We start from the raw sequence: 72,089 nt of genomic DNA, 5'->3' as shown, positions 1-72,089 counted from the left end.
CTGGTTCTTGTCTTCTGAGCGTGAAGGAGAAGTAGTCGAATGACGATGAGGCTAGGTCATCATAAAAGCGAATTTTCGTGTAGCAAAGAAAAGGCACAGCGTGAGAGGAACGACTGACAATAAAGACGAATGCTGCAGTGCGCGTGAGAAGCGCTGTTAGAAGCCAACTGCACCAAGCACCACGAATAAAAGCCCATTCAGGCTTAACTTGCTACAATACGGAACAGTACATAACAGGCTTCGTCGAAAAAGCAGTACCATACCTTTTGGAGGCGCTAATGCGAACCAACCGAACACCGTCGACAGCTCACCAGCCTAGCCCTCGCTCTGGTTTTGCCTCAACATAATTCGGTAAAATGGTCACTGCAAAGTTGCCTGGTGAATGTCTCAACCTATTCTTTCTTATATTTATCCCCCATTGATAGCATAACTTGGCCTTGAGCGCGGAAACGTGCATCACAGTAAAGAGCGGTGTTGGCGACGGCAGCGATGGGACGACAGAGCTGAGCATACGAAGTTCCATACTTGCTGTGTGTAGCGGCGCCCTGTCGTCTGCTAGTGTCGCCCTATTGCGATGCAATAGGCCCTTATTTTTGAAACGTCTTTCCCGAAGACTTCGCTGGTCTCCTCGCTCAGTTGACGGCGCAACAGGTAGGCATTGTCATGTAAAAAGACGAGAACGGCGAAAAGATGAAATGCTAAGTGGGAAAACAAAACTGGAACTGAAAAACTGTGCTGAGGTCCGATTTCATACACTGCCAAAGGCTGACTTCCGGGACAAGGCCGCTTACTTCCGGTGGCTTCACTTTCGGGCGCCCGATGCGGCATCCAGCTCCCCTAGTGGAGATCAGTGTTCACTCTGCTGGGTACGATATTAACATCATCATCATCATCAGCCTGACTACGCCCACTGCAGGGCAAAGGCCTCTCCCATGTCTCTCCCATTAAACCTGTCCTTCGCCAGCCACGGCCACATATTCCCGCAAATTGCTTAATCTCGTCCGCCCACCCAGTTTTCTGCCGCCCCCTGCTACGCTTGCCTTCTCTTGGAATCCACTCTGTTACCCTTAAAGACCAGCGGATATCTTGCCTTCGCATTACATGCCCTGCCCAAGTCCACTTCTTCCTCTTGATTTCAACTAGGATATCATTAACGCGCGTCCGTTCTCACCCACTCCGCCGCTTTCAATCTTTTTACGGTATTAACAGGGTTCTCTAAAAACATCAAATGTTTGAGAACACGCTCACGCGTATGGGTTCTGCTCAAAACGGCTTCGTTCATGAGTATACTAAAGCTTCAAATTGGTTGGCGCTGGAGCTGTAGCTTCTACGCCGGTTAAAAAAAAAAGTTTCGGATAGAGTATATGCGTGGGACTTTATAGGTAGTCAGAATCGCTGTTTAGAAAAGGTCCTTACGAAGCAGGCCTTTGAAAGGAGCTGTATGCATTCACGAAATAAGTAGCTTTGCGCAAAGCACTACATTTTTCCTTTCATACAGTCCATAAAGCTCGGGGCTAAGCACCAGAGAAGCAGCGCAATTGCGAGTTTTGTTTCTACATGTGTGTTTATTGAAGTGCCATCAAGGAAAGATTACGCTCCCTGCGACAACGTATTTTTTATCCTACTGAAGTTAGCGCCTGTCCTGTGTGTTCCTCCTCTTGTGTGCGTGTTCCTGTGCGCTTGAATTCATTTCAATATAAACATAAACATTGATCTCCTGTTGCCTTGTACAGCTAGGGTGCAGCGCAAAGCCCTCTGCTGGGATATATGAACTATCAATGTCCTCTCTTTTACCTTAGAAATCAATTTATTCCTTCCGCATCACAATATTTCGATTGAAAATTGGCAGTGGCTTAGCTCAGCTATGCCAGGGTATACGTAGCGAGAGCTACCTTGGCGTCTCCGCTTGGCAAGACGTTCCTCTCTTCGTTCACGCGTCACCGCCTCTCTTTCACGCGCGGCGCCAGCGGGCGTAGTCTGGCCGGCACGGCTCCTCGCGCGGCGGCGGCGGCGAACTCTGGCCTTAAGCGCAGCGCACCTGCTGCCCCCCTTTGGTTTAGCGCATGCGCACTAACGGCCTCCCAGGCTCACGGCGAAATGCTCGACTGGGTGACGTAGTATAGCTCTCGCTACAAAAGATCTCATAGGTTCCCTGTCTGCTTGGAATTCCATACGGAAGCAGCCTTATTAGCCGCATCCCAGGTGGTGCCACATCTGTGCTATTTGACTTCGATTTAGATTATAAGTTGAAGAGTATATGTCACCGAAACCATGAGGAAGTTTCCCTGTTCAGATTTATTTTTGCCGTGTTCTGCGAGCAGGAAGTGGGTGCTCCTATGGTTTTCAATACTCTGAGACAGGCATGTGGACTTTGGTATGTTCTTCCCTACATCTTGGCTGAGTGTTTGTGCCTAATGAGATGCAAGAAGCAGATGTGTAAAAGCCAGGACTGGACTTCTCGATCTAAGTCGAAAGCGCTATGCGGCTTTGCCTAGAGGCGTCTCGAGTATTCTTCAATGCAGTCGTTAATTAGGCGCGTGCCACGTTCGATATTTGGCGGGCGAGAGTGCTTGGCGGGGACGGCTAGCTTGGGACTGGGTTTAGAAAGGGCGAAATATGCACGTTGACGTGTTCTCAAGTTTTATAGCTACTTGGCAAAGTTATAGATTCGGTGTGTGTTAGAATGAGCGTTAGCTGGGAGTTCAGCGCCTGCCTCATGGCTTGTTGTTGTTAGTGGCTATTTATTGTTAAGAAAAAATAAAAATAAATATGGAAGGAACAGATGCAGCTAGCCACGGCATCTGCACGGAAGCCTGAAACACCTGAGCTGCGGCTAGCGGGAATAAAAGGACTAGGAGAGAATAGGGAGAGGGAAAGAAAGGGGGGAGCCGTAGTAAGAAAGGATAGCGGTGGGGCGGCAATAAACACTACGTACAAAAAATTCAGGGGCAGTTTGACTGTCTAAAATGCGTAGAGCCGAAAGCGTTTCCCACTTTCCTCATTAGTGCCTCTATGACGTCACCAATGGATGCCACGACACACAATTAATGGCTAATTACTAAGTAATACCAAATTACTAATTAATTACTAATTAGTTACCTGCTAATTAATAACACGCTTCGTCTTTAGGAGTGGAACGCGACAGCGTGTTGTAGCGCTGCCAGGGAGTCCAAGGAACACCAGACCCTTTCGGCGCGATGCCTTGCCCTTTGAACGCAGCGTTCTTTGAAGGAAGGAAATGGTAAATTGGTTTTTGAGGAAAGGAAATGGCGCAGTATCAGTCTCACATATCTCGGCGGACACCTGAACCGCGCTGTAAGGGAAGGGAGGAAGGTAGGAGTGAAAGAGAGAGATAAAGAGGTGCTGTAGTGGAGGTCTTCGAAATAATTTCGACCACGCGGGGATCTTCAACGTGCACTGACATCGCACAGCACACGGGCGCCTCTTGCGTTTCGCCTCCATCGAAGCTCGGCCGCCGCGGTTGGGTTCGAACCCGGGTACTCCGGCTCGGTAGACGAGCGCCTTACCACTGAGCCACCTCGGCGGGTAAAAGCGCAGTAATTCTCTACCGTCTCGGTGGACACCTGAACAGCTCCGTACAGGAAGGGAGGAAGTGGGAGTGAAAGAAGTAGAGAAAGAGGGGCCGTAATGAAGAAAATGGAAATTGTATTTGAGCAAAGGCAATTAAGCAGTAACTGTCTCATATATCTCGGTTGACACTCGCCATCCGTTTGTAGAGGAAGGGAGGCAGTGGGAGTGAAAGAAGAAACAGAAAGAGGGGCCGTAATGAAGGGAATGAAAATTTCATTTGAGGAAAGGAAATTACGCAGTAACTGTCTCACATATCTCGGTGGAAACCCGTCAAAAGCATCACACCTCTGCTGCCAAGCTTCTACTGACAACCTTCTGTCGACAACGATGAGGCATTGAAGGCTTTCGCCTTAATACAGGATATTGAACTAGGAACACATGTGAGGTGCTGCGCCGCGCAAGGTTGTCGAGAGTACTCAAGGCTTCCTCCTGTGTCCTTTTCTTTCTCGCTGTTGTTTGTTAAGGATACAACTGCTTTACTTTTCAGAGCTATGTTTTTAATTTCAGCATTAATCGGGTATGTGGATTCATTCATTCACGAGTTTCACATGTGCTAAGATAGGCCCTCCTCTCCTGCAGTCCAGATTTACAAGTAACAGGGGTTTGTCGATTGTGTAGCAGAAATTGCAGTGTTAACTTATTAAGGCGAAAGCTTTACTAGCTCCACTACGAAATAAGCGTGCGGTAGGCCTACAGAGCCTAGCACCAGCTCTACCTCCCCCCCTACCAATCGCCACTCCTCCCCTCCCTAGACAAAAACTTCAGGGGCACTTTGTCTAAAGAGCGTAGAGGCGAAAGCGTTTTCCGCACCACTTTGCTTATGTGACACTGGTGACGTCACCACTGGATGACGTCACACATAATTGGTTGGTTTATTGGGGTTTGGCGTCACAAAGCAACTCAGGCTATGAGGGACGCCGTAGTGAAGGGCTCCGGAAATTTCGACCATCTGGGGTTCTTTAACGTGCACTGACATCGCACAGCACACGGGCTTCTAGGATTTCGCCTTCACCGAAATTCAGCCGCCGTGGCCGGGATCGACCCCGCGTCTTTCGGGTCAGCAGCCGAGCGCCGTAATCACTGAGCCACCGCGGCGGGGCTGATGACGAATTAATGACAAATTACTAATTAGTGACTAATTACTGATTAATGACTAAATACTAATTAACTGCTAATTAATGACGCTTAACCTTCGCCTTTAGGAGTGGAACGCGACAGCGTGTTGTAGCGCTGCCATGCAGTCCACGGAACGCCACCACCCGTTCGGCGCGCGATGTCCTGCCCTTTGAACGCAACGCTTTTTGAGGAAAGGAAATGGGGCAGTAATTCTCTGTCATCTCGGTGGACACCCGAACCTCACCGTACAGGAAGGGAGGAACGCCACCACCCCTTCGGCGCGATGCCTTGCTCTTTGAATGCAACGCTTTTTGAGGAAAGGAAATGGCGCAGTAATTATCTGTCATCTCGGTGGACACCTGAACCGCGCCCTAATGCAAGGGAGAATCGCCTCCACCCCTTCGTCTCGATGCCTTACAGTTTGAACGCAACGCTTTTTGAGGAAAGGAAATTGCGCAGTAATTCTCTATCATCTCGGTGGTGTTGTGCCATAGAGGTGGTCCCATTGCGCTCGCCACCCGTTTCGTGACTGAGCGTTGCCAGCTCTCTTAGCGGTAGCGAAGACTCCGAGTCAGGCGTCGGTGAGACTAAGAAAATGCTTTATACATTATGTACAGGGCATAATATAGTTCAACATCGGCACGGGGGCCGAGAGCTATACAACGCGACTGTTCTCGCACAGCGACGATCAGCGAGACACCAGCACGTCACACCATCCGACTCCACTCGTGAGCAGCACTCGACTCACGGTGGGTCGGTCACTCGGTCACTCCGTCACTCCCTTCCAAGCTGCAGCGTTGGGGCTTATATAGCCTGAGGAACGGTGGCCCCTCAGAACTGGCCAATCCAAAGGCAGCACTCGACGGCAGTCCGAAAGGACCAATCAGCGATCGCGCGGGCCAACCGCTTCAAATTTTGCCGCGCGCGGTGGCGTCCGGGAGAGAAGGAATCTGGCGGCACGCTGTCTGGCCTCTTGCGACAGGTCCAGGCGTGTTGCTTGCAGATGCTTCTCCTTAGGACTCCGCTGCCGTACGGCGCAGCATCGTGGCTTGTCATTGAGCGTTAGGGCGCGTGACTTGCGGCGCAGCACCAGGGCTTGTCAAAAGGGACGCTCGTAGGAGAAAGTTAGCGGCCGGCAGAATTGGAATCCGGGCGGGTTTCCCGGCATGACAGTGGACACCCGAACCGCACCGTACAAGAAGGGAGGAACGGCACCAACCGTTCGGCGCGATCCCGTGCCCTTTGAATGCAACGCTTTGTGAGGAAAGGAAATGGCGCAGTAATTCTCGGTCATCTCGGTGGACACCCGAACCGCACCGTAAAGGAAGGGAGGAACGCCACCACCCGTTCGGCGCGATGCCTTGCCCTTTGAACGCAACACTTTTTGAGGACAGGAAATTCTGTCATCTCGGTGGACACCCGAACCGCACCGTACAGGAAGGGAGGAAGTGGGAGTTAGAGAAGAAAAAGAAACAAGGGCCGTAATGAAGAAACTGAAAATTGTATTTGAGGAAAGGAAATTGTGCAGTAACTGTCCCGCATATCTCGGTGGACACCCGTCAAAACGCGGACACATCTGCCGACCCGGACGGAGACACGCCTGCCGACTCGGATGGAGGCACGGCTGCCAACACGGATTGCTAACGACAGCATGAGGCATTAAAGGCTTTCGCCTTAAAACAAACACTCAACAGTCTGGCGCCAACTACACACACACACACACACTCTCCCCTTACCCTAGCTCTTTACCATCCCTCTTTCCCCACTCCTACCTGCACCCTATGCCCACAACCCTTCGTTCGTTCCACATCCTCTCCCTGCTGTGCTCTCGGAGGACCCGTCCCTGCTGACCATCACTCCCTAAGGTCCGCCAGTGTAATGGACCTTAGGAACTTAAGACACATGAGTGCAGAGGGTTAGTGCCCCGAAATCCTAGAGCTTATATCTCCACTCTCGGTTGGTACCGAAACCTCCAGGGTACGGGTACCTTCGGAGCCGTACATTGCAACAAAGCGATGTAATTTCCAACTTAACCATTCCGTTCGTCTTATATATCCCACACTAGATCTCCAATGTGGCCCCAGTTTCCCCGCCTACATTCATACCAAAATTGTGAGCAATGTTTAGCGCACAGTGGTCTGAATGGTCTCATAACGTTTTTCTCTGTATGTTGCTGACATGTGCTTGTCAAGTTGGAGGCTAACTAAGTACAGGAATTCGAAACGACAAAATATGCTCGTTCCGTTGTATACCTTCCCAGACTGACTACCTCTTCTTTAAGGCGCGGTTGAGGTGTCCACCGAGATGTGAGACAATTACCGCTTCGTTTCTTTTCCTCAAAAACAAAATTTAGCATTAAAATTCCTACGCAACCCTTCAACGCGTACCGTTTCAGGTGGTGTCATACGTTTTTGAAGCGAAAAGCTTCATAGGCTAGTCAAAACCGAGGCTAGCGTGGGCCCCGTCGTCAGAAAAAGTCACAGGTGCGCATGCGCGAACCACGTGACTGGACACCCGAACAGCGCGTAAAATGAAAAGAAAATTGGTTTTAAGGAAAGGAAATGGCTGTCTCTAATATCTTGGTGTACACCCGAAAGGAGTGACGTCACACGCTGCACAAATAAAAAAATAAAGAAAAGACAAGCAGTGCGTGAGGAACCTCTCATATCTCGGTGGACACCCTAACCGCGCCATAAGGAAAGGAAAATGAAAAGAGAATTGCTTTTAAGGAAAGTAAACGACTCCTGCCTCTCTCATATCTCGGTGGATACCCGAACCGCGCTGTAAGGGCCTTAAGGAAAATGAAATGAAATTAAAATTGCTTTTAAGGAAAGCAAATGACTCTCTATCATATCTTGGTGTACACCCGAGAGGAATGCACGCCACAGTACATGTCTCTAAAGCAACCTTCTAAGACAGCACCGTATTCACTACACGCTCGGCTCCTCCTCCGCCTTGCCGCAGCTTTTCGCTTCGAGATATCCAGGCTAAACCTTATCTAAGCCACAGCCAATTTTTGTAGCCTGAGCTGCATTGGCCACAGTCTCGCCGTTTCGCCTGCTCCCTTCGTCGACCATACTGCGCATGCGCGAGGAGTGAGTGACGTCAATGCGCACAACTGGCGCGCCTTGCCGCACGCGTTCGCCGCTGCCGCTGCTGCGCCGGCGCAGAGCCACGTGACGTCACTCCTCACGCTACGTATATCCTAGCATAGCAGAGCTAAGCCACTGCCAATTTTTTGGAGTATTCCAAATGAATGTCAGAGTGTTTCTCGCACATTTGTGGACTGAATTCCAACGTTCGGAGGCGCGTCTTCGTTTCATTTCTCAGTGCGCAACTTGCGTCGAGGTCTAACGCTCACGATGAGTGCTTTCACCGCAGCACGTAAGCAGCCACCGCCTCTACCCGGCACCTGCCAAGGGGCTGTGTAAGGCGGAGGAGCGAACTCTGCGGCGCCTGCAGACAGGAACCCTTCTCTGTCCTGCCATAGCAAAACACTTCGATCCGAACACAGATGGGCGCTGCCCGCACTGTGGAGAGATCTGCGATATCTTTCACATGGTGTGGGCATGTACTCAGAATCCTCACCTTCCCCCTTCCCCCACCCGAGAGGCATGGGAGAATGCCCTCCTCAACTGCTCCACACCGGAGTCCCTAAGGGCTCTAGTAAAGCGGGCGCGAGACGGGGCCTCGTCGTGCGGTGTCCCGGACTAAGGGTACCGACCATGTAGCGGGGTCTTCTGATCCCCAAACTCTCTCTGAGTATTAAAAATGTTTTTCACCACCACCACCACCTTAAGTGCCCTCTTTGTTTTTTCCTGCAATGATCATATTTCCTTAAAGTGATCACAACTGTGACGGTGTACTCAAGTACCAAATCTTTATAAAGCAAGCCTTATAATAAACTTTTAAACTTTTCACTGCCGACGCCTGCGTTCAGCATCTTACTATAAACGCATGCGCTCGTAGAACAAGAAAGATTGCTCGAGCAAGGTTCCTCTACTCGGTGTCCCATTCCAAAAGTTCATATTTTACAATAAGGTAGCACTAAAACATAGCATTAAAACGTAACGCAGAAAAGGCGACCACAGGGCTGGCGCTACTAGTGTCGAGGCGTGGTTTTTTCGTGTTGTGTCAACGCTAAATTCTTTATTCAAATATTATGACTGATCAACTATTATGACTGACCTCAGCCTACAAAAACTGAATGCCTCGATAGTCGTGAAGAGAAGCAACATAACAAAAATTTCTTAAAGACGTCAGAAATCAGATAAATCTTCCAGCTTTATAAGCGAGCACAGCGACGCAAACTATAATGTGAATGGCGGGGTTAAAAAACAATAGTTTTAATGCGACCTATCAAGCTACCTTCGAGCAGTTTTTGTTTTCTTTCGCCATCAGCACCACAGTTTTCCAGTATGCGAACAAATGCTGCCCAAATCACAGCGCTTCTACCCCCCCCCCCCCCCCCCTCCCCTTCCCGCCTCCGTCAAGCTATCCTAACTATGGTTATTCCGGTCGTTGTGCCAGTTGAGTCAGATAAGCGAAATTGAAAAGTTTGGGAGTCGATACTAATATTCTGTTTTACTAGCAACCTGATCACTGCATGAGGGGGCATTTACCGAGAGCCCTGCATCACGACAGAAACGCGAGCAGCGGCAGGGAAAGGTAACGCCTTGTAATTTGTGCCATCCTGAGAAACGAAGGCAAAAATAATCGCTTGAAATATGTTTACCCTAATGAGCCTTTGCCAAAATCTACCAGCCTTTGAGAACTTAGCTGCCACTTGAAAAAAAAAAGCGAATAAAAGCTGCAACTAATGTGTTTCGTTTTAAACATGTGCGAATAGAATCGAGTCTCGTGAAAGTACTTAAACTGTAATGCGTTTCATCACCAACTATTATCTCACATAAAATACATAAATTTCCATGTTAGAGAGAGGGTGTGGTAGATGGTCCTTTGCGATCACAAAATGAACAAGGGAGGGGAAAGCCTCAGGTTGCTTGAGCCAACGTTTCGACAAGGGGACTTGTCTTCGTCTGGGCGAAGGCCCAGACGAAGACAAGTCCCCTTGTCGAAACGTTGGCTCAAGCAACCTGAGGCTTTCCCCTCCCTTGTCGACGAAGACAAGTCCCCTTGTCGAAACGTTGGCTCAAGCAACCTGAGGTTTTCCCCTCCCTTGTTCATTTTGTGATCATAAATTTCCATGTGTAATCTTCGCATCATGCCGATCAGAACTCATTATCATGATATAGACAGAACTGCATATCTGTTACGTATAATATTTAGAGCCCTGACCTTACCGTGTTTAGTGCTAATACAAAGGTAACGAAATATATCTGCTCATTGTATGAGTTAGGAAAATCTTTGGGAGTTTTTTTGTTTAACTGAGAACATAAAGAGTGCACAGTAATTTATAAAAATAACCGCTAATGAATTAACCGCTAATTCTCCTAGAAATTCAGCATCGATATCGTAGCTTGAAAGAGTTCTTGGAAAGAAAAATTTGAAGGAATTAGAAAGTAAGCGAAATATATTTTAGTAGGCAAGCTTCCAGAATGCATGGTATGTGGCTCGCTTTTGCTGCCAGCAGGTCTGGAAAAGCCGGTGTCAACTATCGTCGTATGTGGATGCCAGTGCGGAGGATTAACGACCCGCCTCGTTCAGGGACACGAGCCTTGTCGGGATGATGACAGCTTTATCGCTAAGCACTTCAGCGAACAAGCTGAGTAGTGGTAAAGCCTGTGAAAGGCGCTCTGGTCACGGCGAATCATACTCCATTCGTGCCGTCTCCATACGAGCCGTTGTTCGGACTGGTTCGGCGTCTGCATGGTAATATTTTTCTTTCGCTTGGGTAAAAGTTTTGGAGGATATATGAAGAACACTTCCCTCTTGCTGTGCCCAAATTATAGCAGATCAGAATTGCTTGCGTACGGTCGTACGTCTTCGCACCACATAAGAAAAGTACACTTAGAATAATACCCTGGATCATAGCCATTCCCAGCGCTTTCAGGATTAAGTAAATGGGCGCGGATGTACTGGGCCGCTTTTTTATTTTATTGATTTTAATTTATATTTTTATGTCAATTTTCAATCGCTTTGGCTGAGCTGGAGTAAAGAGCATCAATTCCGTCCCTTGATTAGTCCTCGTATCACAGAGTGCGCACCAGAATGCCTAGGCTATACGATAACATCTTTTCACGGGTACCCGTTCATGCAACACACAGCTCTTACAACTGAAGGTGTAGTATATATTTTACATGGTGACGTAGCTTTCATTATACTAAACCGCAGTGTACACTGTTGTCAGCCTCCACACAGCTCCAGCCTTACGTCGCTTTCCATTTTACTTGGCAACTAGTTCATAAAATATGCTTTTTGTGCCGACGAAAAGCTTCTGATCAGAATTAATCTTCCAAGCAAGCTTCTACTTGTTAACATGCTTCCTTTATACAATGAAGAATGCCCTTCTGGCGCAGTTTAAATCGAAGTTGGCGTCCACGCTGGTAACGGGCCATCTCCTAGTGCTTCAGAGTGTACAAGTTAAGTGCCTCAGCTATATCCGGTATGAAGTTGATTCGCTCGCTTTTCGTTTTTACAATCAAGCAAGCGAATATGTTGTTAGGAAACCGACATGTTTAACGTATCCAGTGTAAACCTAACTCCTTCGTCTGAATAGCCAAGGCCTCTTCATTTTGCAGCTAATTAATTTTGACTTGCGTGCTCTGTGGCCAGTTCATCTCCGCCAGCATCGAGACCTGAGCTGATTTCCCCGTGCTGATTCTCTGTGCTGATTTCCCCGACGTTTTCTGTCTCTTGGAATCCATACCATTACCTTAAAGGCCCATCAGTCATATCCTCTCAGATTTACATGTCTTGGTCATGTTCATTTCATTGTCGAGGTTCCAGATGTAAGAGAAAATTGACCATATCGGAAAATAGATAGCAGAGACGAGGCGGAGAAGCATGAGCAGAGAGCGAAATTTTTCTCTGATGATAATAATAATAATAATAATAATAGTGTAAAGAGGAAGATGATTAGCAGTAGGAGCAGCAGAACCGACGCGAGGCGCGAGACGAGAAGACGACGATCGGCAGTTGAAGCAGCAGAGCCGACGCGCGGCGTTAGTCGAGAGCGTGAACTGTTCTGGGACCGGACCTGTGTTGCCCGCTCTAATCGGCCTTCACAACTGTCTATAAAGGCCGTTACAATAATAATCAAAATAATAACAAAGGGGTGGTGGTTGAGCATACCTAAGCACGAACTATTGCGCGAAATCATAGTTTTTTGAAGGTGGATACCACCACCACGTACCTGAAAGCGTGATTGAGGTGTCCACTGACTTAGGGAGCCAATTGCGCGTCTTGAACTTTTTTCATCGTTAATGCCAATGTATGCCGGCGGCCTATGCTCTAGTGCCGCTTTTCTGCATAAATGTTGTCAACGCCAACGTGTATTCCTCTAATGGCGTGTTTCTGCCACTGTACGTTGTCCACGCCAACGCATGCTGGGCACACTCTGTCACTACCGCCACTTAGCTCAAAGCATGAATATCAGTTAGTAGTATTAGTTGGTGTATACGATGATGTGCAGTACAATGCAGAACGCGAGAGTATGTTGTAGCTAAACACGAGGCGTGCTCGGCTGCGGCGGCAGCCAAGTGCTCTCACACAGTGAGCAGTGAATCTGATTGGTCGCGCCGCCGCGGACGTTTATTTATTTATTTATTTCAATTTGCACAAACCCACAGACTTCTCAAGGGCTTCGCAAATTCAAAAACATCCCAAGATCTTGCTCGGGGCTTATACCCATCGGAACAGGGCTTTCGTACTAGTAATGACTTTCCAGCCCGCTTAAGCTAGTAAGATGAGCTTGTGAGCGGGACAAGGCAATCAAACGAAAAATAGAGCTTACATATTATGCAAAGCACTATCAAGCGAAAAATTAAATACAAACACAAAGAAATCTTACTTTTCCTGAAATAAACTAACAGCCTTCGTAGAATTCACAATACTCTCATCTTAAAAAGAACAGTTACCAGCATAAAAAAAAATCTCAAATCTAGCAAGTGTAGTACGCTGAAAAAGCCTTTAACCAGCAGCACATATGAGCCCCTGTACTATTGGCTATTTCCTTAAATATCGATTGACCTCACGAATGGCCGTAAAAGCTTTTTTTACTTTCTTAATTCTGTTTGCATTACTCTGGATATTCAGGTTATTAAAAAACGAGGCAGTATAAAATTCACGTGTTCTTTTCGCGAAATTTTTGAAAACTTTAAGGAAAGACAAATTTTTCGATTAAGCACCGAGGCCGCACTTGAATATTTTGAGTTCTATACACTTCGGAAAAGTTATTTTTACTTAATGCATGTATATCAATCCAGCACAGATCCTGAAATTATAGCATATCAAACTTAATCATCACAGTGATGTATTTTTCACACTGGAATTCACTGCCGTCGGCAAGTTGCGTTACTTTTTGTGAACTATTTGATTTATTATATTTAGTTTATTAGCTGACGCTAAACCGTAAACTGTGAGACCATACCCTGAAACAGATTCTCCCGAGCTTTTCCATCAATGTTTGAAGACTTTCCCAAGCAGTTTCTGCGTCCGTGTTCTTTTCTACGCTGTTCAGTAAAAGACAAGACATCAGGTGTTTTCTGGAAGGCAGGGCAGAAATATTCTTCGAGTGCGCCTTTTCGGGCGAAACAACACTCTCCGAATGGGTCTCTGAACGTTGATTAAGCATAGAACGAAGTTGCGACGGCGAGTCCCAAGCGGCCAGTCTATAGAAGGCCAGTTACACCCGGTACAACTGGCGAAGATTTGGAGTTTTCCTTTTTTATTCTTTCTTATCGCACCTGCTAATAAATGCCTCTCTCTTGAGTAACTTTATTGAAAATACTTTAACTATGCATCTAAAAACATTAAACAAATACGAATGCGCCATTTGTTGCTTAAAAATTCATATCGATACTAGACAAGTAAAATGTGCAAAAGAAAAGATGACTAATTTTTATGCGCAAGTATCGACGGCATAATAATATAAGCATTCAAAGCAATACAAATACGATAAACAAGAACGCAAAGCAGTTTTTACGCCAATGTATGTTGGATAATGGTAAATTAAAACAGTGATATGAGATGTCGCCAGCAAGTGATGCGGTTTTCCCGAATTGTTAAAAGGACTCTGACTGCGTTCCAAACAACTCGCTTATTGCAAGACTAAGCCAAATTCAGATCCCAGGTATACTTGTGTTCTTCTTGCAGGAATACTTAAAAACCGGCAGACACCCTACTCTATGCCGAGGGTTTCCCGTAAAAGCATCAAATCAACATTTTCGTCTCCATATTTTTCAACGTCATCAGCAGTTTAATTTCAACTGCTACGAAACGACAATTTTATCGCGTCCTTCTGAGCGATACCGTTAAGCCACTAATAATAACCTCAGTGCACCTGCCCAAATGTACTTCATAGCATTCTTGTTCTACTAGCTATTTCACACTATTGTGTTCACAGGAAAATAGGGCGACGTCATGAGCAAATCGGACTTTAATTAGGTCGGGTGCGTACAATACAGACAAAGGAAGTAACGAGCAGGACATGACAGGCACCGACAACCAACTGACATATTGTAGTAGCTCACCACACTTTGTACTTACAACCACCCCCTAATCTGGCAAGACATTGCAGCACAGAATAATAAAGTATATAAATCAAAATACAGCACCAAAAGAAAAGAGAGGGCAGTCGAATGCGAATATTCGCAATCACTATATGCTTGATATACAAATGTCCATCTAGGAAACCCAGTTCCTTGTAGACGAGTTCTTTGGTCGGAGTACTTGCACATGTGTGTCGAGTTTTCGTCATGTAATAAGCGTCAACGAGGACACTTTTCACTCTCTCTTTACCTTTACCAATAATCTTCGTTCTTTCAAAAATAAGTTTACGTTTTTCGCATACCTTGTAGTGGACCAGCAGGTGCCCGCTTGAGTTAATCTTCAACGAGCGCTTGTCCTCAGCTCTCTCTGCTAAGGCCGTAGGAGCCCTGGACTCAGGGCCAGTTCCAGTTTGGGTGTCGCAAAGCTCTCATTGAATAAAGTTTACCACCCCCACTCCCGTTAATGTTTGACCCTGAGGTGTTCTCTATTATCAAGAGAGCTTTTGTGCCCTCCATGCAGAATCCTAAAGTGCTTTGCATTAAACTTTCTTCACAATGAGCCAACAACAGTCGATAACCAAAAGGGTTGAGAATTGGATGAGTTCGTATGAATTCATACTGCTGTGGCACCACGAGGACAGGGGCGGAGACAGGGTGACGACAATACAAGTGCTCACTAACAACTAACAGAATTTATTAAAAGCACAAAATATATGAACAAAACCAACGGTCACATGCACAGTCAGAACACGGTTACAAAGGTGACAGGCAATAACACACGCTACATCACGACGAATCTACCTGTTATCGTAGTTTAGTGCTCTTTGAAGATAATCAACCTCGACCTCAAGCAGCAGCAAGGATGTATGCGTGAGTTCGCCATCCTCGAAGGCATCGATGTAAGTGGAGATCTGCATCGATGCAGATCTCCACTTACACATTTTAACGAATAGAGTATTTTTATGGCGAGCTTTGTCATTACCCGCTATCCTGCTTTATAAGAAAGCAAGCCAGAGCATCAGTTTTAGGTTCATCTGCATCATCATCAGAGTCACTGATGTCAGCTTGACTACTACCACTGCAGAACAAAGACACCTCTTATATCTCTTCGATTAACCTGGCCCTGCGCACATGCTGCCACCCTGTTCCGCAAACTTCCGAATCTTCAGCGCATCCCTAGTTTTCTGCCATCCTATGCTACGCTTGCCTTCTCTTGGAAACCATTCCGTTACCCTTAAAGACCATCGGTTATCTAACCTTCGCACTACATTACCTGTACATGAACACACATTTTTTTTTTCACTTCGGCTAGGACGTCATTAACTCGCGACTGTTCTCTGATCTACTCTTTTCCAGTCTCTAAGAGTCAAAACTAACATTCTTTTTTTACATACCTCGCTCCGTAGTCCGCGTTTTAATTTAAACCCTCTTTGTAGCCTCTTCCTGCCCCATAGGTGAGCACCGGTGAGATACAGCTCTTATATACTTTTCTGTTGAGTGGTACTGGTAAAGTGCCATTTATAATCTGAAAGCTCCTACCAACAGCACTCCATTCTAATTATATGCTGAATGCCCATGGTTTATGCCTTATTCCCCTCGTGATTTCATACTCCTGGTTCGAATCTGCCTTCACTACCTGCGCTACGTAAATGCATTCCCTAAAAATCCAGCTCCTGGCTATATATTGTAAACTGCTTTTTTCTTCCCGACGATTGAACATTACTTTATTTTCGGCATAATTAGTTTAGACCTATTGTCTTGATTTGCCAGTTTAAGCAATTGATAATGCTTTGCGATTCATCCCCCGAGTTACTTAGCGAGCAAATGTCAGCGAATTGCAGGTCGCTAAGGTATTGTTCATGAGCTGTTATAGCCAACTGTTCCTAACCATGGTATCTGAACGCATTCTGTATACAGGCAATCAATTGCATTGGAGCGATTATCTCGACCTGCGTCACACCATCCTTGCTCGAATTTTATTGCTTTCCTCATGGAGGACTACAGTTCCTGTGCAGCCACTATAGATATCTTCCATTACTTTTACATAATGTCCTTCTACACTCTGATTCGGTAACGCCTAAGTAAAATGCTTTTTTGTAATTTATGACGGCTATAATAGGTGCTGGTTATATACTGCGCACTTCTCTATCAATTGATTAACAGTGTTAACATGGTCTATTGCCAAGTAGCCCTTACGAAATCCTGCCCAGTTTTTTTGGCTGATTGAAATCTAAGTTTCTCCTTATTCTAGTTACGATTACCTTAGTGAATGTCTTTAGGTAACGGACAGTATGGTGACTGGCCTGTAATTTTCAAAGTGTTTGACGTCCGCTATCTTATTCGTTAAGATAGTGTGAGTGTTCTTCCAAGATTGTGGTATGATCTAGGCATTGAGGCATTCCGCATATAGAGTGGCCTGTTTCTTTACCATAATTTCCCCATCAGGCTCCAAGCAATCTGCTGTTACATGATCCTCGCCAGCTGCTTTCCACCCCTGCATTGCTTCTAAGGCTTTCTTTGCTTTCTCTTTCGGTACCAGCGGGATGTTAAATTCCTCTGTGCTACTGTCTTTCTTATTACCGTAATGATTTCATCGGCTACTGTATATAGGCGCGTAAAACTTCTCGGGTTATGTAACTATCTAATGCATGATAATGATATTGATCTCCTTGTCCCTTAGCGCATTCTTGAGATTTCTGGCTATGCCTAGTTTCCTGGCGGCCACTTTTAGGTCACCTCTTTTCTTTAGAGTGTGCTCGATTCTCAACATGTTGTACTTCCTTATATTACCTTATTGCCGCTTATTGACTACGTTTTAGAACTCGGCCAGTTCATTTCTCTTTTTTGGGCTGTAGATTTAATGTTGGGGTGTTTCTTAACCTGACCTTTCGTCTACTGAGAGAGCTTGCCGGTATCCGTCCAACCATCTAAGCGCCAACTTCTTTCATCCGCATACCAGTAACTATTTTTACAGCTTTCTCCCCCTTACTCTCCGCTCCCTCTACCTCGTTGCACGCATGTTTTCATGCACACGGAATAAGAGAAGAAAACTAATGACGAACTTTGCTCCCGGTTTCAACGCTGCCATCTCGGTATCAGATGCGGCGCGGAAATGCTAGGAGTAACGCAAGCGTGGAAGTTAGAAATGTCTACAGTGAGGACCATTCAAAATTTGCATGTCCCGCCAGTGCACGGCGCAGGTTCTAGCACTTTAGAAACTGTGCTGTGTGGTTAGTTGCAGTGCAGGGTGTGGTGCAGAATGTGTGAACATGTCAGTGATTCCTACGGCAACGTCTCTGGTAGACTGGGCAAGCTTCGATGTGCCATCACCATTTACGCTAGCTGTGCTATGTTTCCGGGTAGTTTCGTCTCCAGGAACGCCCTTGGACGCGTTGGTGCTCGGTGCAGACCAACGCCTACAGCCATTTCAAAAACAAACACAAGGGTGGCCACCAGGCAGCAGGCGGCGTACAGGTAGAAGGCCGACAGCATGTCGGAGAACTGCAGCTGCGAGTGACTGTTCCCCCGGCAGCAGCGTTCCACTGGCGCAAGCCTGGCATTGTGGTAGTGGTGGACAATACCACTCTGCTCCAAGCTCTGGACTCTGCGACGAGAGAGAAACGCAGGACGGAAGTGAATAACTGGCTGCGAAACCTCGAAGCACCTGCGCTCTGAGAAGTGAGACGATTGGTACAACAAAAACCTTTCATTCTGCACTTGCAGATTATGCAGGTTGCGCTGGCAGTTGATCGCTTCGACAAACGGCGAGAAGACAGAAATTTTGTAGGATGCCGGTTGTCGTTTATTCACCTACCCGCACATCAGGGATTCACCCATAGAGTTCTTTATTTCTTCAGAGAATGAAAGCTATCATGACTACATAGATCGCGATCGGGTCGTTTCACGTCACTCACCGTAATTTTTGCTTCCATTTCTTAGGCTACGAATTAGACATTTTCCCATATAGGAAGCTCCATTACGTGCTTAAATTCGTTGTCTGTGTCCTTACCCTCATAGAGCAACACTACCGTAAATCCGGACCTCGACATCAGTGAACAAAGTGCACTTTGCAATTCCGCTCTGCATGTCAAAGGGTTCCTATGCCTGATAGAGACAGCGAAGGTACTCAAAGGCAGTAGGTTAGTTATCGCGTTCTTAACTTCTTCCATAAGCTTGCACAACCCCCACCTCTTACAACTGCTCTTGTATGTGTAGCACACGTTGGCTTGACCACAGATGAAACGAAAAAACTATCTCCTCGTCACGCTACGCCACTCTGGAAGCTTCACTCGAACACGCTGCAGACAATGCAACTAACAAAAAATATTCTTGTGTGTTCCTTTGACGAGAGAAGTAGTGGGGTGACAAGCTATTCAATGAGGCTAATGGGATAGGCACAAGCGAATGGGGACCTTTAGGTTAGACCATCACTAATTTAAAATGTTGCGAATAGACAAAATAGTCTAGTCAAGAATACTACACATCATTAGCATCTCGTGTACTTCATTCCAGATGTAAACTTTGATCAGGAGAATTTCTTATTTCTTATTTATTTGTTATTTTCTTTTTTTTTCATATGTTATCTACCTTTCTCTAACGATTTAAAGGTCAAGCAGTCTTAATTTTTCATTATATTGGTTCAAGCACGCAGGTTGAAGAAAGTTACTTCTTGAAGCCTTCTATGGCAACCATGCCTTAGCTCTACGAAGCCCTGTAAGCTTCTAGGTATCCTTTCCAAAGTTTCCAAACAAACTTCCTATCGAGGAACTACTTTGCAATCTACTTTCTAGGAAAACCTAATTAGGAGAAATATTTGATGCTATCTGTAAAAGCGAAATAAGGGGCAAACCAACGGCACTTAACTGAATCAATAATAAGTCATACTTTTAATCTCATGTCTACCCGGCGTAGTCAAATTCCGAAGAATTATCCAAATCAAGACCCAATTTGTGTTCTTTAGGAGCACCGATAGGGGCTGGGTGCCGCACTATGATTTGTGCAGCCGGAAGACCAGTAGAAAGCATAAGCCTTTTGGCTTGAGTGTGGTGAAGCTATCAACTTTTTCTCCACTATAGTGCAATTCTTGCCAACGTCTTACATTCGAGAAAGGCGGTCACGCAATTGTTGTGGCAGAGATCGCCGCATGTAGGCTCCGAAGTGGAAAGAGAAGAGGGGTATGTCCCCAAAGTAGAACTCTCCGACGTGCTCGCCCTTGCAGTACCGGTTTACCTGGGCCGGAAAACACAGGCACGCATTAGTGATGTTTGTTCGATTTTCAGCTACTTTACGTTACTTGCAAGCAGAATAAGCACACAAGTGAAGGGAACCTTGGTATCGATGGCTGTTGGCTTCAGTCATATATGTTCTAACGAGCACCTCATCTCCCACTTTGGCTTCGGTGGCTGGCGGCTTCCGTCGTGGGTGCAATGATCATAGTGAACAACGCACTTAAAAATGAAGTATGCGATTAACCTAAAACATGATTCCAAGTTTCCAAGCCAAATTTAGTGACGGGCGGGTGGTCTTATTTTGTTCCGAAGTAACAATGCATTAACTGCACTAGCATCGCTCAAACAACTCAGTCTGGTTATCCGCCAGGCTAAAACGCAAGTTTCAGTTCTCCGTTTGCATTCACAGCTTGAGGTTTACTAAGAAAAGGCAACACTAATACAGTAATCGGCACATGTGAAATTACGCAGAGCCATTCAGCAGTGCACCATCAATATTTAAGTGAAATGTATGGCATGCTCCTAGGCCCTTTTGTCACTGCTGACGAGGCAGACACAAGTCTCATTTTGCTCTTCGTAATTATTTGTGTTCCTCGACGCAAACTCATGGTAACAATTGGCACCAACTGTATGGGCTTTCGCAGCGTTCGAAAGTGCGTCTTCGAATCTTCAACGCTGCGGTAATCAACCTTGCAACATTTCATACGCCGCTCAATGTGTTGTTGTCAGTGCGGAACATGAATGCCACGATATTATGAGTGGCTCTAGCAAGAATCTGCCCTTGTCTTGTTTCTTCTTTTTAATTATTTTCGAGCTCTTCTACATGCGGCGGTTAGCTGACAGCGCTGCACAGCACCAGCCATCAAGTTCAGATCCTACTCACGCCGCCTGCATTTTTATTGAGCCGAAATACGCGAGCACCAATCCACTGATATAAGGGTTATACAGCGGAAATTTGAATGACGATGAATAAAGATTTTTTTATGGTGCAAGAACAACTTGAACAAAAAGCGACATGGCTAAAATGTTCGCTCTGCTCGAGGTGGAGTCGAAGACCAATATTTTCGAACAAGTTGTCCCAGAGAAGCTGAGAATAAGGTAAGGGAAAACTTAAGCCTAGTGGAAAGTCCGTGGCTACCTTGCGGCACCACTGGCAGGGGCTCGAACCCAGTTCATCCCGCATACGAGCGAGATGCTCACACCACTGTGCAAACTGTGTGGTTGGACATTCTAAATCACTGATAGTCGTGCGCTGCATAACATATCTCATAGATGATGTGAATTGGCCTGCCATAAATACAGCTTATATGTTTCCTCCACGGCCACCTAGAACACCGTCCGTGCAGGAAGACCGCACACCGACGCATGTTCCCCCCTAAAAAAAAAACGGGCCTTTACGACGGCATTCCATAAAGCACGGGGTATGGGAGTCACCGGCTCTGGATGGCTTTTACGACGACCTAGCGCACGGTTTCGTCGAGAGCACAGGATATTCAAGGAAGCTGAACAAATCTGTCTTGATATGTAAGCCTATGTACGTCTATACGAAGGGGTACCCAAAAGAAACCGAACTTATTTTTGTTTGAACTTATTTGTTCACATTTTAAGCACAGACCTTCAATTTCCTTCAGAGTATTCCCCACTTGCAATGATACGCTTGTGGAATCTTTCATTCCATTTTTTGAAACATTGTTTAAATTCATCTTTTGTGATGCTTGACAGTGCTTCCGTCGTTTTTTTCTTCACCTCAGCAACATCAGCGAAACGCTTTCCATTCACCTATTTTTTCATTCTAGGAAACAAAGAAAGTAGCACGGGGCAAGGTCGGGAGAGTATGAGGGTTGAGGAATAGGGGTCATGCCATTTTTGGTCCAAAATTGTCGCGTAGGGACAGGGCTGTGTGAGCAGGGGCATTGCCATGATGGAAAAACCGGTCACCCGACAGCCACAAATCAGGCCGCTTCCACCGCACACTGTTGCCCAAACTTTGCAAAACATCCAAGTAGAAAGCCTGGCTAACTGTCTGACCCTGCGTAACAAATTCTCAATGGACGACTCCTCTCACGTCGAAAAAACAAATCAGCATTGTTTTGAGGTTTAGTTTCACCTAACGAGTTTTCTTGAGGCGAGGTGAATTTGAATTTTTCCATTTTCATGATTGTTGCTTTGATTCAGGATTCGATTCAGGAACACTTGAGCTGTCCCCATAGCATCGTCCTTGTACGTCTTTCTTAATATTTCAAGAGTTTCCATTCAACTTTTTCCGAGCAAAAATCAGAATTTCATCGGCGCACGCTGTTCACGAAAATCAGCCATTGCAAAAATGACATGCACACAAAACAGTCGTCACTCTAAAACTGTGCCTAAACTAGTCTGACCTCCTTCAGCGGCGGCACTCGGCTTACTGACTCTGGAATGTTCGTTCTATGCGCTCCTAGTGGCAAAACGCGGTACCACAGAAGCTTTGCCGACCAAAAAAAATTTAGTCCGGATTCTTTTGGGTACCCCCTCGTACAGAGGCAGAGACTAGCGTACAATAAAAACCAATCGCTGGTTCACACATAGCCAACAGGAAGACAACCAGAAAACTACACACCAAGCCTCACTCGGCACAGCCGATGGTGCCTTGCACCTTTTTGTCAAATTCATTGACTTTCAATACCAGCCAGAGATCCATATTCTGGGGTGCGGTGTCTCGATCTCCGGTGCGCATGGAAAGTCTGCATTCTGAGAGCAAGTAGCGTTCTCTGGCACAGGCATAGGTCTCCCGGACAGTCATCTGGACGGTACCATTTTTACCACCTCCCTCATCTCACACCAGCAAAAAATAGCAATAAAAAAAAGAACATTGATCCCGCACAGCGTAAATTGATATCCGATCTTCTCGCGCAAATGAAAATTTCTGCGACAGCGAATGACCAGTTTGTCAGCGTATCTAGCCTCTTACGCGCAGTGCACACATTAGGAGCCGGATGACAGAGCAGGACGTAAACTAAGTTTTTTTTTTAATCAGGTTAATTCGGTTCCCTTCTGCTGAAGTATCGACAACTCCATAAAGTTATATTCGTTATGCCTAAATAACAACTCTCTCTATTTAATTTATGATTTATATAAATTATCGTTTCATGCTTCAAGTATTGCGCTCAGCCATCGCTACATGAAGTCCTCAGAGAAAAACGTTATTTCCTCATTATACTTACTACCCTTTCCGCCGTGACTCGAGCAGTATAAACTGTGTTTCGTCACAGCCACGAAGATAATTGCCGCTGTTCTGTTTATGATGTTACCGCCGACGACCACAGCAACCATTTATTTTTGCAGCGCGGATGCTTGCGACTTTTACAGCGCAAAAGCCGTTGCAAATGAACTCACCTCATTTAGGGACACTTGTTCCGTGAGGATGATGACAGCCTGACCCCGAACTACCTCGGCAAACATGCTGTCCGGGTAACGGTAGAGGCCGTGGATGTCGCTTCGGTCACGACGGATCATACTCCACACTTGCCGCTCAGCAGATCGGTTCGTAGTCTGCGAATGTCACAGCGAAAGCTGTTATACGAAGGATTCCGTGGAGGGTACCGCGGCGTAGACCGTAAACATCCAATCTCGAGATGGTCACATGTCACCGCTTGACTAGCGCCGCCGACGTGAGAAGCGCGAGGCACACGGCTATGCGCCCACTGCGGTCGCTCTAGTAGCCCAGGTAGCTACAACGTTTGTCGGTATTAAACTTCATTGCAGCTCTTAGGCATTAGCAAAAGACAGGCAGCAGCATGACAACCACTTCCGCTGAGTTTAGCGCGTTACATAGAATAGCGTAAACGCTTGGCAATTGTTTATTTCATTTTAGGGTTCAGCTACCGCGCTAGATAGTCGTCCCGTTGATGGTGCTATTGAAGATGACGTAAACTAAGACGCTCAATGAACTAAATGAATTTCTGTGTGCGTAACGCATTCGTTCAGGTACTTCACCACCAAAAACTAATGTTTTGGGTAGGGAAAGTTCCATGTACTAACAGCAAAGAAATAACGATTCATTTGTTATATTATTCATGCTCAAGTATTTTCGCTCGCGCTTTACTGTAGACCCTTGAGTTTGTAATATATATTTCGAAGCAGCTACACTAAATTTAGGCAAGCTAGCCTTACAAGATGCTTTCTTTCTAATGCCAGCTTAACCTAATGAGCCTTTTCGCATAAAACGTTAGCATGTGCCGGATGAACAAGGTGCACGCCCCTTAAATGCTCATATTGTTACAGAGCAAAAGACGAGGACGAGACGATTACATAGTGCCCGTCTCGTCCTCATCTTTAGAGCTGAAATGATAATGACACACCAACATTCCCAAGCTTCCACGTCACCTGAAGTGCTCTTCACGAGTTGTTTATTGCTCCTGCATATATTTTAAATAAGGGCCTTTTCTTTCCGTACTAATTTGCAACGGTCATTGACCCGAAGAAGCAGAAGATTCCTATGAAGGTATGGCCTAAGTGCAATGTCTTTCGGGCATCTCCAAAGGTGGATTTCATTTTTAATGAAGGAGTAATTACTCATTAGCTTCCACAGGAGCTAAGCCATATGGCTACAATAGAAAGCTAATCGGCTTCTGAGGATTTTCCTTTCTAGCCGCATGGCTTCGCTCATGTCGACGCTAATAAGTAATTACTCCCTAGTTTAAACCCGAGAGCTTGCGATGATTTTTCAAGGGAGGGCTTATTTCTAATCGGTGGCTGATTTTTTTTTCTTTTTTAGTTGGCCTCGAAACCCCAGATTAAACAAAGACAAAGTAACGCGCAAAATATGGTCCCCAGCCTGCTTTGAACTTGAAATGAAGATCTGTTCATGATGTGCAGAAAGCGAAAGAAAGCCGAGAGATGGAAATCAGGTTCATATTGGTCTCCTTTTGGGCTCCCTCCACAGTCGGCTATGGCTCTAGCCTTAGTTCTCACAATGTTTGGTTATTGGTAGCGTTACCGTTTCTTTTTCTAGGAACGCACGGAAAGAAGCGGAAGTAGGGCGTGATACTGCTTGTGCATTTCGTCGGCCTCTTCTTCGCAAGGCTCCCGCAGACTTGTTCTTGTTGTGCAGAATGCATCTCAAAGTCCCGTGCGTGGCTCCACGTGCACAAGTCTTCTGACCACGCCGTCAAACGTAGCTGTGAGGGCGTGCTTACACTACCCCCCCCCCCCCCCCGCCCCACTTCAATCTCAGACATGACTATTTAAAAAATTCTCCGCCAACACTGCCTTAGCGTTCGACTTAAGAGCTTTAGCTACGGGAGCTCCACACACATGCCTCGAACTGCGGCCTATATCGAACATCTAGAACCGTGTAAGCGTTATCTGTGTAGGAAAAAACTGATGGGCACCTACGCTTTCGCGTGGCCTGTACAACGGCAATATCTGTCGGTATCGCCGCGTAGTCACCGCAGTAAATCTACAGCAGAGATCATGGACTGGAGGGGGGCTGCGCACGCTATGCGTTCGAATAAACCTCAGCAAATGTGGAGAAGAACAAAAGCAAACATCCGCGGATGTGTCCTTTTCGGAAACATCTCTTCTAGGACACAAGGACAGCAATCTACCTCATGAATTTTGCGTTACTGTTGATATTCACAGCCGTCTTCGCTATATCCGGTATATTCCCTCGTTATATCAGTAATAAATCTATAAACGCGTGCATCACAACACGACAAATCGTTTGACGCTATCCGGAACCCCCTGCGACGAACGGCTCGGCCGTGATAGCCGTCTGAAGGTCCTCGGAATGCACGGTTTGTGAGCGGAAAGGTCGTCATCGCGAATCGCACAGATATTTTGGGTTTCATCTCAATTAGTAATTTTATCCTCAGGAACATTATGCGTCAAACGAGTGACCCACAAATTTTATGCAAATGGTGGTCCCCGGGGGTCCCACTTCTATGGCCGCTATACTGGCACATATGTAACGAATTCAAAGTATAGGTACCAACTGAGGCTCAAAGCGCCCACTGTTGCTATATAATATAGTGTGTTGACATGGTTACTGTATTGCTGACCTTCATTGCAGACAGAAGCGTCCTTGACTAACGTACAAGCAGTAAGAGCTAACGCTTCTAAAAAAAATGGGACGCCTTTTGTATTTCTCTTAAACCGCGGAGCTCGTGCAAGAGAAGTGTTTCAGGCAGCAGTCGAGAGACAGGAACCGTTCATGTGGGACCACACTCGTCTTTATCAGTTTCTATGCAGGTTTCGTGCAGAGCACAAGTCCAGGTAGTCATGCTTGTCGTACTAGAGTTCTCCACCCTGTATAGTGCTTAGAATAGATTTTGTTACAAGTTGTATTTAAAAGCCTATTTACATAAGCAAGTGGACCCTAGCCAGGTGCGTCAGCGGGAAGATACCGAGCTTTCTTGCGTGCGCACTTTTTGCGTGCCACAGGTAGCGCACGACAATATTACTTCTTGGGCTGGTGTTAAGAGCACATACAGGTCCTCAGGGCGCTGTGAAGCTCTTTTGGCACGTGTTAAAACGTCCGGAATTAAGTTTGCCTGAGGTCCACGCATAAGGGAATCCTATTCGTTAAAGAAAATGAGGGCTTTCAATTGTGTAATGTTGATAAGCTGTGAGCCTTAATTTCCAGCTTTTTTGCAGTTACGAAAATCCTAAAGCATGTAAATGAAAAACCTGGACCCTGGTTTAATGCCATTTGTATTTGCTCTCAAAAGAAATAGCTTGAAAAAGTTTCACGCTGTTCTAACCTCACTCGGATATTTCTCCGGCATTATGTCTCAAAACACGGAAGTGCACAATTCCAACGGGATTGAAGTCAAGCAAACTTACGCTGAGATGACGTGTCATCTCTGAGTGCTTGAGAGTATAGACTTTCAGGTGCGGTCTCTCGGCGATGTCCGAGATGGAGTTGATTTTCGCAGTCTTGGTTTTCACCATGAGGCAGGCGCTCATCTGGCCGGCAAAGGCATTGATCAACACGAGAACGGTTAGGAGCCAACAGCCGAACAGAAAGCGCAGCGCTGTGTTCTTGGGAATAGAAGGCGATGCTACCAAAGAGAAGTGAAAAGAAAAATCAGCATTTCGCGAGTGCAGGTGCCCTCATATTAGTGAAGGAGATCTCGTCATTAGTTACTACCAGTTCTTGCGGCAGTGAGGCCAACTCTAATCCACTTTTTACCCGGAAACAAAAGACGCATTTATTGCACCGGAGATTGCGTTTTATACTTTTAAGGCCTTTTGATTCAAACTGGTGACGTCTACATCGAAAAACGACTCCGTGAACCCGCTCTCAAGTGAGCAGTGGTGTAACGTAGCCTCCGGCTAACGACATCGCTTGTGCCTGTCAACACTTTCCAGATATGAACGCTGAAACTATGACCCCAGGTAATGAGTCATTCTAGAATATGACCCCTTAAACATTTAACCGCTTTATTTGTGTGGGACATAATTTTGCAAATTGAGAAAATTGATGATGGTCAGTAATAAGGGAGTAATTGCTCATTGATATCCACCCGAGCGCTGCCATACGGCTAGAAAGGAAAAGGTACACAGCTTTCTCAGAAACTTCTTAGTTAAAGAAAAATTCATCCTGGTCCGGGGTTCGAACCCGGGACCACCGCTCCACAGGATAAGTCGCTCTACAAACTGAGCTAACTGGGACGGCAAGCTTATGGTGGGGCGAGAGCGAATTGATCAATAACTAGAAGTGGCAACTGTGTTGGTCAAATGTTTAGCGGTATCCCCCAAGGTGGAGTAGAAAATGGTTTGTTCTTGGAACTTACCGCATTCCAGCGACAAAGACACTACTTTCACTGCAAACGGAGCATTTTTAACCCCACGAAGGGCACAAAAAAAAATTAAATGCAGGTATAACCACCTCTGGCCGATTCGAGTCGACCTCTGGCCACTTCGAGTCAACAGTTGTTGGCATGGATCCCAGAGTCCAGGCTACGCTACTACTGATTTCAAAACAGGATCACGGAGTACCTTTTGGTGTAGAGTCTTTTTCGGGGCTGCAACTTGGAATAGGCACTCATCGATCACTGATTCACTTTGCTGTATCCTAACACATAACAGAGGTGCAGGCCGCATCTGTGCTTAACCAGAAAGCTTTAGAACAAGAATCTGACATCTTCTAGCATGATCAAGGTATCCCTGTGCCATGCAGACTACGTGGACAGGGTGGCGCATCTTCTTGAGATGAAAAAGAGAGAGAATGTCGATAAAGCAATTCTTCCTTCGCCCCGGGAAAGATGGAAAAGTTTAAGATTATTGAATCACAGTGTTTGACGTCCCAAACCGGTTCAGGCTATGAAGGACGTCGTAGGGGATGCTCCGGGCCATGTCGACCACCTGAGGTTTTTTAACGGGCCTCTAGTAATGCGGCCGCCGCGGCCGGGAGAAAAAGTTTAACTCTTTATGAAACAGTTATAAGAGAAGTAAAAAAATTACGAGCAAAAGATGCTACAGACGGCGTCGCCTTCTGCACGTAACAATGAGCCTTGTTGTTTTTCAACGGTAAATACGGCTCAGCCAACAGCGCCAAAAGTTTAGGCGGGAATGTCAGATAAGGGATGCATAACGAGACTGCGTAGTAAGGACGGTTCCGAGTGCACCGTGTGGAGAGCTGTTAAACGAACAGAGGCAAAATTTTTCAGTTTCCTCGTCTTCTTGATAACGGTGCACATGGCATTAGAAACGACATAACGGGAGAAGGTGTGCCAAGTGTGCCTTGAAGGAGTAAATAGCAAGGCTATTTTTTCCTGCCCATCTGACCTCTGTTTCCACGTACATGTCCCCAGTATACATAACTGCTAGAAGTAATGTGTTCCTACAGAATAACGACACGTTCGTTTCTGCGTCAGATGCTGATAGCGGACATAATTTGAGGCGGTTCTCGTATTTTCAGTCGACGACGGAGCAGCAATTGCGTCATCGTTATGTGAACGGACATGCTTGTGATAAACCTGTGTACTCAGCCTTTTTATTGACCGGCCGGTGAAACCGAAATCGAAAATATTGTCAGAAAATAGCGGTGTTGTTAGATTTACAAAGTAGACATATATTTTATCATTTCTGCTGTTTCTAAGGCACTTGGCGCCCTTAAAAGAAGATAAAACCACAAAAAAGAACATCTCCGCCTTGAAATATCATGTTCCTAATAAGTTCGTCTCAAACTGCCTAGTGCAGTCATTTCCCTAGTGCAGTGCATTTGCCTAGTGCAGTGACACCTTTTCTGGTATTTAAGATTGCATTCAGCTCAAGATGCAGAGCCCATGTTTGCTTTTTGTAATTGGTTACTCCACTGACAACGGCCCAACATTTGTTGTGGTCCGCCTGCACACCATTCTTGTTGCGATTTGTCCTGGTGTTGAAGCACAACGAGGTCGTTATGCATAACGAGGGGTGCAATGAAACGAAAAAGGGTGCTTGACACTGTTCGTTGACCTGCTCAGTCAGACGTTCACAATTGCAGCTCTGTTGTTATGTCTCTCGTGTTTCGTTTAATGTTGGACATTCGAGACGATCTTTTACCTCTTTTGGCATGGCACAGCAATTATCCTTTCTGGAGCACTGCACGGGCCTGAGCCCGAAACTCAAAGCCCGAGCTCATCCCCCGCCCGCTCTGCACAACTCAGCCTGGGTCCGGTCCGGCAAGTACAGCACAAGACCCCGCCGGGGCCCGGCTAGGGCCTATTCCCGCAGCGGCTCAAGAGACAAATCGCTCACTATGTGAAAGTAGGCTCCTACTATAGAAGTAAAAAAGCGGCTGGGAAAGGTGCTCAAATCCTAATAACGGTCGCAAAAATTAGCTCCGCAAACGTAAAAAGAAGAGACGATAAGTTGGGATCACCCGCTCGACTTCTTGAACAGCGTTCTCGTCTCTGGGTAGCTCTAAAGGCTCTAGAGCCAATTGGCAAGGATTGCACACACGTAATCAGATACTTTACCTTACCGGTTAATATTTAATGAGTCATTATTTTACGACTCGCGATATCTCATTTTGAAGCGTCCTCGAATCCCCACCTCTGGCATTTCGTTTTCTTTATTGAGCACGATTCGTCGGTTTGAATCCACTGAACTGGCCATGTTTCAATGCTGACGAAGAGCTAAAGCGCTTGTTTATTGCGTAATATGTGTTAAAAAACCAGAAGTGGCCTAAATCTATCTGCTCTCATCAATGGCGCTTCTAGTAGCGTAGCGATGTGTTTTTGGGAAGTGAAGGCACGGAATTAACGACGATGTTAGAACGGATGGCTGTCCTCAATGAAGGATCTTCTCCAGTGGTTCATATGGGGACTGAAATGTCCAGTCGCCAGTGACAACGCAAATTCAAGCAGATCTAAGCCCCTTTTGGTAGATCCGACGGTGTGTACTCACTGATGGCTGTAAGAGCCGAAGCCAGCGGTGCTCTATACTGGAGTAGATAACCGCGCTAGTGAAAATCAGCCGTAAAACAATTCATTGAACGTCTCTTATAGACTTCAACGCGTCGGGGCGTGCGCGTTGAATTTACGTAGATATTGCGGTCATATCATCACAACTATCACTTTAAACGTGCACAAGCTTCCAGCCTTCAATAAAACTATTCACAGTGACGCATACGCGTTCACTTTGGGTTATATTTCTGCTCAAAAGGTGAAATGCAATGCAATTATTAAAGCGGCCCAGAAACACAATCTGAGTTGACTGTTTTGCCTGTTGATCGCATACAGTGAGTTATAAAGATGCTATTAGCGTCAGTAATACCACGTATATTTCGTTTTTTAATATTTTAATGCCCTCCTAAAAACAATTTCATGGCTCTGATGATGTCCCCACACAGTGGCGGGTTTTAGCAGCGGATACGACATCACTTGGCGCGAGCTTCTTGAGTGGACAAACAGTAAATATACTGCTAATTGTGTGAATAAATAGAGACCAATTTTGTCACTTGTCTGCGTTTTATATTAGATCAACAAAAACAACTTGTTCGTTTTAGATAAAAGCCCTGCAAAGCAAGTAAAATAAAAATACACCACCAGGGGCTCTGCCGCTGCCAGTTGAGCTCAGCAAGAACGAGTTACAGAGAGCAGGCAACCATGGAGTGCAAACTTCCGCGACGTGCTCTGGCGGGCTGTTTTGATTGGTTGCGCCAGGTGCCGTCATCGGCAGAACGAAATAGGAGTGGGAAGCCCCGCCAAAATCTAGTTGAGGGCAGCGTTTTGTTTGCTTGTATTTTGAAATTTCTTCATTGAATAACTCCCGTTCCTGTGCATCGATTCATGTAATCTTTTTAAGTCAGCATCTGTGTGACGTAAAGAATCCACCTGAAGTATAGCCGTTATCCCCACAAGCAGTGTTTCGCAGTCCCTTTAACGCATGCTGACCCTAAAACGATGATAAATGCAATCTACGGTCTACAGTACCTTCGTAAAACATGATTCCAAAGCATTTCCAAATGTACCGGCGGCACAGTTTTGCCGTACTCTGCTCGATTCCTTCTCTCTTCCTGCTTGAACTTTCCAAAGCAGCGCACAAGAAGCTCACAAGAAGCAGCACCACAAAAAGAAGCGCCCAAATCTGAAAAGAAACATCTCATGTAGACTCCAAGCAAAAACTTTAAGAGCAGATAACTGAGAGGATCACTTTGATAATGAACAGAATTAAAAAGGCTAAACACGTGAGTGGCAGGTATTCGCTTCACATGGCTGCACTGGCACACATCGCATCCTTTCCTTAATAGCACGAACAGAAAGTTCATTTTGTGTTCGTTATGTATGCGGAAGTGATTAAAACGTCACTCCCTGTTTGAAAACCGAAATTCCAACAACTGTGCACATTTTCACCACTTGCGGTTTAGCTAATCGCTTACTTAGTCCTCGTGTCCGCACATGCGCTGCTGTTGCCGAAGTTTATAACCACAAAAGGCTTTGTTGCAATACTAGAAAAAGTAAATCTGGAAGTATATCCAATACAGCAAAAAGCACGCTGATCTCAGATCGGGTTGGAGCCTTGTTGAGTTATGGAAAGAAAAGGTACAGTGTTGAACTTTTCAAAGCAGGGAAGCTTTATGGAAGGTATTCACGCATAGAAAGTTCTCCAAAACTACGAAAAGCAGGGTAATTTCCGTCTATACATAAGTGCGTCGTTATTTCAACGTACCCGGAACTCAAATAATTGTTTTCGGCAGCTTTGGAGGAATGTCAGCAAATCTGTTATCGGGAATTCTGTTGTAGTTTTTTTTTTAATTAGCGAGAAGTTAAAGTAAATAAATACTAGAAACAAGTAATTAGCTCGATTTATTACAACTTATCTACGAAATTGCGCGGGGCCAAAGAGCCAGGAACACGTTTGAACGATTAGTTAAGCAAGGTATTGCGTCCAGTAGGCTCGTTCATCGTGATTCGGGTTAAAGCAGCGGTAGAAACACGCACGCGGAAAGAACAAACAAGTTTTATTTTCTCCCTGCATCCATGTTTTCTGGGCTGTTTTACCAAGAATTATGTCTCCAAAGTTACACGCGCTCAAAGTTTCTTTCTTTCTCTTTGCGGCCGAAATATAAAGGAAGAAACAGTCAGCTACCTCGGAAGGAAAGAAAGAGTCCGCGACCAACTCGCTGCGCCGCGCGTGAGATGCTGTTACCTCAGGCGTAAACAGTGAAGAATAACAAGCTGTTCCCTGGTACACTGTCCGAAGTAGGAACCCGTGCTTGCGAAGGCTTGGATTTGCGCGCTGCGAGCAGCTGACGCTTCGTGGTAAGAGCGCGAGCACTTGTCCTGCTTGCCTGACGTTAGGCGCGCGCAAATTTAAAAACAGAAAACAAGACTGCTGCGTTGCCTGCCAAGGACTGAGCCTGAAGGAAGGTCCATCTTGCTGTTCTCTTACGTTAGAAGCGCAGGTTCTCCAGAGTGTAATGCAGTGTAAACAAGACCGTACTTCTTTCCATGACGTTTCAGAATTGGTAGCGCGTGCCTAGTGCTGTCAAAAACATGTCCTTTACGAAGACCGTGAGCCACCGGCAAAGTAGGCTGGCTCCTCCGGCGTACGCATCTGAACACAGCAATCATAGCGCGCAGATCGCTTTCTTATCTTGGAAGTACATAGACTACACGCTCACACCATGTTTACTTAGTGATAAAGCGCCATCTAACGGCAAACCAAGAGCGGTTCTCGGTACCGCATTGCCCGCCCCAGCTATAGCTCCTTGTTTTTCTGATCCAGTGCACAAGTCCCATACATCCGCGTCTAAGGCCCTCGCATCGCACCACCGGTTTGTTCAGCCGGGCTACTGGTCTCTCCTCTTCGCATCTTGAACTCTAAAATAAACCACTCTTCCCAACTCGGCCCAGTCTGTCACCCCGCTCCCGGAATAAAGCTTCATTTGTATATTGTTTGATTCAGTAATATGCCCCGCATGCCATATGCTCAAGCGGAATTAGCCTTTCGAAGCTGTCGTAGAGCATCTCTAAAGTTTTACAACTCTGCCATAATTATTTGAGTCGCTGAGTGGCATTTATAAAAAGGCGTCTTTATAGCGGTGCATTTCTTGCCACTGTCACCAAAGGTTAGTCCTACCACTTCCCAAATACTTTCATCTCCATTTTAACGTTCCCATGGTAGTCTCTCTAATACACTCATGGTTTACTGCCCAATAGCTTTCAAGACCTGTCGCCTGGCAACGCTGTCTCAAAAGATCCAACTTCCAACACATTTTTCTCTTTATGTGCCACTGATCGGCGCAGCCTTTCAATCTATAGCCAGTGATTGACATAAGTTGGTGGTCAGCAAATACGCCGCATCGTGGGGTGCAGTATCAGAAGAATCAATCCAGTGCCAGAAGAATCAATCCGAAGTGCCAGAAGAATCAATCCGAAAATCAACCACTGCAAAATACGGCCACTGGATCCATCTTCTGTGTGTGGCTACTTTTGAATATAACGTAAACCAGGCGATTTTTCTTATGGTCGAAAAATTTTATTTTAAAAAGTGGCAGGATATACGTTAGTGCGGACAGTTACAGGTGGACTGGGCGTCAACTTACCTGGGCATCGAAGGTTAAGAAGTAGGCCGCCATATTCATGTTTTCTGTTTCGTTTCGTCCCCCTAGGATGACGATTGGGGTGGAAAAATACACAGGAGTGGATTCTGCCATCGAGTCCCTCGCCAAAGTCCGCGCCATCACAGGGAAGGTGACATCGACCACCTGAAATACAACGTGCTTGTCTTATTTCTGGCTGCATGTGTTCGTTAAGGAGGCAGCTTTGAAATGCGTGTATATATGACAATTCACAGCTCTCAGTCCTGCAATGGGCAAGAAATTGATTACATTTCGATGTATCTTACTCTGACGACATCAAGGGCCCGGATAATGTAACCATTAGATTTTAATCAAATTCTGTTTCTCTTGTTTTCTTTCGCTCTCTGCCATTAGTTCAAGGAATGCTATGCTCCCATCAAAGCCGATCCCGACTCCCCTCAACAATGTCTGGGAATGAGCGAGCATCTCCCAACAAACCTTCCGCCACCCTACAAAAGCTATGTGGAAACACTAGATATCATTCCCCTTGCTGGACTCGAGGCCCACTTTGAGACGGAGAAGAAATCATTCTAATTAAGTTTCCTCGCCTTCTGTCTCAAATTCATGACGGAGAGCAAACTTGATGGAAGGCGCTGCATGCGCCAACCTTTAAAACCGATAAATGCGAAACGAAACCAAAAATGACTCATCTTAGTAGCCCTGTCTAGGATTCTAATTGCACAGAAACATTTATATCAGACAACCCCAATCTGTGGCTTGCTCTGTCAGTTATGCTCCTAGATAGATTCCAACGTGAAGACTTGGGAAGAGTACGCGCCAATGATACGCTGATGCGAGTTGTGTGCTGTAGAATCTTTAACGACTGTTTTAAAGGGCCAGTTCTAGGAAAAAAACGACTGCGCTCATTGTTAATTCGTTCGCGCGTGACTTTGCGAAGTCCACTGAACTCACGTTTTTCTGTAGCGCTCCAAGAACGCCATTCCAGGTGCCCCGAGAGTCCATCTGTCCAAACGCCGCCAATTCCGGAATGTGGTAGCTGTAACTAATTAATTCGATGAACTTTTGCTCAGAATCCGTTGCTATACGGACAGTCATTTAATCTTCTCTGTTTCTCTTATCAAGGCTATACCAATAAGACTCTTAAAGTCGAACCATAGATGACACCTCAATTTGACAGTGAAAAGCTAGAAAAAAAAAGGAGCATGTTCTTTTGTTCTGTTGAATGACTCTGTTAAACTTCTTTGCATGGGGTGCTCTGAAGCATATGCAACATAACTGTCTTGAAGATATCTGATGCCCACCCTTATAAAGGCCGTCTGGGAAGCTGTATAAAGGGTCATGGTGGCATCAGAAGAAATGGCGTGGAATGGAATGGCGCTTTCGCGGCGCTAGCCATTCTGTGCAAGTAATGTGATTTTGTAAGTACAGCTGCATGTGACATTTTCGCTGAGATAAAATGCTGCGGGATTTTTTGTCGCCACTCAAAATCTCTGGGTTCAATAAATGGCCATTTTAATCATATTTCGGCGAACATAAAGTACAAAGGCCATGAGTGTCAATAATGAACACGAGAAGCAGCGTTGGGAGTGGCCTTTGGAAGTGGGCCTGTCAGTGGTAGGGGCCACGGTATGTGATGTTTGGTGACGTGGCCCAAGTTTCCGTCTGCTCAGATGTCTCTGTAGGTCTGCAAGCGGACTCTCCAGAGCTTTCTCTTCGGGGTCCCGTAATGCCATTTAAAATTTATCAGAATAACAACGTGGACAAAGGTGTGCGCCAAGATCTCATGATCAAATTCTGCCCAATCATTCCTCCCTGTGACATGAAACGCGACGCATGGTTCCGCCTTTCTATGATGTCAATGAGTGGCGCGTGAATCCCTTCCCCGCGCCGAGAGTAGGAGTGGCAAGGAACAACCACTGGCACTTCCCCTTTCGTAACTCGGAAAACTCCCCGTGCACCATGAGCAGCCATTTTTAGTTCTATTTTAGACAGCTGGTCGTCAAGCCTCCCTGTAGTGGTATACTATGATGGATAAAACGTTACGCCCATTGTCGCACCGAACAGCGACGAGACCCCATAATCTTGATGCCGCCCATCTTCTGGAAGGAACAGATGACGTTCTGCTCACCTGAGGTGTTGTGGTGCGTCAGGAGGCTGAAAATCACTCTAGTTTCCTTAAAATATCCTGAAGCATGCAAACAATTCTATTGAAATACTGATAACGTGCACTAGCCCAGTGACCCAGTAAATTAGGGTTCACAGATGGCATTAAGGTAGCCGTAATGTTAAATAAAATTGCATTTCTATCAATATTTTCGAACAAATAGTGCGCCGGTATGCCTTTTATATCCTTCATTCGAAATATGGCAATGATGGCGAATTTTATTGTACAATGTGTGAGAAAAAACTGCGACGTCGGGACGAACTGTGCGGACATATGATATGCAATTAAAGAAGAAGTCTTCTTTGAGTATCTAAGAAAATGACAAGTGCTCTCGAACAGTGAAAAATCATGTCATTCGAAAAAGAACCAGAAATGATCTACGACTTTATTGTGCGTGCACTTGAAGCAATGATTAAATTTAAATGCCTCAGTTAATTGCAATGTATGTTATCAGTATTATCCTCCTATATCACAGTAAAGCTCGCACAGAGCAGTCTTAACTCACGTGCAGTTGAGCACCTGTCGCACGGAAGAATATAGTACTTCTGTTGACCCCGTGACTCTTACGCTGCCATCCACTATTTCCACGTCTGCGAAAACTGGCACCTGTTAAAAAAAAAAGGAGCACTGCTGTCAAGGCAGGGATCGCTGTTAAGGCAGATATATCTCATATCAAGACTACGATGAAATCTGACTCGGGAGGAAAAAACAATTAAGTTTCTCCTTTTTCGTAGAGCCGGAGACGCCGTTTTACAAAGGTTTCCAATAAACTGTGCAGCAAGTAAGGTGCAATATTACATGTCTGTGCAGAAGCACAAAACATACGAAATGATAAAAACGCGATTCAAAGACGAGTTTCCTAGTGTAAGCCTCTAGAGATTCCATCAAGAAGGTTCAAACGTACACAATATAAGATAAAAGTAACGATAAAAGGAAAAGGAAAGGCAGATAAACGGGAAAGAAAGGAATAATATAAGGAAAGATGATAACGCAGAACAGAGCCTATCTATGCAAGCACACTCACTTCAAATACTCCAACTCGCAAGTGGCAGCCCATGTCTCCTGAGTTGATCTGAAGGAAGTGGTCGAGTTTTTTCTTTCCAGGTCTCTCAGCCTACAGAAACACGCGTATGTAAATCTTTTGGTAATGACGTTTCTAGAATGGTTTCAGACGGCGAACGTCTGGAGGGCAATTTCAAGCCGCCTGCACTGAACGGTTCGCTTGCTGCTTTCCTCAAGAGCGGCAAAGGCACCTGGCCCACCCCTGTTACCCGCTGGCATTTATGCGCAAGAGCAAGGCGCCTTCGCACTACAGATCTGTGGCATAATGATTCAATATAGATGCCAATTTTGGAGGGTACAAGTATGTAGGTATGCTTTTCCGAACCGAGTAGTCTATCATTTATGACAAAAGAAGAAAAATGCAACTGAGAACACTTGTTGTTTTTGTGCTTTCGTTTATTTTTTATCCACAAAAATAAACAGCTACAATTCACTCTGGCTTTCTGTCCAATTCCTCACATCCTCTTATTTCATAAATAAGAAGCAATTGGACAAAACCGGTGATTCTGAATCCGTAGGGGTAAGTCATTTGCCGCATGACAGATTACAAAATTTATTCCGGCTTTCGGAGACTGCAATAGCGGCCTGTCAGAGAGTACGATTCATTGTGCCCGCTAGCGAAATGATGTTGACTCGAGCAGAGTGCAGAGGAAATTTGTTGTCCAGTGCACGTTCATTCATTTTACCGAAAGAACTTGATCTGCGCTCAACTACATTATATCTGCGCTCAACTACATTGCCATTGGATACAAAATTGTATTGGTGTTCTATTTTTCTTTTCTTTTATCATGATGGGGAGATGGTGCGGTGGGGAGCACGAGGAACGGAAAGGGAGCGGCACGTGTTCCTTCTGCGCTATCTTTTCATCACGAACGATATCTAATTCGCCCAACTTTCGGCTTTGCTTTTCTTGTGTATTGGTTTTGATGTTTGTAGTGCCGGTTTCGCACTTGATGTTTCCTATTCCCTGTGCCCTTTGTATGCAAACCTGGATATGTTTACAGAAGCCGCGTTTTCTTACAACTTCGGATCGTTTGAGACTGATGTTTTTCTGCATTTGCTTCCAAAACTTGAAATTCGAAACTTCCATGCAATTTTTTGTGCGTTTTGTGCAGCATATTGAGTGAAAATCGAAAAATTGTCACCCGACAGAAAGCATGCGGTTATTTCCGAATCATTGTTAGGAAGGTTTCACTGAGGGTTGGACATATTTGTTTTAGCAAATAATTTTCGAGTCAGGCGTTTTTGTTTTAGGATCTGGTCACTGAAAAGCGAATTTTTTATTGACGTCACGACTTTTCTTGATAACAAAACGTTTTTTTTAATCGAGTATGAATCAACAAAACATATTAACGCTTCATTGTGGGTGATACAGCGCGAACCAGACTAAAGGACCAAAGAAAGAGACACCACAGCTTCTGTGCTTTCGTCTCATTCGCTCTGTACCACACACAATAAACTTTTACCAACTTGCCCTGCTATCTATCCTTTCTTTAGTATATTAACATTTTAAGCCATACTGCAAACAACAATCTTGCTGATATCAAAGCCAATCAGTGAAAAATCTCAGGGTGTCAGTCAATTGCATGCCAGGTACTGCGCATTGTGGCACTTTTGCAGAAGCTTGGGCAGGCGGCTCTGCCAACCGCTATTTCGATTTCAATGTTTTAGAAATAAACAAATACCCCTGTTCAAGGATTAAAGTGAAATAACCATGCAACAGCAGAAACTTCAATTCACTTATGCGCCTCTATACTGGCGGACACTGCGGCGTCTGCATTTGCATAGGTGCCCGTCATGTTGGAGTGAACCTGATACTGAATTTCAAATGCGTTTTACGCGGATGAAAGAACTACTGAAGAAATCTAAACGAATGGCGATTCCTCGCTTCGATAGCAAATGCCGCGGGTAGCAGGCTATTTTTCTTCCGTTTTTATTTTATTAACAAAAGCGCTAATAATAATTGGACAGGTATTCTTAACATGGTAGCTTCGAACGCCATTTCCTTACGCTTGCAATGTTTCGTGGCACTTTGTTTTTTCAGTCCTGCATATCCAAGTGCGCAAAAATTATGCCTCTATAAGCTTTTGTGCTTCCATTTGTTTGTTGTTGTTTTTTCGTGTGCCTGCGTACAACCAAACACACCCTTCCAACCGTCTGAAAAATTCGTCAACGTATCCGGAATGCAAGCGGGGAGAGTCACGCCTTTCGTGCTCCGTGCACAGTGGCAGGAAGAGAAGAGAAGAGACAGAAGAGAAGGAAGGAAGATAAGCCGGCCGAGCTGAGGGCTAACTTTGCCAGGTTAATACATGGCTATCTCAGTTTTGGGTTAAACAAAGCGCAGCTGAATACGTATAACAACCAATGAAAGAAAGCACGGGTTGTCTGCAGCACAAAGAACAATCTGAGAGATTCGCGATGCAATTAAAAAATTATCATGAAAAAAAAACAAAGACCATTAACGACTAAGTGTGCATGTCATCAAAGGCGTCGGAAAACAGTTTTGTGACCGTACGCAGCAAAGTTCCGAAAGTTATGCTCTCACCTGTCCTATGAAGTTTTTAAAGGATTGCCGACAGCAGGCCCATCCCCCTTCGCCAAACACGCGTATCATAATTTGGCTAAAAAAAAATTTTCCCTGCAAGTCAAGAGCCAGCCCAACTCTACCTTATTCGTCCTGGCTTCCCTCAAGCGTTAATTGTGCGACTGTAGTGATAGAAAACGAGAATATGTGGAGAAAAAGGAGTAAGTAAAGCTGAAAATGGGCCTAGTTGGTTTTTAGGGAAGGAGATAGAAGGAGAAATAAACGTCATTGGAAGCTAGCGGCTACAATCTGTATGCTCCTTGTGGTTGTGACGTGCGCTCTTTCATTTTCGCGACAATTCAAGCACTCAGTGAAAAAAATGAGGTAAAAAAGGCAGACACCTGTAAATGGCGTCCGTTTGTGTCGCTTTCATTGTGCTTGCCTACAGTGTTGACCGTTTCTTGACACGTAGTTATGTTTCAAGATCTACCACTCAGTCCTTGCGCAAGTTTTACTCAATCCCAACGTTTCATTCTGCTCAGTGTTGGCTGCGAATATCGCGCACACCTCATCCCTTTTTCAGGGTGTGACCACGATCTTGAATTCTAGAAACGAGGTGAAGCTCTGTTATTTTTTTTCAAGTTCAGCTTATTTGGGCATCTTTTCTAATTGTGAGGGAACTGTGGAATATTGTGCTATACTATGATCCTCATATTCATGCGAATGTTCCGATCTTTCGATGCGCTGCAAAATCTTGCTATTAAACCTTGTCCTGTTCTCACACCGATTAGTTAAGGCTGTCATAGAAAGCCAGCGAGGTAGGTTTTGGACGATAAACAGCAGAGAACCACACGCATCTTCGCAAGGGATGTGCTGTTATATTGATTGTCACGGTGCAACCTTACGATATGTGAAACAACTGCGGAGGCGCTGAAGTCAGCTTATGAGAGGACTGCGGTAGCACTAAATTTCGCATTTGTCGCTACTTCTGTGTGTATTTGCGCCAGTTTCATTGCAAGTGTCGCTCCATCAACTGCCATATTCGGACTGCTACCTGCAGCAACACCTATCCGATATGCAGTGGCGTTGCCGATGTTTCCACATATCAGATTTTTTCGGACGGCCAGGCTGTGATGACGTCAAACAATCACGTGTCCTCTCGACCAATCATTAGCTTAACTGCCACCTGCCACATTGGGCAAGTTGCTCACACGGCGGTGGCCAGGTTGCCAGCTGCCACGTTGGGCAGGTTGTGAGAACGTCACAAGGTCAGGTGACCTCTCTCGATCAAGCAGCTAATTTCCTGACAGCGTACATTGCCGGGGTTTTGGTATTACGTAACTTTAATGCTACTGCATTAAAAATTACGTTCATAAACAACTTCCCGCTTGAAAATTTGCGCTTGCAAAGAATTTCTTGACATCTCTATTCCACGAGTCGTCACTTGGCTCCTTAAAATATTTTGTAAAAAAAGTACCTTGTTCTTATGGACACTTGGTCGAACACTGGCAACGTCGTATAATCAGTCCTTTTTATTATCTGCAGCGCGGCATTTCAAAACCAAGTATTCTAAACGGAATCATGAAGGGCGCAGCGCGACTGGAAATACAAAGGGATGGACGAGGAGCCCGAGCGATACACAGGGCAAGCAACGAAAAATTAATTTCAGCGACATCGTGTATAAATGGAGAGAAAATTACTGAGGATATAAAAAAACGCCTGACGAAAGCAATCATAGATTCTCCAAAAAAAGGGTAGAAAGTTTACAAGTGTGCCTCTTCAGGCAAATTGTTTCTCATGACGAAACTTGCACATCTCGAAAACGCCAAGAGATACGAAGTAGAAAACATGATAGCTACCGTGTTGTCTGCTTAGTATCTGTCCGGGTCTGCAAGCACTGCAAGTTTCGCAAAGATTACGTTTTTTTCCAGATAAGACAGCTTCTCGTTCTCTTTTCCATATATCCCTATTTAACATGTCATCACGTCCCACCAGGAATGTAACGCTTGGAAACTTTAATCTGCCACCCACTCACAACGTATATGGAGAACGACAGCTCGCTTTTATTGGTGCAAAAATATGGAATACCCTTCCCCACGAAGTAAAATACGCTCAAAATTTCACTCCTACAGCAAAAAAATTCTTTCAGCACATACATACTAAGAACTAACTCTTACTCAACCTGCTGCGCGAATTCGTTTTTATTATTATTATTATTATTTCTTTTTTGGACATAGGCGATGTTTTTCATATTATATAGTTGTTCCGTGTAATGTTTTTATTTTTTTCTTTCTCCCATTTCTGCGCTTGTATTCATACACATGTATCTACCCCGCTGTTACAATTTCTAATTGCTTTGTACTGGAGTGTCTGTATGACTGTATTTCATTTTTTGGACCCATGACTAGCCTACGGCTACGGGTCCAGACAGTGTTGGACACATCTTTGTGTACTTTTGAATGTAATAAAGAATTTGAATTTGAATTTGAATAGTGGCAGTGAAGGGGCTGGTAACGCCCAATTTTCGCATTTTTGCGATCTTTCACGCTTCAGTTATTTCTCGCGTGTGTCTGTCACTATTCTTGGCACACACCGTCGTATTATATTACCGTGGAACACATTTTTTTTTTTCACTTCCTTATTTTACTGTAAGAATCTCCTCAGAAAATTACTGAGGATATAAAAAAACGCCTGACGAAAGCAATCATAGATTCTCCAAAAAAAGGGTAGAAAGTTTACAAGTGTGCCTCTTCAGGCAAATTGTTTCTCATGACGAAACTTGCACATCTCGAAAACGCCAAGAGATACGAAGTAGAAAACATGATAGCTACCGTGTTGTCTGCTTAGTATCTGTCCGGGTCTGCAAGCACTGCAAGTTTCGCAAAGATTACGTTTTTTTCCAGATAAGACAGCTTCTCGTTCTCTTTTCCATATATCCCTATTTAACATGTCATCACGTCCCACCAGGAATGTAACGCTTGGAAACTTTAATCTGCCACCCACTCACAACGTATATGGAGAACGACAGCTCGCTTTTATTGGTGCAAAAATATGGAATACCCTTCCCCACGAAGTAAAATACGCTCAAAATTTCACTCCTACAGCAAAAAAATTCTTTCAGCACATACATACTAAGAACTAACTCTTACTCAACCTGCTGCGCGAATTCGTTTTTATTATTATTATTATTATTTCTTTTTTGGACATAGGCGATGTTTTTCATATTATATAGTTGTTCCGTGTAATGTTTTTATTTTTTTCTTTCTCCCATTTCTGCGCTTGTATTCATACACATGTATCTACCCCGCTGTTACAATTTCTAATTGCTTTGTACTGGAGTGTCTGTATGACTGTATTTCATTTTTTGGACCCATGACTAGCCTACGGCTACGGGTCCAGACAGTGTTGGACACATCTTTGTGTACTTTTGAATGTAATAAAGAATTTGAATTTGAATTTGAATAGTGGCAGTGAAGGGGCTGGTAACGCCCAATTTTCGCATTTTTGCGATCTTTCACGCTTCAGTTATTTCTCGCGTGTGTCTGTCACTATTCTTGGCACACACCGTCGTATTATATTACCGTGGAACACATTTTTTTTTTCACTTCCTTATTTTACTGTAAGAATCTCCGCATTGGATGCCAGGGTGCCCGGATATCGTTTTCGCAACGTTGCAAAGGCATTCTCCTAATCTTTTACACGTCCAACATTCCTGAACAAAAATTCTGAATACTGAAAAACTGAAACTACTGGTATTGAAAGGAATGGTTCATTCTTCTGATATGAAGCAAATTATTTCTTTCGTGCTGCTTCCATCGCTCACAACGGCGATAGCGACACTGAAAATTGCAAAGCAAAAACATCAGAACCCTGCCGACAGGAGCCCTGTGGATATATTGATTGTTATCCTGAAACCTTGCAATATATCAGCAAATGGCGTTTATAAATTTTTAGGGACTTAGTTTAAGACAGTGAAAACAGTGCGAACTTCAGGAAGGACGCACGCGAGTTTTTGAACGCGAGTTGTTCATTACTTTCAAGATTTCACTACAACAGTCAATATATCCGCAGAACTGGCGGCAGAGTTCCAATGTCTTGCTATTAACGTCATAGGAGGAGTGCACAGGTTTTCTTCTTCTAGGAGGGACTGGTGCTGCATGACCATGTTACTTTCTTTGTTCACAGCTCCACACTAGCGACCAAGACAATATAGCGCCGATAACTCGTCATCAACACAATACTTTCGCCCACTTTTTTTAGATAGTGTGAGATGCCACGTATATATTGATTCCCAAAGAAACTCTTTAGAGACGTCTCCGATTCCAAGGAGAGAAAAAAATGCCTGCCACACTAATATAATGCGACGGTGGATGCCAAGCACCGTGAAAAACAGAAAGCGAGAAATAATAGAAGCAAGAACTATAAGAAAGCTGGGAAATTTTCGCGCTATTACCACCTTTATCGCAATACCACACAGGAAGCTGTCGCATCTGGGAGAACCTTAATATTTCAGTCGTTCTTCCGAAGACTTGTTTATGTTTGCTTTCGTCCTTAGTTTTGATACATGTTGGTGCCATAAGCCTATTTATACGTAATGACAACGAGTTAAAGCTTTGGTTGCTTTCAACTCTCTGTATTCTATAGTGCTCTTTGTCCTTGACTGTGTCTGGTCAAGTATGTGGGCGTCAGCCTGAAGGTTCAGAACTAGAATGTTTTCCGAGCCCCAAAACGTCTCCTGCAGGGTAGCCCCATCGACTGCCTCATGCGCGAAATTCATATGTTATTCTTGCCGTCAAGCTGCCTTCACGTGCTTTCTTCGCTGACCTAAGATCTAGAAAGAGAGAAAAAATGGCGGCGGCTTAGCTCAGCTAACCCTCGTTGTGCAAGCGAAAGCTTTAGTATCACCTGGTTAAGCCTCGGCTTAGCTGTGTTTAGGCCTCGCTAGACATGCAGACCTATGCTTTAAGCCCCGATAAACACAACACCACAGCTGCACAGGGAGCCAGTTACGCGCCGTACCCTTCCTCAAAGTCATCGGAGTTTTCAATGCCAACGCCAAAGAACAAAATAAACGCCGACGACATATAGCTTGAATGCCGCGTTTCTGCTACAACGTTGTCAATGCCAACGCATGCAGCGCACATCTGTCACTACCTCCTCGTAGCTTAAGGCGCGACTGAGGTGTACACTTTTCCAGGGGGTCAGTTATGCGTCCTTCCCTTGCTTTCGAAGCTACCGCTCTTCATCGGTTTCGATCGGCTTCCCGTTTAGCGCGTTTACGCTCCCTATCGACTGCTAAATCTCTCGCACGCTTGGCATTGTCAACCGGATGATCAGACTCTGCCCGACGTCTGCGAGTACCCACTCTCGAGGACGTCGGCTCCGGCTGACTTGCGAAACACTAGATAGGCAGCGCGCAGCGGCCTCGGCGACGGTGGATCGCGCGGCTGCAGCAGCTGGGAGTCACGTGGTACATCACGTGGTTAATTACGCTGCTCCGCTCCTCCTGTTCAAGGTCATTCGTGCAGACACGGCGAAATCGGCGCCGCTAGGCTGGTAAATCGTTCCCTTTAAAAACGTTTATTGCATAGAATGGTTAGGTGGGCCCTCATTACAGGAGGCCATTTGCTGTTGCCGCTGCTTTTGCCCGGTTCACCAGTGAAATCTCGTCTTCGCGTTGTGAAATGGACCGCGCCGCCTCCCAGTCCTCAGTTCTGGGGTTATTGATTCTTGGTGTAGCTAGGTTTTTCTGACACGCACATACCGTAAAAATAGCCACTTCACCGCAGAAGGAGCAATCGGTAAATTGGTTTTGAGGAAATGAAATTGCGCGGTATATGTCTCATATCTCGGCGGACACCTGAACCGCGCCGTAAGGAAAGGGAGGAAGGTGGGAGTGAAAGAGAGAAAGAGGGGCCATAGTGGAGGTCTCCGGAATAATTTCGACCACCTGGGGATCTTTAACGTGCACTGACATCGCACAGCACACGGGCGCCTCTTACGTTTCGCCTCCATCGAAACGCGGCCGCCGCGGTCGGGTTCGAACCCGGGTGCTCCGGCTCGGTGGATGAGCGCCTTACCACTGAGCCACCGCGGCGAGTGAAGGAGCAATGCGGATCTCACGAATTTGGAAACATATGCCTGAATTTGACGGGGTTTATATAAGTATTCGATTGCAATTTGCTTAGCATGATTACTTGCTCCCTGTTTAGATTTTTTGTGGTTCGGCGTAGACTTTTCTCGTCAATCTCAATTATTGGAGTAAAAGCCTATAGCTTAATAGCGGTTCTAAATGATTATGTTCCTGCGAATGTTGGGGGATCCGGGGAGCTAGCGAGAAGCGGCGTGAGCGCCGTCGTTTCCAACAACCGCAGAGTGCCCTGACGTCCATACGGCTACGAATTTGAAGTCTGTATCTTCTTTAGCTCTCAGTATTTTCTTTGCTTCTTTACCAATCGTTCCTCTAGCATGGTTACTGCATGCAATCTCGGAATCCATAATTACAAACAAGTCCTTCCGGGAGACCATCACCAAAACAACCGCCGCCTCTCCGCTCGTACGACTCCCCGGAATCCAATTGATGACCCCTTAACTAATTTCCCTTGTGCATCCGTGGATGCTACGTTTCATATCTCGTTGAGTGGTCCTGACACGTCCACGTAAATTGCCTCTTCAATCCCACCCCATGCTCTCCTGATGGCATCTAAGACCTAAGCTCTAGATTTTAAATGTTGCAGCCTTAAAAGCCATACCAAAAAAAAAATGTTGCGTTGCTCATATAGTTCTTCATTTGGCTGGAAAGAAATCATGTCTTTAGACCAGATGACTCCCATTGGGTAGGCAGTTTGACGTCACCAGCGCGCATAATTCCGCTTGTCTACAAGAAAATGCCATCACTTCTAGTAGAGGCATCTACAGCTTCTGATATCGTCGCTTTGAAAACGCTTAATGTCCTCAGGTGTCCATGATTTTTTGTTGTCGTTTGCGTCTATGGTTAGTCAATTCCATCTCTCTGCAATTCTGATCCTAGGCAACATTTTACAATGCAGGTGCGCTCAAAATTAGCGATATCTCTAGGATAAAACATAAATCAGTTGCAACTGAGCAATTGAACCGTGCGCTTTCTCGCTACAAACATGGTCGCATACCGAATCAATGACATGGAAATGACTGACTCGCATTCAAATGACAACAGCATTCGTTTCTGTTTTATTTGCTGCTTCTTTTTTAACCTTCAAGGTCGTAATCTGTACTTACGATGTAAGAGTCCACCGTGCTGCTTACGAAAGATGAGTGGGTTCCTGGAAGTTTTAAAAAAAACTGCTTAGACCTTTGTAGAGCTTCAAATACGACAGTGACAGTCACCGGATCGCGATCTGTCATGCATGACATTAATAAGCTGAGCAAGCCAGCCTGTTCGGGAACAAAATGACTTGTTTTTGCGGTATCCACTGGCTGCTCTACTAATGCATCTAAGTGGGACCAATGGAGAGCAGAAACAGTATAAGCGATTGTCCGCCTGCCCTTCACTTTGGTTGATGTATATCAAACACAGCGCATCACGCATGTCATATGTAGATGTTCAGGCAAACCGTAGCGTGGAGTATACTGCAGATTTTCTGGCATTCAGTAAGAGAGTGGTTGTTGTTTGTTTGATGAACTAGATCCATTTGTTCGCTGTCTTCATTGATATACGGTCCTGGCCAGTATAATACGGGCACTCTTCGGCATTCTAACTCTTTTCTGGTGGTGCGTGAGTAAACAGCAAGGGTTGATACTTTTATGCGCGAGCGCAAAACGTACCTTCTTGAATAACAATGAAACACCACTCAATGCATGAGATAAGTTTCATCATCGAAGTGTGTTTCATATTATTGTGGCCTTGACTGTACCTGTATATCGCTGATTAAAGAAAAGGCGTATCGTACGTAGATAGAGTGGGACTTCTTGATCATGCTATCGACATTGACGTTCTTCGTAAAACATAGCCTGTGCCCAACGAGCCTTTGGTGGTCAGCTGAAGCCGGCTATATGGCCACCTCGACTAGTTAATGGCCCATGCACTTAACCAACCGCCCGTGTTGGTGTCGTCGATACATTCCCAGGAGATGAGGAGCACATCCGATTATCCCTCGATGTCAATGTCTTGTGGTCTGTGGTACTAGAAAGCCCTCGCCATGAAGTTTATTCCGTCGCGGCTAGCGCCGGTCGAGATATACACACACGCTATGACAGAATGGTAATGCAAACGGTCTTTGGCATTAATTCACGCGTAGACGTCCCCACTCTTACCATTTCTCTTTGACAAAGGACGTCGTCTCCCGCATAAGGAAGCTTTTTCTGTCTCACCTCTTCTCTCTGGTAGAATCTGGAATGTCGTCCGCGGAACCGTGCGCTCCCTTCCATGGTTACCATGGCAACTGATCAATAGGATCATATTCACTGTGCGAGTTGAAGTGCGCTCCGCACAAAGAGCGCCTCGCACCTGCTGCTTATCAACAGGGAAGGCACAGACAGAACGTTAATGCTTTCCTGCCCGACAAAACAAACACCACATAGGCCCTTGGACTCAGTACATAGGTCGTGCTAAGTTTCTATCAGGCCTGCTCAACTAGTGCCAGACCTTACTTTTAAGCTACAATTACAACTTCTCAAAGCGTATGCGTTTATTTGAACAAAGTGGGGACAAAAGCGTGCCCTTTAAAAGATCCCCTGACGCTGTCTTCTTCTTAATCAGCCCTGGGAGCCCATCCTTCCACCTACACTGTAGGTCTGTCATACCATACGGGGACTAGCAATGCACACACCGTAATAATGATAACTAGTACTTCAAGGGTGTATGTGTGTCAGAGAGTACGTATGTATGGTAGCATGCATGTACGCATAAGCTATGCGTTTAGTGCTTTGTATGTAAACCTCAAGATAAACGTTAATTTTTCAAGTCAGAGATAACGTATAAAGTAGAAGTGAAATAAAAAAGGAAGAATAGAAGGAAACAAGGATGGGGCACCTTTGAGGTTAGTACTAACCCATTTTAAAGAAAAATGTTGTTGAGCTCGCGCCGGTTGGCGCACTGCCGTGTCGGATTGAAGCCAAGTACTCAAGAGGAAAACAGCAGAGTTCCGTGTCCTGCTTGAGGTCTGTCATCGGTGACAGTACTGATGCACTTCAGGATGAAGAAAAACACCTGGAAATTTTGTATGTTCTAAAGATGTCTGCAATGAAGGAAAATTTATTCCGGTGGGCCAAATGACGCTTCAGCCGTTGGCTTGGTGCCGCAGCCGGAACATATCTAGCGATAACAAAACGACAAAGTGGATTCGGTACCTTGGCCTATGGTCCAGCCCATTATCAAACCAACCGCTCATCGCTCCGTTCAGGATGACTGGTGATTTTGATGTGGAACGTGTTTCTATCACACTCCATCAATGACGGCTGCTAATAACCTCTGTGAATTAGTGTTTTTCACAGGCGCAGGACCATAACCGGGGGGAGGGGCCTCATTGTCCTGTGCCTTCCCCGCTATTCCCCTATGCCCCTAACCGATATCGTCCCCCTATTCTAAAGGTCTCTATTAACCCAAGGGGTGTTATTGTCCTGCGCATGCGCACTGGCTCCATGCTATTCCCCTATTCCCATAATCGACAGGGTCCCCCTTTTCTAAAAGTCGCTATTGATGGCCCTGCAGGGAAAACGCGGGCGCAGCTTGCGCAGGAAAAGGTCAGTTGGTGTTCATTTGGAGAGGGCTTTTACACGCAGTGGCCGCAATAAGGTTGATGACGATGATGCCACTTTAACGAATAGTGAAATAAATTACCCTGGAGACGCGAAAATGAACGGTAACCACTGCGATGCGGTCAAGAAAGATCCATAAACTCTGTCGCCAGAGTCAAAATAATCCTAATCCACGATGGCACGTCAAAAACAAGGAGATAACGTAAAACTTTTTCTACCCGGCTTCAGAACAACGGCCGTTTCCTCCCGCTGCATTTCTCTTTATCTCTAATAAGAGCACAACTCGTCCGCCGAGCTTAAACTCCCTCCAAAATCAGATAAGTGTCACGTCCGAATTCTTCCTCAATAACATACGCCCCCCCTGACCGACTACGTCTTATACCTCGCGAGTGCCTACTAAACGGAAGCCCTTTAAAAAGATTACGACGAGAAATTGAAGCTCGCCTTTATCGATAGAGTACCGCATGCTTAATACAAAAGAGAATCATCAAATAAAGTCAGTCTTCCATACTTGTAGTGCGAAGGCCCTCATACGCTCACCAATACCTGTCAAGAATATTGTCAACCATCCGATCTTTCCCTCTTGTGCCGTGGCCCAGTAACAGCGACGCCGCTTACCCGAGTTACTTGGGTAACCTTGGGTAAGTTCGGAGGAGCGCCGCTCAAGCTGAGCGAGAGGTTTCCCGGGAAGAGCAACATGCGTCGCACAATCCCCACCGATGGCCATGACAGGAATAGCCACCTACCAGTGAAGTGGCGCATCGCTTAACCGCTGCGCCATGCGCTGGTAGTGATATGATGACTCGCCGCCATTTGTGAACGTTAAGTAGAGATTGACCAATTCTTCATGCTCGGGCATTAGAGCGCTAAAGATATCACGTCATAAGGCGGAAGTTGAGCGCTCCCCTCTAAATGAAGAATGAACACCTGCTTTTGCAAGTTTACTAGGTTGAACTGCGTTGAACCGCTGCCACATTTTTACGTCGTATTTACCACTTTCACTCTGAAAAGAAGCGGGGCAAGGAAACAATGGAGCGGCACGCTTTTTAGAGACCTGCGAAATGTGTTTAGAAAAAAATTTATTTACATATGTACACATGCCAAGGTTACTAGATACATTCACATTTACAAGAACACATGACACATGTAAGGCGAGCCAATTAAAGAGGTACCATAAACATTTCTAAGTAACTAACAGGAATGGGCGATGTAAAATAGGAATGCATATATACCGATTGTCAGAAGAGCGAAAAGGCGATAACTGGACATTGAAACATTCAAAAGGATACTTTAGCGCCAGTTTGGCCTAAAAACCAAGACAATACGACCGTTATTTACAGAGGCCCTATTTAGCGTAGAACTAGAGAAAAGTCAGGCAATTACTAGAATGCCGGTTTTAGGCAAGTACTAGAATGCCTCCCCTATAAGCCCTGGTGAGTCGTGCCATTCGTTCCGAAAATAAACTTTTTTAGAATGTCGGCTGTCTGTCCTTTGCAAAAACAGAAGTGTCAGAAATATTGTTTGTTCATACAATGGCGCTATAAATCGTCCCTACACGAATAACACAAAAATAACCAGAGTTTTTTGTGTAAGGTGATAGAGAGTTCAAGCTAGAATCCAATTATCAGATAAACGTATTCATTCATTTTCCAATCATATATGTCAATTTATTTTTCATTAGATTGCTTGCTTGCCTGGCAGCCTGTATAGCACATTTTTTATGCACATATTCCTAACTTTCTGTCAAAACGTGGAGAACAAGAACAGGTAACGACCACTCATGAAGTATAATTTCCTCTTGTTTCCTGGCTCAGACCACAATTTTGAAATTTTAACCAAGACCACGTTTTGGCATTTCTTTCTTCTGGCACATGCACCCGCTTGCTGTGCATGTGCTCCCACACGAGAAGTATCGACATACGCGCGCGGGCGCCGCAGTGTGCTACAATTTGTACAGTTTTTTTTATTCTGTACAGTGTTACCCCTACCTTTGTCCTTCTATGGCTCCCCTCTTTCTCTCCCCTTCCCTATCCTCTCCCTAGCTGTCGATTTTATTTCTACTAGCCCCAGCTCAGGTGCTTCAAGCTTCCAAAGCAGATGCCGCAACTAGCAATATCTTTTTCTGCTGTTTTATTTTGGTTTTCAAAAAACAACTAATAAATTTTTCTTCTCCATCGGGTTTTTATACAAGACCTTTCAGATTCTTGGCCCCCCAGGGACTTCTTCTCCCGAATTTCTTTTACGACAAATTGTCTACGCAGGCAACCCGTACAGTCTGGATGTTGCTCCGCATGCTCAACTAACACGAAAATCATGCATCAAGAGCAATCATGTTTCACGCGCGAAAAGTTCACTGTCTCGTTTCCCTCCCAGAGCCTGTCATGATCAGGATCGATCGTTGCATTGAATTGCTAACATACAATGGGCAAATTTTTAGGAAATGGAAACGCTAGATTTCGGGATCTGTTGTTATCACTACAGCTGGCGACGCGCCGTCAGACCAGCCAATTGCGTCCCTTATCAAATGGTCTATAGACAGTCTATATACTTCTCATTGACTCTATTGACTTCCTATAGATATTGCTTTTTGTCTATTCATAGTCTATTGACTGTCTATAGAAAAAAGTCTACTAAAAGTGTATGGCCATAAATCCATAGATTGTCTATAGACTGTTTATGGCATTTGTATTGCCTATAGACTTTTGTCTGTAGACAGTCTATAGACTTTATAGACAGAAATGTATAGACATTCTTTAGACTGTCTAAAACTCTTGCTGTAAGTGAAATATCCGAAACAACGGTGCCGCGCTGAAGGAAGACCGGCGGAATCTTCCCACGCATCGCTGGGCGAGGATGACTTCCTGGAGAAGGGCGCCTGGGGACAGCGACGGAAGGATGGCCGTTCGCGGGAACGACAGGGCGAAGCCATTCAGCCACTACCCGTATCCGTTAGAAGCCGACGCAACTGCGTAGCGCACGCCGTTGGTTTCAGTTGACGCCCGCGGCGTCGAACGAGTCACATGTGCTTTCGAGGAAAGAAAGCCGCTGCACAGCTATTGCTACACTGCAGAAGTTAGCAGCGGAATTACTACCTCCTCGCCCGTTCCCATGGTCTGACTTGGACAACCATCCCGAAAATCACAGCGCTGGCAGACAACGGACGATAACAAGGACGACACATAACTGCGCTGGCGAGCAGAGTTTATCTTAGTGCGTGCGTATCACTCACTCCGGTTTTTTATCTTCATAAGAGGTGAGTATCGGAGGTCTTCCGGAATAAAGTTGTTAGCGCAGTTGTGTGTCGTCCTTGTTATAGCACCATGACATTGTGCGGGCACCCTTATCACACAGGGTTCTGTATGGAGCGGCGATAGGCTATGTGCAGTCGAAGAAGATTGGCAGGATGCAGTTCCACAGAAAAAAAAAAGTCATTTTTGTGTGGCCTTGCAAAGCAGGTTAATAAAAGTAATTAAGCACAAGGGACTAGCTTTCTCCATATCCTGGAAAAATACCAGGTGACTGAGTAGCGAGGCCCCACAGAAATATTTTATCTTGCAAATCCGCATCCCACAAAGGTTTGCCCATGACTCCGCGGTTAAAACAGCGCAATGAGCGATTGCATGTTGCAGGAAGGTTTCCTTCTTCAACATATTGTTTTTTATGTGTGTTTAGTATTTCTGCAATGTTCGCCCCAGGCCAGACGATATGCCATGAAACCATTCATTATATGATCATTGTACTGAGGGCTGTCGGAGACAATACAAAAAAAAAAGATGTCCCTGCCTCAGCATCCCGTGCTACCTCAGTTTCTTCGAACTGGAAGCACAGCATCATGCCACTAAGTTCATGTACGACGAGTCGTCTACGCTGTGCCTCATCTGGCACAGCGTATGACCGCAGAAAATTATATCAGAGGGAAAAATTGCTTTCGGCACCCCATTCTCCAATGGAATATATTAAAACAAAAATATTCGTATCTGCATAGTCGGCGGAGTGTATTCGATAAGCTATGTCACCATCCTGCCGAATGCGGTTATTTCATGACTTTCCAGGAAACACTTCTTTCTCAAGACAGTATCGCTATCTTATTCATGAATAACGGATCTTGAGATTCGCAGTACTGCTACCGTCTTTTAATACCTTCAAAAATTTTCTTCAGCCTACAGCGGTGTTCTGCCCACAAAAACAAATTCCTTCTGGTTAGGATGCAAGATTTATCGTGCCCCGCTAACCTTTTCTGATATGGTTAGGTAATTAGATGAATCCCTCAAGTCTAGCCTTCTGAAACCATAGTAATCAACCGCAGTTCTGGAATGTACGGTAAAACATGCGGGCAAAAATGACGCAAGTTGCCGAAGTTATGACGTACAAAACATTGACTCACATTTATCCGGAAACATGCGCTCATTTGCTCCCTCTCGCTGCAAGCCTTGAGGTAGTAGCTTCCGCCTGCGACAACCACTCCCCCCCCCCCCCCCCCCCCCTCTTCCGAGTAAAGCTGCATAATTTATTGCGTCAATCGAGTAACCGAATAGCGCACTGGCAGGATCCAAAATACGATGAGCACAGCGCAGCGAGTTACCGCGCGAATGGCGTGATGTTGATTTATGTAGGCACTTTGAAAAACGAGACCTGCTGGGGCAGTTTCCAGCAGCTTCATTTATCAGTGTGATAATGAGCGCAGCCGCGCGGAGATAATGGGATGCACTATGGCTATAGAATAATCTAAATATATTTTTTTTTCTCTAGCAAGATGAAGGCGTTTTTATTATTTCTGATTAGCAAGTTTGCTGCCCACAGGTTCTCCAGTAGCCTTCCAAATGCTAAATAAAGGTTCTGTGCTGTCAACAGTAGAGCATGGGCTAAACCAATTGCGGCAGACCAACGTTATCCAACGGCTTGTCGTTATAATGCAGTTTATTCTATGCAGTAATTGTGATAGCGCCCTCCGGCTGACAAATAGCGTTCATTTCTCTTCGGCACGAATTTAAACGATTTCTCGCTCTAATTAACTTTTATGCTAGAACTTGTATCCAGCTGCGTAGTTGCAGTGTATTCCTGCAAAAATAAAGCGACGTAATTGGCGGAAATTGCCTCGAACTCTTTCAGCTGTGATTTGTTTATATTGCTCACGTGCGGGTTGTTAATACCAGCGTTCCATCAGACATCTCCTAGCGAAAAAGAGGATGTTCTTAAAATTCATTTCATACATATTGTGTTAATTTCATATTTATTTAGCATTTTTTTGTCCCTATGCTTAAACTGCCATACAAATGCTTTCTAAGTATAATAGGAGTAATATTTTGAACGTTCTTAAAAATACGTGAAAAGTGCATTTTGGCGGCTTAGCATATTTCTAGCGCATTAAAAATATACTATATATATACATTAAATACATTGAATTACGTTAGAAATAGACTAACAATGCACAAAAGAAGGTGTGCTGGTCGGCTTCGAAGAGTAAGACGGGTTAATGCTTCAACTGCGCAACAAAGTGTACACGTGTAGTTATCATCAATTAAGAGGTGTATGAGATCAGGAGCATTAAATTTCAGGAACGTATTTCCTACATATTTTTAGTGCATTCATGAATACAAAATATATTTAAAATACAATTTAAATAGCCCACCGCATATTCCAAGCGTATTAGTTTTCGCTAAGGGATGGTGGGCAGTCAGATCATTTTTTGCTAACTATTCAGAATTAAAATCCCCTCGCTTCCCATTGCATCTGTCGCTTCCAAACCAAATGGCCTTTCTTGCGCTAATGGGGAAAAAATAATTCACAGGGATGCGCTACTGTAATTGGCTTATAGGTGCTCGGTGCCTTCGTTACTGTATATCAGGAACTCCTACATACGCTCGATGACCTCAGCTGCTCTTCTAAAGACGCCACTTCAGTTTCGCAGGTTCAAACAATTGCAGACTAACAATGCCCACTCAGGACTGGCAGAGTGGTGCAGTAGATAAAAGAATTAGTACCAATAGGGGCCATTGTATTAGTACAGCTCGCGGAGAGAAAGTTCGAAACAATAGGGGCCATTGTATTAGTACCACTCAGGGAGATAAAGTTCGAAACTAAGAAGTAAACTTTCTCCGTTACAAAACATATTATAAAACTATTACTCAAGCATAGGTTTTAAAATCTTCCTCTGAATAACAAAGCTAGTTCTTTAAGTCTAGTTTTATTCACTACGCTATGCACAAAATGGAAGTTCATAGCACTTTGAAAGCAGCCTATGGAGCAAGGTGGTCCTGCATAATGAACTCCGGTACTGCGTTACTACAGAAAAAAAGGATGGCTAGCAAGAGCCACGCACTAATCAGGCTAATTACACAAGTTGCGCTCTGACTACTGGAATTTTTACGCTCCCTAACTACACTCTATTCGATGCAAGGGTACTGCTGCGCTGCAGTTAATTAGTCTGATAGCGCTGTTTTGTAACGAGGTCCTTTAGAGATCCTTTAAAGAGGCTTAAGCATCCGATGTTAAGGTCTAAATCCCATTTGCGCTGTCATGCTTGCAAGCCCGTTCATGCCACACAGCTTACCTGCCCCGCTAACGCTCGCTGTACTCAGGCTGAAAGATAATGATCCTATTTATTTCAACGGCTAATGGAATCAGGTCGTAAATTCAACCTTCTGCGCCTGTCCCACTTTCAGGGAAGAGTTTTTTTAGCAGTCGGTAGTAACTTCGGACTAACCAGGACGTTACCACGCTCTCAAAACCTTGAAACTCCAACCTCCTCTCGCTTAATAAGTTATTTTTGTTCTTTATCTATCGATCGGCCGGACTCAAAGAGAGCTCTCCGATGTAGCGCTCACGATATGAAAGCTTTCACTATCAATCCTGCGCTGGTGTTTACTTGCTTTTTTTCTGAGTGAACCTGAAATTGCGTTGGTCCAGAAAGTTTCACGCGTCGAAGTTGCTTGCGAAATTTCTGAACACTGGGGATAGTTTAGCTTGTTTATTTTGCTCCCTGCTTCCGCTTTACTCGTCAATTCTTCGTTCTGAGGGAAAAGTCTGGATTTTTTTCTAAACCGTGTGATGACGTTACCAGTGTGCTGATGCTGCTGACATCCCGGCACCGCCGCCACTGACATTTCCGTATAGGCATTCAAGGATACAGGCACTGGAAAGCGCTCGCCGGCGTTTGGAGCTTGTTTCTTGTTGGTTTCGTGGTCCCTGCGAAATGTGAAGCAATTTTATTTGGTCAACAGCATCATGGCAGCTTCCTCTGTAAACAGCGATCGTCAAATTAAAACGCCCGAACACATCCTTTTATTGTTCACGTGGGAGGACGATGGAACTGACGCGACAATCATAATTAAAGCTCGAGGCAAAAAGTTAGATGTGACAAACTATAAACAAAGATTACACGACCGTCTACACAGACGCTGACGGAGGGTACGCTTCCTGTTCCTCGCAAGAGATATCATACATTTAGCCATTTCAAAACTTTGCTTCTTCTGGCTTTTCCTCCTGTGACATATTGCGCACATGTTACGGTAAGCGGGCGAGTCGGGGCCCCTGTACGCTCTAATTTTCAGCACTGGAAGCTGACAACTGCGAAGAAAGTTGTGACATTTGATGCGTTCGTTTAGACTTCCATAGGTAATAACGTTCAAGAGCTGGAGCTCGCCAGACAAGCAACGCAACCAAAAGCGGTGAAATTGCACTTCGGTTAAATACTGTACCCAGGTATAAAACGCAGCTCAGCTTATTTCTTTTTTTTTTGCATTTAACGTATTGATAGTATCATCAGACTACCATCTGCTTTGGTGTTAGTGCATCAGTGGAAGACAAAAATTATGCAATTATTAAAACGAAATGGCATTGAGCTCAACTATCAACATATGGGTGTTTGCTAACGATTGTTTTTAAAACAGCGTATGAAGCACCATTTGCTTTTGGCACCCACGTGCAAGAGTGTAGTTGATAGAATTCACAAGTCATCAGTGCTCGTTTGTTCATTCTGAAGGCTGTTTATTTTTACATACTGGTGTAAAAAAGAAAGAAGGTATTTCTTGCACAAGTCATTCCTTATGGCAAGGGCCTCACCATATAGGTTCAGGTTGCTCTAATTTGCATGACGGTAAGCTTGTCCAAGCAAGCAGCAAGCCCCACCTCTTAGAGACGTCTTCAGAGTGTTTCGCTTCTGTTGCTTGTTTTGAAATGTGGGCTGCTAATGCGGGTGCTTTCATATCGCTGCTTCTGTAGGCAAAAGCCCCACCAAACTGTTACCAGCTAAAAAAATCACAGGGCAATCAGACAACTGATGCGACAGTTCTGCGAACGCAGTTGGGTCCACCCTCGATGATAACTTTGATGCATTTACTGTAAAGAACACTTTTACTCTAAGCGGAGGCTTCGCACAAGAGAGATTAATTTTTTTTAATAAGTACAGGTGGGCGGAGTTGAGTCGAGGGTGGCAGTGGGTTCGTGGGCAGCCCCTCTTTCTGGGGACTGGTTGGGTAGAAAGTGGATTCCCGCAACAACCTTTTCTCTGGTGGGCGCCTTATTAATGCAAAAGCATTATGTGTCCCATTAGCGCAAAAGCCGGAGTCCGTCACCGCCCATGGCACGAAATTCCTCAATGACGTCACCATGCTCTCGCATGACGTCAACAGTAGACCATAACACAGTGACGTCTTCAGCAAAGGAAAATAAATGAAATTTATTCCAAAGGTATCCGGTATTGAACAAAGGACTTTCGAACGGCAAGGAAAGCCCGAAACGTGCAGGCCATCAAACCGGATTGCACATTGGTGAATAAAGGTGAACCTAGCATATGAGTTTCCTTACGACTGTATGCTAATATGGCTAGGAAAGAATCTTTAATGAACCTCGCAACAGAGCTCATGATGAGACAAAACATTCGCATTAAAAGCACGTACACCCTTAATAGTCTTCCGTAATTTTTTTATGCTTCTTAGTAATTCTATATGGCTTAGATTCCAATCGGAAAGCCTCATAGAAAACTCGGTCAGTCTCAGCCATGACGCCAAATGCACAAAGGCATACAATGGTATTTATATTATCAGTGTTATGATTAACATGAACGGCATGTAGAGTGGGCATTTCTGAAGCACTGCGTTTACACTTCGGGTGCATATCGTGGCTTGTAGATACCACAAATATAAATTTCCGCCGCTTGCGACCCCGTTAAGACTACATTACTCAAACCACTGTTTGACTCACATTCCGGGCCATATCATAACTGCGAACGCCACGTCCTAATCAACAGATGCTTATCTTTTTTTTTCACTCTTATATTTTGTCTTTCAATTTCACACAGGGACTTTTTAATCATGAGCTGGGGTGCAAGCTAGATGGGCTTGAATTTAGACCGAAGTCAATCGCCTATCTCTCCGTGAGAATGTTCACAAAAAAATCTCCCAACTGCTCGATAATGCGCAAATTATTTTTACCCGGGACATTCTCATATCAGTATGATATCCTGGTGATAAAAAGATATATACCCACATAACGCTCAATATATTCCTATTGATAACTGTATCATCACCTAAAAAATAGAACGGGAGTGGGAAATTACTCAAGAAGATCTCGCTATCGCTCTGGAACGTCACAAGGCAGACCGTATTTAAGCAGAGCGCATTGACTTCCAGAGACGTTGAAGTCAAGACAGCTCGCCCGTGCACAACATGACAATGCCGTAAGTAAACCATGTTTCCTTGTTTTTTACTAAGAGTACTTATATAGCGTGGTGTGGTGCTGTAACAAACACTTCAGAGATCATGTTAAAACCTTCTTTTTTTTTTTTGAACCTCGACACATACGGTACTGAGATTCTAGTTTTAGTTTTCACCATATAGGTACTATTTATTTTTATATTTCTCTTTGTTGCTAGGCTGCTTCCCAGTTCAAATAGGGGCCTTCCTTTATGTACATATTTCGCTAGCGGCAAGAACTACGGGAACAACACGCGGTCAGTGGAAGTCAGTTGCTCTCCAAAACTGGGAACATAATTCTGCTATATGTGCACAAAGGTTTGTTCTGAAGATATTTAATTACTTCTGCATGTGATGGTGAAACTAGCCGGTAGCGATATTGTAAAACGTTTCAGGGAAAAAAAAACTAAGGTTGTTCAGTATATAGTTTGCGTAAAACAGCACCTTGGTGGGAAGAATGTTTTAATATGTATGTTCGCCCCGCATCTGATTTGTTACTGTTTTTTTATTGGCGCAATATTTGATACACGAGTAAGAAGACCATGTGTTAAAGTCAATTTGCCTGATTTTAAGAGTGAACTTCAAATGAGAGGGGACAATATGGACATGAAGTAAAAGTATTATTCGAACTGTATGTAGATCACGTGTAGCCGTCAGTGTAAAGATGTATATGTCAAAAATATCACCTGGCAGAAGGTTAGCGCAAAATAAAGAGGGCAGAAGGTCATCAGGTGCCAGAAACTAAGAATACAAGAAGCCTACTCGCATTAGGAAAACCCGCTGTAAGTTACAGTATTGGCGCTGAAAATTAAAGTACTCCAGCAGACCTCCCCTAATTCTTCCGCAATGGCTGGTGCTGGACCCGTTGGGGTTTTTCTGCGACCCAAGTTGCTCTTCCCTAGCAACCTCTCGCGATAAATAATTTAGCAGTCACCTGCCACAGTGAACAGTTCGCTCACAACCCGATGGGCTTCTAAGCGGCCCTACGCCACATTATCTTTAGCTCGCAACGGCGACAACACCGCCACCGGATTTTCTGGGTAGCGGTGCTTTCAACCCTACCACATTAATATGCGCTTAAGAGGAACCAAGTTTATCAACAGAAGCCCGCAAGCCGCCGAAAAATCGTTGAGGGGGCGCTTTGGAAAGCACTTCACCGGAGACCGACCGACGCCGTGAGCGAAGGCGTTTCGTAAAGATAAACACGCGAGAGAAGTCGCTTGACGTCGCGCCTTCGCTACGCTTTAGTAAAGCTCAACGGACATCCTCAGTGTCAGCAGCATCACGAAGTTGCCCGATAACGCGGTAATACCCTACGGGCACAAACACGGGCACAACACTTTGTTCGCGGTTCCAAAAATTACGGTGGATATTTTGTTCACGCTGACGCAGGTGATAAACTGGTCTTTTGCGTGACGCTCACAAATACTTTGACGGCTTTGCATAGTTCTTAGCGCCTACGCTGGCGAGGCTTTTCGAATCTTGGGCGCCTGTCCATTTATGTTTGTTTATTTGCTCTGTGCTCTCGCAGTGGGTACGCTTTCCGTTGAAACTGCCACCCGGGTAAGATATTGGTTCCTAAAAGAGATCAATACTTTACCCGCAGTTTACAGACAGTCAAGAAACAAATCACATTCATTCGCCAAGTTTGGTCGAAAAAAAATTGGCAGTGGCTTAGCTCTGGTTAAGCATGGATATACAAGCGAAAAGCTGCAGTTATGCTTTGTTTGGCGTCATGGCTGTAGCATTTCGCGCACAATGCCCTGGGAGCACCACGGTAGCGGTGTAGATTTTGAGCCAACTCCCTCGCTACCACAACTGGGTCTTCTTTTCTTCCTTCCATGGCGAATGTCTGCGAGGCTTCTACGGCCGCCGCCGCCGCTGACGCGTGCGTTCTCGAAACGCCTTGCGAAAGAACCTTCTCTTGGGACGGAGACCGCCGTCCCAACCGTCCCAAGCGGATAACCGATGGCGAGGAGGAGAACTAACGACGGAGCGCGCACCGCGGCGCGCGGCCTCTTTTATGTTCTAGAGGCCCGTGTACTGTGCGATGTCAGTGCACGTTACAGAACCCCAGTTGGTCGAAATTTCCGGAGCCCTCCACTACGGCGTCTCTCAGCCTTAGTCGCTTTGGGACGTTAAACCCCATAAACCAAACCAAACCGAAACTTCGACGATTCAAATCTCGCAATATTTTTTTCATGGGGGTATTTCCAAACCATAACACAGCTAGTAGTTTCACTCGTTTAAAGCGCTACTAAAGTGCTATTCAAAACATTTTTATCTTTTCGCATATGGTACCATTAGGCAACTTAGCTACGCAATCATCTCCAAGTAAGCTTCAAACTTTATACGTCTAAAATACCCTGTAAAAGTCCAAGGAGAAACCGAAGTTTCACTGTGCTTCATGGAGGGCCTGTACATCGCAAATTCATTATTTTCTTTATTAGAGGTTGCACAACACAACAACCGCACAAAACCCGAATAGCACTACGGTTTCTTCGAATGCCGCTATAATTCTTATTTTCTTGGAAGATGGTGGAGTTTAGTACACGTAAGCTGATTAAAAATGTGAACGAGATCGTTTCGTTTTCTTCGGCGAGTTACGGTTTCGGTGATTTTATTGCTTGCTCCAAACAGAAGATGATTCCCACGCATTTATGTTTAATAAGACTGCTCGTACGAATTCAGGAGATTTGAGCCTATTCTGCTGAGGCTTCCCACAAGTGTACGGGGCTCTTTATGTGAGCGGGCGTTAGCAATAAGAAAGGCAGTAATGATGAAGCATTTCGTTTTCGACAAGATGCATGAGAGCGAGCGGACATTGGAAACGCTGAAAAGCGCTCCGTGTCAAGAAGGAGCTACAAGCTAATTCGATGAATTTTGTTTCCATAGGATTCCTTGTGGTTATGTGCTTTGTACTTGAGGTTCGTTTTACTACCCGATTAAAAAAGGCGATGCTCGGAAAGCTATGCATGATCGTAGCACTGTAACGACGTCGCTGTAAACATAGCGAGTTTGTACTGGTGTCGAAGAATGCGCATCGCTTCGCAATCAGTTTTATTTCTCTCACTGTGCAAAACGTACTTAAGGAGAATTTTTGTGCCCTTCCCCGCAACATCAAAAAATTTGGTCCTGAAAAAGTCTTTACAGCATACAAGCCAGCTATGGGTGTCAAAAACTATGCTCGTTGTTTGTTTTGTTTTCATTGTGTCGCCGTCGTAGTCGACGTACTTGATGCTGCCGCTGATGTGATTTCCTACCGTAACCAGAAATCTCAGACGATTCTTATCACTGAATGGGCCCTCATTGTTCTTCTCTGGTTCCCCACAACGCAGAAGCCTACTGACGGCCTTGCTGGCCGCTCTGGTGCTCGGAGTAGCCGTCAACCTAGTCCTCGCCACTGGAACCTGGGAGCCGCAGGACCCTCCACCCCAGTCTCCGCAGGACCCGCCTCTCCAGCAGCCTCCCTCCCGTCACCGACCCTTCCCTATTCCCCTTCCATCGTGGTGGCACCCGCACAAGCGGCCGCACACCCCAACCCGAGAACCGCGGTCGCCCCGCGTATGGCCTTTCCCCATCACACTGAACCTGGTGCGGCCAGGCTACTGGGGAGCCTTCAATGGCACCCCGCTACAAGCGGTTAGCCCCGATGAGGTGATCCGCATCACGCGGCTCCACAACCAGCTGCGTCAGACGCTCGCATCTGGAGACCTGCCTGGCTTCCCTCCGGCCGCCGATATGCTTCGCATGGTGGGTGTGCGGGAGGCAGTGGGTCGTTGACTTAAAGGGGCCCTATTTCAGGTCACTAGGTACAGCCTTTGTCAAAAGTTTAGAGCCCAGGAGGTTTGCTTCTAAGCACTATTGTGGCGCTCCTTTAGCACTAATGGAAGTCCTACGCATCGAAGGGAGCAGGACCAAAAATCTTCTTACCTTCAGGAGATTTGGGACGCTGAGGACGCATTACGAGCAAACCAATGTGGCCCAGAACCAAACCCCTGGGCTCTAAACTTTTGACAAAGGCTGTACATGTTCCGTGGTGTTATCTGAATGCGGGTTTTTCTTGTTGTTTGGCGGCATCGCTAGAGCAGCATGCCGTGGTCTTGTGGTCTTTCGAAAACACCCGCGTTTCCTTTGCTGCCGAATTGATGTCTTCCATGCACGTGACGTCATGAGTGCCCTAGTAGCAAACCACGTATAGCTCACGCGGTGTTGTCCAGGGTAAATTTTGGCATGCGGATTACAGAAACACGCAGGTTCACGATGTGCGCCTGCTTTGCCTACAAATGGGGTACTGTGACGTCACCGCCAAAAACTGTAAGAATGTTTTTCAACGTAAGTTGAGATTACGTACTTTCGAGGATGTTCCCAGCGTAGCGGTGTAATTAAGGTGGACTGATCCTGTGTACGTGTTGAAGCGGGCGAATGGCTAAGAGACTAGAAGTCGTACCTGAAATTCCAGGAGATCGACTGAAAGATTACTTCCAAAGAAGTAATGTTGTAGAAAACGAATAACAACAGTCACTAGTAATGATGGGAATAAAATATCTGCGCAACGCGGGAAGACAAGTAAGGAATTAAAGATTACGCAAATTAACATCTTCTAAGCCAAGCACTGTTCTGTAAGCAAAATTCATTATGAATGCAGGCTGTCCGAAAAACACAATCACTGTCTCTCCAATCCATTTCCATGGCTCCTCAGTTCATTTTTTTTTTTCGTTTTTCAGGAATACGATGGAGATGTGGCACGTCGAGCTCAGCAACACTCCCAGAGCTGCCGCTTCCAGCACGGCTGCTTCGGATGCGGAAACGTCGGTGAGTGTTTGCGTTTAGGTTTTCAGGGCCGTGCGTTAGACAGTACAGACGAGCAGCGAGCATGCAAGGAATAGAAATTTTAGAGAGACGCATGACATGGCTAGCGCTTCCTGCGGGTAAATGCGGTAGATAAAACCGGGATAAACGTGTGTCCCTGAGGCAGAGCGACTTCGTAGTGCGCAGTGAAAGGAGCCTTGGTTGGATAGATAGAGGCACCGGCGTGGCGCGGGAAACTCTTTAACGGTCACTTCAGTAGACATACCACAGCGGCGTCCTTGTGGTTTGGCGGGCAGGGGTACGGCGTTCGAGCCCCATTGCCGCCGGGTATTCACCGGTGATGCAATCGGTACGCGCTTTCCCCTGTTCTGACACTCGGGTTCTCTGAGGTGAAATGCCTGGGGAATTGGTCTTTGAGCCATCTTTGTGTAGACAAAAAAAAAAACTGTCGTTGTGCCAAAACAAAATTATCATTAAAATCACTAAAGTAGAAATGGACCAGTTTTGTTTTTCTGGTTCTTGTCATTTGCCACGTTAACGTGTCAGCCAAGACGGCCGTAAGTGAAAACTGCAGGCTTGTTGCCATAAAGGAAAGCCCGAGCCGAAAGCCGCCATTAGACACACAAGTGTCACCGTGAATACCGACACTCTGCCCCCTCTCCCAATTGATGCTTCTGTTTAAACAACGATGACACAGGAGGCTACATCGGCCAGAACCTGTTCCTGGCACCCAACGGAAACTGGGAGCAAGCCCTCAGGACCTGGTGGGAGGAGTACCGACAGACCAGTCGAGCAGTCGTCAACCGCTACAGCTTCTCCTCCAGCAATGGACACTTCACGCAGGTAGGAAATGGCTGCAGAATAAGATTACGGCTCATTTCTTCTCCTTATACCTTTGCGTGAAAGTGTCGGTGCCTCCTGGTTGTTTTCCTGCAGTGTATAGATTTATTTCAGCATAAGAAAAATGAAGTTCTTAGTCCTTGCGCCTGTCTGTCCTCACTTGTCACTCGTCTCACTGGACTGCCATGTTTACTCCTGTAGTAAGCGTATGGAAGACACCAGCGCGAAAGTTTGAAACTAGCAAACACAAGCTGTCTGTTTGTGAACACCTTCTGGAAGCCTGTGATTTTAACTTGTTTTTCTCCAAAACCGCCTCCTCAAATTTAAGCCTTTTTAAGTGCTCTCTGCTAAGCTCTCAGTTAAGTGCGACGGTCATCTCACGCACAGCAAGCGGTTCGCACGCTTTTCCCGCAAGCATTTTTCTTCCTGCGACTTCCTGCGATGCATGTTCTTGCTTCAATTTGATGTCGTTCGTTCCATTTGCAACCATCCACATTGTTCACAGATGGCCTGGGCCCGTAACGCAAAGGTTGGTTGTGGAGCCACCGACTGCCGCCAGCTGGGAGGGCGCTTCATGGTGTGCAACTACGAGCCAGGGTAAGTGCTCATTCATTCATTCATTCATTCATTTTGGTATTACAGCTCATTCTTTTTTCTTCCCCCTTTTGGTGTCGTTCTTTTAGTAATCGCGATCGGAAAATTATTAGATGTTGGTAATTGGTCACACAGGGCCTCCCCTGAATTTCAGAAATTCTCTGATTTTCCTTCAAGAAACACCAGCGTTCTTTTAATAGATAGCTTATAGGCCTGCATAATACTGTTTACAATGTTCCACCCGGATGTGCCTCTTATTTCTTATAACTATGCCCTTTGCAAAACAGTATCTGATTGAAAGCGTCGGACTACTGTACCCCGTTATGGCCGCCGAGGCAAAACAAAACGGAAAAATAATGTGCGGCTACAGACAGCCGCCTCGGTCAGTTGGTTGTTCGAGACGAAAAAACTACAAATGCAGCGCTCATAACACAAGGATGGAACACAGAGTACATAGTGTCTTTCTTGCGTCTTTGTTTTACGAACTCAACATTTGTGGTCTTTAGAGGCATACTTCTATAGAAAATAAATAACACTTAATAGGTTCATCCGCCTTCAGTCCCTTCTAACCGCAGACTGAAACAGGATTTCAGAGTAACCGTGTTATCCAAAAGAGTATAATGGTTTGATTTTAGCTTCTTCTACACTTGGCGTCGAGAAGAAACCTTACGCATACAAAGGCCTCCACGTTCAAAAGCAGGTGTAACATTGCTGTGTTGCAGCCGAGCAGGAATCCCCTTGCAGCACCGCGGCCACTTCGTTCCACTCCCTTAAGTTCGACGCCCGAACTGTTCTCAATTATTATGGGTGCGTGACCCTAACCTAACTAGTAATAGTAGCTTTAATTCTGCCTGCGAATGGTGAATTACGGAATAGAACTAGCCCAGTGCAGGTTACCGGCTTTTCGTGTTCTTTTTGTTCGTCCGTCTCGCTTCAGTGGCTCACTGATTGCGGCTGTGAGCAGCATGCGTGATACCGCCAGCAGAAAAAAAAAGTTTAGCTGCTTACCCTCAGCGTAAGTTGTCAGTGCTGGCTGACAACTTGTCGGCCAACACTTGATGATCACTGTACGATTAAAACAGTGATGACATCACTGGTCAGTTACCACTTGCTGATCACTGTATGATTAAAACAATGATGACGTCATGCATGTCTGCAGCTGCCTCTGAACTGCCATTCAGCAAGCACAAATAGCCGCAGTATCCTATCATGTCTGCAGCTGCCTCTGAACTTCCATTCAGCAAGCACTAATAGCCGCAGTATCCTATGCATGCTTCGGTTGATTCGTGGCTGAGAAGATGCCTACCCAGCGTCAGGACCAGCGTTATGATACCTGGTTTGAATTCGAATGCCCGCGTTAGCCTTCTCTCAAGAACAGAGACCCTGGTAGAGTGCCCCTAGGCTGTCCGTGCCCGAGTTTGCAGCATTGTAGTATATATTTAAATGCGTATCTTTTTGCTGCGGAATATGGCATTCGTTCGAGACAACGACGATAGGAACGACAACGCTAAACTTGAGAAAGCAGGCTAATAACGCTGTCGGTGCATAAAATCGATCCAAGGTAGAATTAAATTTATTGCGCTGCTATTTCAGCGCAATTAAAAATTGCCACAGATGGTCGATGTGCATTCAGAGCACTTCATTACGGTGTGTCTATTATTTTGAAAATGAGGTTAGCACTACACGAGACGAAGACAACAAGATAGCACACCACAAAGCGCCACTAGCAAGAGTTGTAGCTATTAAATACTGACTGCTGAGGCGCCAGTAAATCTGAGTCGTTAGTAGTCGCTTGTTCATTGTTCCTTTGTGTTTCTCTTGTGTAGGGCCAAATTTAACCCAAGAAATGCACCGACTAGCCCAGAAAAAACTTTTGCTCGAATTCAGAAGACGCTCCGTCAGCTTAGCCTTGCAAGCGAAAAATGTTTTTTGTAAGCCGTGTTACAATTGGCAAACGAATGCGGAACGTGTTTAAGGAAGTGCGCAAAAGCAAGAAGTAGTAACATGTGAATTTAACACCCGAAGCTGCACATGCGAGGGATCCTAATCATTATCCACCTCCTGGGGCTCTTATGTGCCGCGACATGCCCTGGCACACGGGAGTTCTAATGCGATAGCATTGAGACTGCCTTCTGCAACATCCACCCGGTTTCTCCGCAAACATATTGTGAATGCTCCAGAGGCTCCTGGCCGACAAGAACCACCAAATTTGGAAAATCTGAAGGCTAGAATATTTTAGTGCGTTCTATTAGATTGTCAAATGGGATTATACCAACGCGACTCAATCTTCTATCTTAATCCACCCGCTCATCCTCAATAATACACTTCATTCTACCCACTAATGCTCATTAATCTACCTTAATCCACTCACAAATCAACTTTAATTCACTTTCTGAGCTGGGCGCACTTACGAAATTTTAGGGCATTGAAATATGGTCGGACGAGTCAACTTCCAAATGCCACCGCATTTTCTCTTTTAGGAATGTGGTAAAGACGTAATTTTTTTTTTTTTAATTTTGCCTCCATCTAAACGCAGCGCTGGCTGGGTCTCGATCCCCAGAGCCTTAAATGGGCTCACATGTGGAAACGAATGAACCACCGAAACAAGTGCGAAATAAATTCAGACGGCGCTGAACTGAACTGAAAGATTACGTTTTAGCAATGATGGAAAAATTGTGCAGTTAGTAAATTGTGGTGTTCAGCGTCCTGAAGCAACACACGGCCTATGAGGGGCGCCATAGTGGAAGGCTCCTGATTAAGTTTTACTACTTAAGGTTGTTAACGTGCATTTATAAACATCACTAAGCCCATGGGCGTTTTTATATTTCGCCTTCGCCTAAATAATGCCCCATGTCCAGGATCAAACCCGCGAACTTTGGAACAGCAGCTGAATGCAACAGCCGCTCAGGCAGTGCGGCCGGAGGCGGGAAAATGTGAAGCGACATAAAGCAAATTTCCTTGGTGTAAACAATTTGAGCGAACGGCTCGATTAGCTTCTGCGCCCTTGAGAGACTAATGTACCTCTAAGCCTTGGTAAGATTGCGGATAATTTTCCGAAGTTCTCCTCTGATATATGCAGATAGGTTTACGGGCCCAATTGGTCCAAAACATAGGGGGAAGAGCGAGTACCTAGATCGGAAAACTTAAAACACACTCCAGTATGTGTGTGCAATGCGCTGTGGTTGTTAGTAAACTCCTCCTTTTTTTCAACCATCCTGATGTCAAGGTGCATGGTGTGGCAAGAGAAAACATCTATATTGGTCTCTTCATGTTCTTGTCTCCATCCTCACATGTTCCCTCACCGCCCTTCCTTACATCTGCACTACCCGGCTGTCAGCACCAGAATAGTGTGCGTGGGAGGCCTTTCACACCAGCGCCGATGGCGTACGCACGGAGAAATATACTTTCAGTTCTGCGTTTATTATGCACAAAATTCTGCGCAGTATTCGTGCTTTGACGGTCACTCCCAAGTAATTTTTCAGTTAGTGTTCGGCACTCTACTGCGCCATTCACTCTCTGGGCTGTGCTGTTGTTGCCTTGCCGGGTTGCAAAACGGCAGTCCTTGCCAGAACTGGGTGCTGATTTTTCTTATAGGGGGGAGGTGGAACTGAGAAACTTGTGATGCAAGAAGTAGACAGCTCGGAAGCAAGAACATGTATCTGACTTGCGCTACTCTACACTGAAGAGAGGAAGGGGTAATACGGAAGCCGCACACGTGATAACAATAACAAAATAGACACACCTCCATCACACGCACACTTCTGTAGAACTCGGTGCTGGGCTTGTTGGTCACTCATTCTTTGAAAATTCAATGTAGCACTATTATGGAAACCACAGAGAGAGGACGAGACGACAGATAAAAAGAACAAACAAGAACACACGCACGCACGTGAAACTTATCACAAAATCTACTTTTAAGACGGATGTCCAAAGCGATCGCACACAGGACCGAGGGTTCAAGAAAAAACGCACGCATGCACGTGCAATTCACTGCTATTTCCACATGATGATACAAAGATTGAAGTCTACCCCGGCCTCTCAGTAATAGTCAGACGCTTATATCATTGAGCAGTCCCTGAACACGGGTACCCGACAACCTGACCCAGTGAACATTTTCTTTTCTCTATCTTCCGATTATGCCATTTTTAATACTTACCCATAGTCTGGCATAAGCGTGTAATTATGACGAATCTCTTTGAGCTTAGTGATATGCAGAAGGGCACGCACCGCACAACAAAATGCGTAAGGCTAACATGTAGCTTTACATTGTTTCAGATGTTGGTCAGATGGTCCTTGGTAACCTACCTTAAAGTGAATAGGGGAGGGAAAACCTCAGGTTGCCTGCCAACTTTTCGACTAGAGGACTTGTCTGCGTCCAGACGAAGACACGTCACTCTTCTATGCCTCTAACAAAGGAGGCCGAAGCTATTTCTAAGCAAAAATAATCTGTATTACCGCCCTCAGTGAGTGCCGGGCATGACGTGTTTTAATTTATTTTTTGTCTTGCTCGCAGAGGCAACATGATTGGCCAGCCGGTGTACAAGGAAGGATGGCCCTGCTCTCAATGTCCCCAGGGCTCGACATGCACGTCGGTGGAACGTGAAAGCACGGAAATGTCACTTTGCGGTGAGTGCGGTGCGAGCGCAACAAAGAAGAGTTTGAATGCTCGACAAAGTTTTAGCCTTTGCTGAAGGGCAAGTTTTTTGCATCCTTCTTTTTTTTTTTGGCCACGTGCGTTTCAAAACCCGGCATCGAAATCTAATCCTTTTTCCATGATGGATACCTGCGGTGCTCGTCTGTGAGCAAAAGCCGGCCAGGCTACAGTCATTGCATCACCTTTCTCCCACAGGTGACGCGTGACAGCCCATGGGCCTCGTAGTACTAGGCCCAATAAGCTGTGCCTCTCTGTAATAAGTTTCACGGGAGTTTTGTAATAGGCTCGAAACGCAGCCCCAGTTCATCCAAAACTGGTGTGTAGGGCCACAAGTCGGAGGATGCTTTATCACGTCAATCCAAAACTTGCTCTTTGCTCAGGAGGCTTTACTTTTTTTTTTCGCGTGAATTTATTCAGCAGTCGGATACGCAGCGGCGTTATAGAGAGATGTTACTAAGTAGCAGCGACGTCATAGACTATGTTGCGTAAAGATACTCTTTACACCATGGTGACAATAATGCCTTGAACTCGTATAAAAAACCGCCGTCGCGGTAGCTCAGTGGTTATGGCGTGCGTCTGCTAACCCGAAAGTCGCTGGTTCGATTCATGCCGCGGTGATCGAATATTTAAGGAGGCGAAATTTTAGAGGCCCGTGTGCTGTGCGATGTCAGCGCACGTTAAAGAACCCCACGTAGTTGAAATTTCTGAAAACCTTCACTACGGCATCCCTAAATAGCCCGAGTCGCTTTGTGACGTCAAAACCCATAACCCGAACCTCGTGTAAAAAATAACGACAAGTTCTCATTAGCGCTCAGTAAACAGAGGAGGTGATGAATTTATGTCATCTAAAATGGAAATACATGTATTTTTTTTCTAGATAAGGCGCCACGAAAGGCTCAATTATACCAGGCGTTTGAGCGAAGGAGATCACTAATTTTTAAAAATATACTTTTTGAGGTAAACAGAAGCTTTTCGCGCCATAGTAATGCCTGTGTTGGCGTATTTCAGAAAACTGGCGAATCATGTTAACTAGTAAAGTGATTAACTACATTCTAATTACTATTACCTATTACCGATACTATTAATTACTATTCACTATTACCGATAGGCACCTCGTTGCAATTGCATATTTGTAGGTGGCCTTTAATAATAGCCATATCAGCTTTTAGAATTTCGAAAACACGACTACCTTCGAAGCTGTGGCTTGCAAAAATTTGGCTATTTCGGCTAGTTACGTGCCCTGGAGGGTTTCTTTTGCAGGCAAGCTCTCCGAAGGTGCATGTACTTTGATACAATGTAGCCAAACTTTGTCGATCCAGAGGCGAGAGGGTAATCAAACTTATGTGGATATTACTAACAGCCGGCTACAAATCTCTAATTCGACGTCACTTGACCAAGCCAGGCCATTCCCTTTGGCTGAAGGGAAGTAACGTCCCTTCTTGTAAAGGCATCAACAGCTGCTAATGCTACCGCATTGCTAGCATATAATGCGATTAGGTGCCCTGAGAATTTTCACGCCCTCAAAACGCTTCTCCCTTGTGGCTGCGAAATGGTGGCGTATGTACAATAATATAGGCGTACGAGCCTGCTCTAGCTCAGGCACTATGAATCGCGGAAGCAAGGCACATTTAATTCATAATATGAATCTGACCAATCCGGTCGTTACTAAATTTATCTTTTTTTTTCTTCTCTTTCAGCCAACCAAGGCCTCAGCTGTCCAGCACCTCAGCCAGTCGGACCTTCCAGTCGCACGTAATAGCCCTACGTTTCCACTGAAGTTTCATTCCGGCCTTCCTATAGCTGAACAGTTTCTGTCATCTGCCGCCAACTTATCATTCTTGCATTATAAATATTCCATCAACACGAACCTGCAGCATTTCAATTCGTCTTAAGTAAGCATTGAGGCCTTACGTCTTTCTGTCTACATGTGTGGCATCGTGGCTATAGCTGTTGGCAAGTAGACAACGTAGGCTACGCAAGGAGGCTTGCGTAGCTGCGTCTTTTTCAAGGAAGACCCTCCTGTACATTGCAAAAGGAATGCCAATAAACGTGTCATGAGCTCACAACTTTAAAGATAGGCTACGTCACAAAGACAAGAAGATGTCAACGGATTTTTAGTAGCTGAGAATTGATGTGTTAAATACGGTAAAGCAGGTCAGGCTGGCTGGTAGTTGTCGGAGTCAGCATAATATCAGTTTACAGCGTCAGATTTGTGATACCGAAGAATAAGAAACATCTAGCAATGTTAACGATGACTACTTCTCGAGGAGCCATCATACACCGCAGTGAAACTTTTTTAGAACCTCGCAAGTCACAGCAGCATCTGCAACGCGAAAAGAAGCAGTGCTCATTACCCGGGTTAAAAAAAAAATTAGAAGAAGAAACTGCGGCG

General features: G+C 45.3%; 2 protein-coding genes across 2 annotated transcripts; one reads left to right on the top strand and one right to left on the bottom strand.

The window, feature by feature from the left end:
* Positions 1-17,711: 17,711 nt before the first annotated feature.
* LOC149359428 (uncharacterized) lies at positions 17,712-23,098 on the bottom strand. The gene is made up of 3 exons (XM_089567678.1): positions 22,979-23,098; positions 19,477-19,607; positions 17,712-17,982 (listed from the first exon to the last, which is right to left on the bottom strand). Exons 1-3 carry the CDS (start codon positions 23,096-23,098, stop codon positions 17,712-17,714), a joined length of 522 nt encoding a protein of 173 aa, XP_089423804.1.
* Positions 23,099-58,776: 35,678 nt separating this feature from the next.
* Positions 58,777-71,453, top strand: LOC149359427 (scoloptoxin SSD976-like). Its single transcript, XM_089567677.1, has 7 exons — positions 58,777-58,781; positions 62,136-62,550; positions 63,525-63,612; positions 64,307-64,452; positions 64,955-65,046; positions 69,557-69,669; positions 71,395-71,453. Exons 1-7 carry the CDS (start codon positions 58,777-58,779, stop codon positions 71,451-71,453), a joined length of 918 nt encoding a protein of 305 aa, XP_089423803.1.
* Positions 71,454-72,089: the final 636 nt, after the last annotated feature.

This window comes from Amblyomma mixtum, chromosome 2, assembly GCF_055824585.1.
Source record: "Amblyomma mixtum isolate Tamu chromosome 2, ASM5582458v1, whole genome shotgun sequence".
Taxonomy (NCBI): domain Eukaryota; kingdom Metazoa; phylum Arthropoda; class Arachnida; order Ixodida; family Ixodidae; genus Amblyomma; species Amblyomma mixtum.
Note: the sequence above shows the minus strand (reverse complement) of the source record. Positions and strands in the feature narration are given on the sequence as shown.

Excerpts from the sequence above, each read along its gene's own strand:
- LOC149359427 (XM_089567677.1), top strand. Across the intron at positions 62,551-63,524 it reads CCGCCGATATGCTTCGCATG|GAATACGATGGAGATGTGGC; the intron begins GTGGGTGTGCGG and ends TTCGTTTTTCAG. Across the intron at positions 64,453-64,954 it reads GCAATGGACACTTCACGCAG|ATGGCCTGGGCCCGTAACGC; the intron begins GTAGGAAATGGC and ends CATTGTTCACAG.
- LOC149359428 (XM_089567678.1), bottom strand. The coding sequence starts at position 23,098 with ATGATCCGTCGTGACCGAAGCGACATCCACGGCCTCTACCGTTACCCG. Across the intron at positions 19,608-22,978 it reads AACAAGTGTCCCTAAATGAG|GTAAACCGGTACTGCAAGGG; the intron begins GTGAGTTCATTT and ends TTTCCGGCCCAG. Across the intron at positions 17,983-19,476 it reads CGTGACCGCCTTTCTCGAAT|AGTCCAGAGCTTGGAGCAGA; the intron begins GTAAGACGTTGG and ends CTCTCGTCGCAG.